The 58789-nt window shown below is 40.6% G+C and overlaps 2 long non-coding RNA genes across 2 annotated transcripts; one reads left to right on the top strand and one right to left on the bottom strand.

Moving 5' to 3' along the window:
- Window positions 1-11897: 11897 nt before the first annotated feature.
- Window positions 11898-26476, bottom strand: LOC111924765 (uncharacterized). Its single transcript, XR_015286557.1, has 5 exons — window positions 26317-26476; window positions 17397-17563; window positions 16578-16716; window positions 15497-15564; window positions 11898-14964 (listed from the first exon to the last, which is right to left on the bottom strand). It is a non-coding gene; the product is annotated as an uncharacterized LOC111924765 (long non-coding RNA).
- A 14058-nt stretch (window positions 26477-40534) lies between these two features.
- Window positions 40535-52708, top strand: LOC147655449 (uncharacterized). Its single transcript, XR_015286556.1, has 3 exons — window positions 40535-40745; window positions 41345-41564; window positions 52540-52708. It is a non-coding gene; the product is annotated as an uncharacterized LOC147655449 (long non-coding RNA).
- The last annotated feature ends 6081 nt before the right edge of the window (window positions 52709-58789 follow it).

The raw sequence follows: 58789 nt of genomic DNA, 5'->3' as shown, positions 1-58789 counted from the left end.
TGGGGAGGAGCCTGTGTCATTCCTGCCCTGGATCTCTGGGTTGAAATGCTTTGTGGCTGGATTGGGAGCTGAAGGGCTGGTTGACCTGCCTCCTGGCCTAACAGAGGCTTTTGGAAGAGTTCTCTTCTAACAGAATTCACCTGCAAAGCCCCACTCTCAGCTGCCACATGGCAATGGGGGATTAATTGATTTTCCTTTCTTTGTGCTGTGTCAAACCCCATCAGGACAGGCACTAGCCTAGTTCTGCATGCTTGTAAGACCAGCTGCCATCATACTAAAGCAGAGAATGATCTTTCAGACTCACATGCCTATGTCAGAACTCTGCATGCAGTCACGTAGGAACCACCAAGTAAGGCAGGTAGCTCTGTGGCTCTTCTTATTGTATTGTATCCAAAATTGCCAGAGCTTTAGTACTACTTCTGACTATCCAAGGAGTCAGGCCTCTTATATTTCCCTTTTATATAATAAGCTTTACCACCACTTCACTTGGATTTTGCCTGTATTTTATTGATAATGCTATTGAATTCATCATACACTTGCAAATACAAAGTACAGTGGCATTTTCTAATTTCATTCATGGCTGAAGTTGCAGTTAAATGAAATTTAAAGCTCAGTGTACCTATTTGATCTTAGTTTTTCTTCTTGTGACTCAGAATGTGTCCCCACTGCACGTTCTCTTGTATTTTACACAGATGTGTTCTAAGAATACCAATTCATGAAACCGAAGGTAGAAGAATTTACAGTGTTGAGATTATTTGTTGGGTTTTTGTTTTAAAAAAACCCCAAAACGCAAGGAAATACATAATTCTACACTGAAAAACTCTTTTGTATCCCTGTCCACTAATACTCTTTATCAGAAGTCAACTTTTGTGATAATTTCTGCCTACAGTGTTATTAACTCCTATTTGAAACAAGATTTAAAAAAAAATCCTAATTCCTCTTTCCTATAAAAGTTTAACAGCTAGTCCAAATAAAGACATCATGGTGAAGCACAGTCTTATACATTAAGCTATGCTACACAGTGTTGCTTAAATAGTGATGGAACTTTTGTGGTCATTGGAGAATGAATAAATTTCTTTTTGTATGTCTGAGCAGCTTATTCAAATTATTAACAGAAAATGCTCACTAAAATAAATAGGTCACAGGTTTATTGTGGAAGAAGAAGTTATTATGACATGGAGAGAAGTGAGAGAAATGACTGAGTCCCACAGGACATAAGTCATCCTGACTCATGGCACGTTTCTACTCTGATTAACCTATCTGTACTAATTTGTTCAGATCAATTAGATTACATATCTTTGAGGTTTTTTCGCTTCCAATCTGAAAACAAATGTGTCCCTTATTTACTATGAAAATACTGTAGTTTGTTGCCCTTTGACTGATAACCAAAATCCAATCAGCAAGCTACTCCCTGGCTACTACTTTGTTCTGGTAGAAATCATAGTGTACATAAACCACTGATTTCATCAAACTGCAGCCTGGCAGCTGAAAATCCATCATCTTTGTATATGATCTTAAAGACTTTTCAAGTAAAACTTTGACCTGGATGCCTGGCAGTCTAAAGAATTTCTGGGAGGTTGATAACTGACTCAAAGTCTGGAAGGCACAGACAGAGCAAGAGCTGCCCATTTTGGCTTTGCCACTACTTCACCAGGTAGCAGAGCCCTCAGCTGCAGGTTCGCCTGGGAAGGAGGGGAAATATGCTTTGGGAGTTAACAGTAATACCAGCTGGCATTCCTAGAATATGACAGCTTCTTATAATATTCATGTACAGTCAGAAGCTGATTCCCTTAATTGGGTTCAGAGAATGATACAGTCAAGTTTTCCTGTATTTTCATCTGATTTCCTAAGTAAAAATGTTGTGCAGCAGCACACACTTGCCTGTCTGTGCATGCATTTGTCTCCCTTGACCTTTCTTTTGAAACCTTTTGAGCTGTTTCAGCTCTGCTTTATGGAGGAGTAGAAGCATTAAAGAGGGAAAGGTCCCACAAGCCCCATGAAGACAAGTGGAAGACTGGAAGTGGAGGCTCACATGTCCCCCATAGACTGGGGCATAAAATTGAGTTCTTTTTGTCTCACCAGACAGCAAACACAGGCTCCCAGGCCTCAGCTGGAGAATCCGGGCTTTAGCAGGGGTGCTGCTCCTAAGCCACAGCTGAGGGCACGTCTGCTGCCCTTGGTGCTGTTGGAAAGTTACACACACAAAGGTACTGACTGGAGAGGGGAAGGACAAAATCAGATCCACAAAATATCCTGTCAAAAGTAAAATAGAAGCATTTTCCCCCCCGAGTATTTTACAGTCACAGAAGTCATAATACTGCTTGTAACAGTATTAAGAAATACTCTATCAGCTGTGCTGTGATTTATACAAACTTAACATCCTTTAATGTTAGAAAATTTAGAACTGTAACCTTCTGCCTTCATATCAACAGTCCTAAAATTTTTGAAAATTTTATGTGTGTATTTAACGCAAATTCAGCTCTGTAATTTGAATTTTTACATGCTGCCGTGTTCCAGTTTCACCTCCACTTGCATGCTACTATGTTGTTCTTTTTCACTTACCACTTCTAAACAAGGGAGACATTTTGTTGGTCAGTGTGAGAACAGATAAACATAAAGCACAAATCAATACACAGACTTAAAGTTCTCACTGGTAGCTGCTATCAGCCTAGAAGATTCGCCTTAGAAGATAATTTCCTAAATTTCTGTGAAAGGAACATTTATCCTTCTTCCTAACTAAAGCCATGCAAGACTTGGTGGTTACTTTTATTGATCACTCAGACAATCATAAAGAATAATGTTTTGGTTAAACTGATGCTGCAGATACAGACCAATTTCAAATTGCCTAAAAAATATATTTCTTTTTGGTGCTAACACTCTATGAGAGGAACCAGCTACTTTTCCTCTCTGGCTGGAGCTGGGAGAATGCACCTGCCTGGGTGACTCAGTGGGAAGCAAGAAGGGAGCCAACTGAGCTGTGCATGGGGCTACCAGGGCAAACATATCTCACTGCTCGAGAAAGAGACCAGCTGGTAATTCCTGGCATCTGCAAAGGGGATCCAGCCACCAAAATATGTTTATTGCTAAAACAGCAGCACCAGTGATGTGGAGCAGCCAGCTGCCCTGTGAGGGCTGGGGCTGAGCTGGATGTCTCCTGCAGTCCCAGGAGTGAGGAAGGCAGCAGCAGCAGCAGTCTCTAGTTTGCAGGCGTGCTGTTCTTGACTGTAGGGTGTGTGCCATCGGTGGATAAGGCGATCAAGCGCGTTTCTTTCTGACGCTTAATTAATTAACAAATTTTTTTGCTCTTGTTTGGAAATGGCAAGTGAAACAAATGTGCAGAGTGGAGACAGATATAAAGCAACTTGACAAGATGCAATTCACAGGATTGAATTTGAGTTTAATTCACTTGGAATAACTTTGCCAGTGATGGTGATCCGCAGGGCTTTGCGAGCACAGCAGTACGGGCGGCTGTCGGCAGGGAGATGCACGCAGATATACCGTGAGAGGTACACCCATCACCTCCACTGCCGTACAAGAAATTATAATTAAGCGTGTTTGCTTGGGGTTTTTTTTCCTGCCCAAAATGAACATGCAAGCCCTCGGGGGAAGGAGAGCGGCCGCTGGGTGGAGATGTTCCCCCGGGCACCCCGGGCTCCGCGTCCTGCTCGGGCGCTGGCATCAAAAGCTTCTGCTTTGAGACCACACATCTGGGGGGGCTCCCAAGCAGCAATACTTCGAAATGTGTTTTGCACCACAGCAGAGCGAGCTCTTTAAAACAGTGGGAAATGTCCCCCTACAAAGGTCAAAACAGACTTTTTTTTTTCTTTTTAATGAATTACCCGTGAAAGCTTTTAACGCTTTCAGTCACGCGTGGAGATTAATGAAGCAACAGCTTCGGAGGGAAGGAAAGGAGAGTTTTGAAAGATAGTGGTTAGTAAATGGGAAAGATGCCATCATACTACCTTTACATTTCCTGGTGTTAAAAGCTGTAATCCTTAAGGATATCTCTAAGTCAGCAAGATGAATACTCTTATTACACTGAAATAATGAAGTGGTGGTGAACCCTTTAAGATTGCCAGGAAAAGAAGTATTACAATAGAAAAAAGCAAAGGTCTCTTGTAAAGACAGCTTTTCTTTCTCTCAATAGATTTAAACGGCGATGGAAAGTATTCATTAAGCGTGATGTGTTTGTACCAGATTTCAAGAGGCTTGGAATTACATTAGGCTACATCACTCTGCAAAAGCCCCACTGATCTGCTTGTGAAGTTACTGTTTGGTGGGAGTAAATGTATTCCTCTTGCTTGCAAGCTGAAGAATTGAGGGTATGCTGAGACTTAATCTTCTGCATTTTAAACAGCACCAAGCAATCAAATATAAGAACAAGTGGCCTTGAAAAATCAGATACAATACAAATACACAACATTTTCATGTTCATTTCCATAACCAAAGTGTGGAAAACCTGTTTTGTGATGTGTGGTCCCTGTTTATAACAAGATATTCTAAATATCCTACAGAAAAGGATACTTTTCACACTAAAATCAGATAATGTGCTATTCTGTGGACCCAAGCACAAAATGGCCAATTTGAGGATGACAAAAAGTAGGAGCAGTGTATTTCTGCTTCTGATATATGTTTGATATATGGCACCTCTCCAGTCTAATAGACTGGGTAGCCATAGGAAATATGATGTACTCTGCATATGTATGATGAATGATGCCTGAGAGTTTTGCTGTAGAGTTCAGTAAATGCAGATTATTGTTTCAGAAGGCAGAAGTGATTCCTGAAATTCCTGACATCATCTCTTTGGCAAGATCAATCACAATAAAATGCTGAGCAGGCTAATAGAGGGCTTCTCAAGCTCTCCAACTATCTGATTAATTTCTTATGATTTTGAGGTAAAACTATGGATTAGCACATGAAACATGGCCCAGATTAGAAGAGCAGTTCCCAGATATCATGAACCTGGTTTATGAACTAAGCTTAGAGAGATCTTACTGTTCAATTACTTTGTGCAGGTGTAGACCAGAAAATAAAATCCTGCTTATTTCAGAACTGCCCTTGGTGTTTCCACAGGTTTTATGGTACTTTCACAATGGATGGAGACTTAGAACAAAAGCACAAGGGCAGATTCAACTCCTTATGAATATAAATCTTCCTCTATGCAGAGTCTCTTGTAATATAAAGAAATTCCCTACTAAGACAGTCTTCTACTTATTTATTTTAGGATCACATGAACTAGTAGAGAATGTCCTAAACTTTCTTCCTAATTCCCAGTTTGACAAACTGTCCAGAGTCAGAATAACCCTGGCCTCATACTTCTTCCTACAGTCTCCTGCTGAGTGTAAAATATGGCTGTCTTGTGGTTTGAATAAGGCTTTTAATGTGCCATGGGATGTCACGGTCCACAGAAATGGAATACAGTGTTCTACTTGCTGAGAAACAGAAAAAAAAGCTAACCAAACTGGTTTCTTCCTCCTGAGTACATAGTGACTGACTGGAAATCCAATCACTGAGACTAAAAATATCAGCCTTGATCACAAAAAAAAAAAAGCACCTGACAGATGGATTTAGTCTTCCTCCAGCACAAACATCTATTTGCCACTAAAACTTTAGTGACTTCACTGGTCTTGTCTCCCAGTGCATCATTGACAAACTGCAGGGTAAGGTGGATGTTATTTCTTCAAATTAATCCCCCCAAGAGGGAATAGTCAGAGCTCTCATTGAATCATGCTGGTTTATAGTTTGTACATAGCTGGGAGAAAAGGAAAAGTTAATCTGATCTGATTAACTGAAGAAACAACTTTAAACCAGGGCTTTGTCCCTCCCCACTGCAATGCTTTAAAGAGCTGGAGTGCTGACCCCATCGTCCTCATGCCTCTGCTTACAGGCACAGGCTGCTCTGACCAGGCTGGGCAGGGATTTCTGTGCAAACGCCAATGAATATTGAAGCACTTCAGGAGCAGCACACAAGGAGTGCAGCATCAAACATCTCCAGTGTTGCTGTGCATTCCTACAGATTTCTTACTGCCTTTTTCTCCTTCCTTCTTCCTGATGCAAAAGTTGCAGAGCCAAGTGAGATGTGAGATGGGTAAGTTCTATCCAGCCCCCTTGAAGACTCACCTGTGAAAATGGCCACCTGCTGATGATGAGATTTCAGAAGCAAAATAAATCAGCATTGCTTTGAGTCAAATTTTTTCCAATGGACTGGAAACCTCAGAAAGTGCATAATGAAGACCATGGCCACAGGTTTTGGTGCCATGCTCTAAGTGCTCAAGCATGTAGATAAAGCTGGTGATATAAGATACCTTCTGGAAATCTTTGCTCTATCTCACACCTCTACCAAGATGGACTTTTGTACAGACCTGATCCTGAGAATAATACTACTTTTCAGCAATTTCTTATTTCCAAGCCAACACTTAGATGTATTTTCTTCTAGGCTTTACAGCACACTTTTTTACCGTGTTGAACTCAACCGGGGCTGGTCTGCATTTAATAGATGTATTTTCCACAGGAAATTAATGTATTGTTTCCCCAAAGCTATTTCAGTCTCTAAACTTCACTGCAGTCTGCCCAGTTGCACGATATTTCAGCCAGCCAAACAAATCTAGTGCCCCTGACAGTCCTTTTAGTAGTGTTAGCCAAAGGAATTGTGTCAGGCTCAGATTTACTACTTGGATCCTTCAAATGACAGTGCCCTGCAAGAGATGTGGTGGATTAATACCCCTGTGATTTTTTTCCCCAGCAACCCTATATGGAGGGAGTATAGTGCTTTCCTAAGTGTTAGTTTTCTGACCATGTGTGTGCCATGGTACCAACAGGTAGCAGGATATATGGTAAATATGGTCAGTGTGTGTATCCTGGTACCTAGATATATGGTATTTATAGACATTTATATAGATAACAGCATATTCTGTCTTTGACTGTGGATTTTTATATTTGTAGAAGTATTTTAATTTAATATTCTGGGGATTTTTAAAATTAGCATGGGTAGTTTGATTTCTCCCATTTCTCAGGAGGCATTAATAAAATGGGTGCAGCTTCACTTTCACAGTGGCAAATGCTTGCAGCAGTGACGATCCCTTCCCTGAGCCATTCTCTGTCGGGATGACAAGTCACTGGCGGCTGTCAGGTCTGCGTAGGAAATCTCCACAGTGGTGCTGAGAATGTTTATTGTAGGGAGAGAACTTTTGCCCTGTGAAGTCACCTCCTACTAGTCACCAGTAGGTTTCTGATATTCTATCACAGGAAATTCCTGGTGGACCACAAAAGCAATCCCCAGAGTCCAGCTGCTGGCGGGGAGCAGTGGTGCACCACACTGCCCGGCTGAGCCTCAGCCTCCAGCGAGGGGCAGAGCACCTGTGCCCTGCAAAATGCAAACTCTGTGCTCCTCAAACAATGTTAAAATGAACTATACAAAGGGGCAAAGGTCAAGTGAACCATTATTGTGCTGCATTTTATGCAAACAAAAAAAATGTATTAGAGGATGTGCTTTGTATTGTAACAAGGTACTGTAAGATTATATTTAGGCTTCATGTCTTTGAAGCCCTTGGTAACACAACTGTATAATCACAGCTCTTGATGTTAATGAGGAAGTTATATTATAAGGTACCCCTTCTAACTGGGAACAGTGTAGGAAGAATTAATAACCTTCAGGAAAGCGTATAAAACCAGCTTTCAAGACCTATCAGGTGAATATATACACATTTCTACAAAAGGAGAAAAAAAGATAAGCAATTGGCAATTACTTTTGTCACCTTTGAATACAAAGGCATTGCTTGGCAGGTGCCAGTCCTATTTTTTTGCACAGCTTGCAGGGCACAACCCCGTTAGCACTCCATTTTCCTCTGCTCTTTTGCCAGGGTTTCAAGCACTCAGTCACAGTAGCAAGCAAGACTGGATGAACCTTTATCAGTGTGAGATAGTGCACGGCAGGGAAGCAGCCTTGGAAAAGATGAACACCATGTATGTGGCTGGGTACTGTGGGGTAGTTTGTCTTGTAATTAAAAGACATCAAACTCCTCCCTTCTTTATGAAGATAAGGATACTGTGAAAGCAAAATAGTGACCCCTGCTAAAAGTGGATGCCACACCTCCAGAGAGCTGCTATTAACCTCTAATCAATGCTTAATTTCATCTGTCTGCAACCTCAGGGTGTGTAAGCCCTCTGAAAAGGGCCATCTCTGGAGCCTTTAGGATTTTGATGCCACGCTCCTTGTTTGGCTCTTCTGAAGTTCTTCCCTGTTCATTGCCTTTTTCATCACCACACCATGGCTGACCAGCCTCATCAGGGCAATCTGTGCCAGTGTGTGCAGGTGCAAGCAGCAAGGGGCCAGAACTTCAGGCATTGGACCCTTTAACCAGAGCAGTGCAGCGGAACAAAATTATGCTTTAAGATGTTGAGTGTTTTGGGATTTAGGTGGTGGTGCATTTTTTGAGTTAATCAGTATGGCTGCCTCATCTGTTTTTTGCAAAGAACACTTCTGGGAGGGGAAAACTATGTGTGGCTGATAATAAGCACTGTGGTAACCTGCAGCAGCTGTACCAGCTCCTTGTAATCCCAGAGCATCATATTTCCAGACCTAGGAGAAAGGCATTATAAAGATGTTATCCAGAGTCCCATGTGATTTAGAAGCACATGCACCATTTTTAAAAACTGACTTACTGAGAAGTGATGGGCTGGATAGGGCCTGTAGAGAAGTCAGATGGGCACTTTTGAAAACTGTACCCCTTACTTTAAAAGAAAGGAAAACGTGAGGCAATCGCAGCTGATTCAGCATCCGGCAGGCCCAGCCAAGTCATATTTTACCTCTTCCCTTCCCTCCCCGCACAAAACTTCCAGGAAAACCTGCAAAGAAAAGGCATATGTGGGTAGGAGGAGACCTGCTTTTAATTTCTGTACCTCCTATTCAACACAATGCCACACAATACACAGGATGCGAATATCCCAAGGCACCTTATACAATACAAGTAACAAAAGCACACACACATGCACAAGAAAAGGGGGAGCAGCAAGCATGACATGGTTCCAAAACAAAATGCAGGTAAAGCTGTCTGTAAAATGCTTATGTAAAGGGGATATGTGAATAAAATCATCTTGCAAAAGGAGAAGGTGGATGCTGAAGAAATGCTCAGGTGATCACAGGAATTTGATTTTAATTTCGGAACAGGGTATATCTGTTTTTCCCTATCACGTTGAAAGTAGTGGTCAGATCTTCATTATCAACAGTGCAACCAGTGCCTCCCCAGTGAAACATCCCCTGGTGCTTCTGTGGTCCCATCTACAGAGCAACCTGGAATCAGCACTGAGTCCTATACTGTTTGTAATGATAGCAAGCAGCAAGTGCTGCGGTTGGAAACACATCATGACTGTTCCTCATTTCCTGGTCCTTTGACTGTGGAGAGAAAGGGTGTGTAGGAGCTTCTCGCTCCCATAGACCCAACACCATCTGTTTAAGAGAGACCATTCATGGGAGCACTATTCTGGTCAAGTGATGGAAGGTATTTGGAGAAACACCCAGCATTGAAGCTACTGTCAACACTAAGTAAGTGCATCAGAGCCTGAACAAAAAAAAAAATCTAAGTTTTCTTCAGCTCTCTTGTTGATGCATTGCTCCATATTTCCACTAGAAAGACAGTGTTGTGGATGAAGCACCAGGAACCTTGCCTGATCTGCTCCTGCTTGCAGGCTCATGAACAAGTTAGTGATGAAGGCGCTCACAAAATCTGCAAACCTACAATCTACAAAAAAAACCTCCATGTAGTCTTGAGATATTTGCAGCAAGAATGTATTCTGTGTTTTTGAACAGGAATGAAAGCAAAACATTTTAAATAAAAAGTGAGAGACAAGATCTTACAGTCTTTCTTTAATAAATGCACCATGTTTTAATGTAAATGGGCTCGTACCTAAATAGAAAACTCTAGATGATTTTTGGTCAAAACAGTGTTAACTAGGGCCTCAAAGTCAAAATCTGTGAGCATACAGAGAAATAAAGAAGAAACTGCAAGAAATTTAAGTGGTGTGTAGCTGTGAATCCCATCTCCCTATTGCACATGGTGCCTAGAGGAACTTAATATACATTACTTCTGCATTTAAGAAAAAATTGAGTTGGCACTGTTTTTTTCACATTTGCATGTTGATGGGCAGTTGCTACGAGTATAATGTCATTTTAGTGGCAAAATAAGATTGTTTGCAACACCTTAGCTGCCTAATTCTGACTCCTAATAAAATTAGCAATAAAAAATTGTTCTTTTATAGATGTTTGATTACCACATCAAATCCATCCTTGATGTAACATTATTAGGAAATTTACTAGGAAGGAGGGGAAAGAACAGCAAAAATACCAGGGAAGTATTTTTTCATTACACAATGAGACAAGGCAGAGATTTTATATATTGGTTCTTGAAATCACGACTGGAAAAACCAAATGGCCCAAACCCATCTGCAATCATGGTACAGCAACCATGCCTTCTGTGGAGTGTTCTGTTGCTGTGCTTTTAAAAGCCTCATCCAAGTTTTCTGTAAAATATGTGTGTTTGCTATATAGAATTGTACCACTACTCCTTACATTGCACTCTAGTCTTTGATTTAGTTTTCCTAAAAGAAGGGAGGGAAAAAAGGCAAAAAATGAACAAAATAGGTGAGTTTTTTGTTGGTTGTGATTTTTTTTATTTTGTGTTGGTTTTTTTTTTTTATATTAGGTAAGTAAATGTTACTTAAAAACTTAGTTTATCTTTGGTGTGTGTTTGTGCATTGTATCCAAAGTTTTCTATTTTGATGAGAGATTAGCTAAAGAGCCTGTCATTTGGCAGGATCCAGTCCCACTTCCCAGTGAGCTCCTCACCTATGGATTGTAGGCTGAGGGCTTCCCGCACAGCTCTGCAGAATCTGGCTTTGTCTGGCATCTCACAGTCCTGACTAGCTCAGGAAAAGGAGTCATTTGTTGCCTGGACATTGGACTGAGGGGTGAAAGTAACCAAAAATGAATCAGTAGGTTCGTTCCAGTAAGTGATTTCATTTTTTCTTGTGTTGAAAAAAATTTACTTGGCTGAAAGCCAGTGATTTGCCTAGAAAGACGCTGAACATAAGGGATGTTTGCTCTGTGAAAATTAGCTTGTACTATGCATCAATACCCTTTTACATGTTCTAGTGTCTGTAAGTGTGCACTTATAAACATGTGTTTTTATAGTAAAATAGCTCCCAAAACTTATCCTATGGATACTCTGCAAATAGTTCCTTGCAGAAGATAGAACTCTTATCTCTGTTATGTTGAATGTTATGAGAACTCAATCTCATAACATTTGTTGATGTATTTCAACTCATCCAGAATCCAAATTACTTTGTGGAGAAATGGTTGTAAGCAGAGTCAATTTTTGGAGGGTCTTGTCTCTTCTTGAGGAATTGAATGAAATGAATGAAAAATTTAGTGGTCTGATTACTACTAAACTTTTCTGCAGTTTCAGATTATTCCTATTTTGCACTGTGGAAAGCAAGACCTCATGGAGGGACTGAAGCTGCTGGATTTGAGTATGAAAAATCAGAAAGACTGAATCAACACAAAGTAGCTCTGAGACATCAGTCCATGAATTTAAGGAATATTTCAAAAGTGTGATGATCAACAGAGCTCTGTCTGCTCCATAAAGGAGTAGCTCTGTAGAGGAGCCAGAGCCTCTCACTCATGGGCTAAAGTATCCCTAAATTACTTTAGGAAAAAATCCACTTTTTTTTGCAATTAACCCTGTTGTTTTCCATAGGTCTACTTTTGAATGGCAAGATAACCTTTCTCTGTAGAGAGTACAAGCTACATTGTATCTGCTATGCTGTCATTCCAAATTTCCTCCATCAGATTCCAGGGCAAATCAAGGTTTAACAAACTGAATAAAATATATAAACCCCACATAATGAAAAGCTGATACTTTTAATTAATCTTGAGAGAAGAAAGAGTTTTCTTTTGGGGCACAGAAAGGAGCAAGCTTCATGTGAGCAAAGGTATGAGGAGAATGATTCTGAGATCTCCAGAGTGTAATAAAGCATAACCTAATCAGGGGTGACAACTTCACAGAACTTAACAGGTCTGACACCCCAGTGTTTCTTTGGTGCATGCATAGCTCTGATGTTGTCCCTGGTTAAAAACAGCCTCAGAACCCAGATGGACATTAATCACTGATATCGACAACCTCAGCCTGGCAAGGCAGTGGGAAATTTGTCCAACCCTCAAGCCCTTATTTTGCAGTTAAGACTTCTCTTTCATTTTGGTTTGCTCTGGAACCACAAACATAAACATCTCCATTTTTGTGGGTTGCTAACACACAGAACCTGAACTGAAGATCAGAGTCATCTCCTTCCTTTACTTGTCTGCACTGGGTTCCACCAGAACCTCACCTAAGAGTGATGACAGTGATAACAGTAAAATTTGCTTTTACCTAGCTATAGTAATGTCTTCAGATCAGAAAGAGCACTTTGGCAGTTTGTGACCCACATTCAGTTTTGACTCATGCTTGTATTTCCAACTAATAACCTAAAAAAGCCCCCAACCAACCACAAACTCTTCTGTTTCCACCCCATCCCTGCAGCACAAACATGTAGTACATTAAGTAAAATGACACTTTACTCTAAAGCTGCTGGTAAAGTGTTACAGCTTTATGATAAAGCACCTGGCTTATGCTTAGGTACAATACACACCACTGCAGACTTTAGTGCCTGTGCCAGTTGCTATTAGGGGAAATGAACAGTTGACCATATTACTGACTCCTGCATCTCCCAGGGGTAAAATTTATTTGAATAGCTATGTGTGAATTTGAATCCCCTTTCCAGTCTTGAATAATTAATCTTGGGAAGTCAGGATAAGAACACCCTAAGTATGTCACTTAACTGCAGGTGGTGAGCATGGGATATTCTGTTTTTAATACAGGTTTTGTCCAGGAAGCTTCATATCCAATGGACATTCTCATATTTATATAATTAGAAAAAAAATCACAGTGTCTATCTAGGATTGTTTGGACAAGAATTGTATGTTATTGTCTCAGTGCAGCAGGAATGTCAGCTATGAAGAGAGGAATTCTTCACATCCCACCCATGGGAACAAGAGGGAATCTCTGACACATCCCTGTGTCCAGTCCAGCAGTGAGACAGCTTTCAGTTATTGAACACAGCACAAACTAAAAGTGAACTGCAAAGTAGGGGGGAGCATGGGTGTGTTTTGCTTTGACTGTGCTGCAGTGCACAAAGGACACATTTTCCTCCTGATTTTTTTTCCCTCTTCGCTTCTGTTTCTTTTGTTTGTTTGTTTTTTAACATCAGGAATTTGGGTTTGTTTGTCCCTGGAAGACTCTGTGACTAAGCTGAACTAATAATAATACTGTAGTGAATGCTGAGAAATCAAATGGAAGGGGTCTAGTGGTAGATATGGTAGCATTAGGTAAATGGTTTCACTCAATCTTTAGGGCCTTCCAACCTAAATGATTGTATGACTTCTGCAACTGGGGTAGTGTCAGCAATCCTCACAAGGCACAGCACATTATGAGCCACCTCTACCTTTGCTAACATTGCACTGACAATTGGAATACTAAATTTCTTTCCCATATACCTGTGGGGTGCTGGCTTGGCCAGTTCTCAACTAACAGTGTTAGTATCCCTATGAAGGATCTATAAGCCATTTTTTTATTCAAGCATTCTGATGCTGGCCAAGAGAGTTGAGCTCTTTGTGTAGCTGTATAAGGATCTACTTCCATCTTTAAAATTCTCATAGTTAGGTGTACTTGATTTTTCCCTCTCTGCTGCTTGCCCTGTGCTAGAAGTGCTGGATCACATTTCAGGACACCACAGAGACAACTATAGCCAGAGTATTTCTTTTGGATGGAGGCTGCCACCACAGTGCTCAAACCTTTTGTGAGACACATCACTCACATGTGCGGTTAGATACCATCTCCCATTTTCTCTGTATTTATCCAGCTCCAGAAAAAACATGGCCCCAGGCACAAAGTCCAGCTACAGGTCCTTATTAGAGAAATAAAAGCTGGGACTGTTGGCACCTGCAGTGCCCCTGCTAACACCTGCAGTGATGAGCACAGGGCTGTGCGAATGGGTCCAGCACAAGGGAAAGGCCGAAAGGAGCTCACACTCCATAACAGCTACCCCCAGCCCAGACAGGTCACAGCTGTGCATCATGCATCCAGCCACACTCTCTCCTTGCTGGCTCTCTGTGGAGGTGCTGGTGAGTATGTCTGCTCCCTAGAACCCAGGCTGTTCCCATGAGAAGGAGATGTGGAAGATATGTGTGATCTGATGAGCAGCAGCCACCACCTCCAGTTTTCCAGCGGGAAGAAAGCCTAGATAGGTGACTTTGTAGAGGAAACTCTTCCAGCATTTCCTTCTTGCAGCTGTGGGCTGCTGAGTGTCATCAGATGAGTGACCATGGGCTTCTCCTGCAGGTCAGAGCATTGCTCCTGCTGGGAGAGTTTTTAAATATTAGCTGGGTAAAGGGTGTATGCCAGAGCAACAGAGGCAAGGAGTTCACACACAGAACAGATTCCTTGGGTAGACCCTGGGGCAGCCAATAGAGGCAAGTCTGGAGTAAGTACCAGAGTCTGTAGCACCAAGCAGGGCAACAGAGCATCAGCACTGAAGTAGGGACATGGATCTGTCTCATATGTGGGTTTTGGAACCAGGCTCAGTGCCTGTGTCATGGAGATATCTTCTGGCATCTTTCTGTTCCTCCTTTAGGGACTTTGTGATTGCTTCACCCCTTGAATTATACACCAAATATTCAGGGCAGTGGCCTTTGCAATATTTCCTGGCAAGGACATGGAAGATGAGTGCAGCAACATACAAACGTAGATTCAGAACTTCTTAGTTCTATGTTTCAGGCCCCTGGTTTCCCTGGTGTTGCTGTTGTAAAACCCCTTTCCAGCTGAAGTTTGTTTCTCCTTGAAGCCATACGAAAATAGAGTCATTTTTCCGTTTGATACACTGTACACCAAAAGAGAATAGACAAATAGATGATGCAAGCTCACTTCAAGTAAAAGAAACACAAGCAAACCAAGAGGGCTAATCAAGTTATGTAGCTTTAGAAGTGATTATTAGACATAATTTATTTTCTGGTTCTGTAGCTGTGTTTTTTGTAGGTCACAGCAGTACCTGTAAGGATAAATTTGTCCAGGGAATCCTGGAAAGCAGCTCACAGGCAGGATGGCAGGCATAGGAATCCATGGGTGAACAGTGGCTAAGCTGGCTCAGCAATTTAATGAGCTAAGGTTGATTAATACTTCTTTCTAATGCCACCTGAATGAAACATATAGGACTTTGCCATTTAATTTGATATCCATTCATTTGCCATTAGTTTAGCAGCAAATTTAAGCTTTTCCATGCCCAAGTACTGCCTTTATATTATGTTATTTGTCTGCCTATTACTTTTATCTACTTTTAAGTATAATGCCTCCTATATTTTATTTATTTATATATATAATTATATTTTCTTAAAGAGTGTTTTGAGGAAACTCACAGATTACTGGAATGGGAGGTCTATCGTGGAATCCTCCAGCTTGCAAGCTTCCAGTACCTAAAGGAAACCTACAAGAAAGATATAAATAGAAAGGCTTTTTTAAAAGAGCATGTAGTGACAGGACACCAGAAAATGTTTTCAGACTCAAGGAGCATTTGTTTTAATTATATTGGAAAGAAATTCTTTACTGTGAGTGTAGTGGGGCACTGGAACAGTTGCCCAGAGAAGTTGTGGGTGCCCTATTCCCAGAAGAGTTCAAGGCCAGGTTGGATGGAGCTCTGAGTGGTCTGGTCTAGTGGAAGCTGTTCCTGTCCGTGGCAGAGGGGCTGGAAAGAGGTGATCTTTAGGATCCCTTCCAGCCATTCTGTGGTTCTGTGATTTCATAATGCTTGTATTTAACCTATGTTTGAGCTTTCTATGAGCTTATTTCAGCTTTAACCATGATACTCTTCAGAATTCAGAATGCACAAATTCAGTAGTTCTTTCTGAATCTACTTGTTAGTCTCATCTACCTGGAATGAGCTGATTTGGGATCTTGATTGCTCTGTACATCTACTTTACCCTGGCTTTTCCTTTGTTAATTTAATGCCTTAAGTAATTTAAGACTCTGAATACCAATGGAATCTCATTAATAGATTTTGTTTTTCTTTCTTATACGTTCTTTTGACCTTAGATCTGGTAACTGTAGGTCACTACCTATAATGAATAAATTGAAAGTCCAGAGTGCTGGCTGGAAGATTCAACTAAAAATCTAGGGCTAGAGTGATGAAGTAAATGACACACTTCTCAGTGTCATCTTGTTTTTCAGTGCTTGAAGTTTCCAATAGGTGTACCAAATTATTTCTTTCAGGTACAGCATTATGCAGCTGAATAAATATCTTATGGGACTACTAATTTAATAAAAAAAAAAAATTATTAGCAGCACCCAAAAGGAAGTTATTCAATGGATGGGTGTCTGTTCTGCATGGTCCCTGAATTAAAATTATCTTTATCTATTGAAACCCAAAATATGTCACTCTGCCATACCACTTTAAATTCAACTTAATGGTTTCTGTCTTTATTTAGTTTGCAGCCATATTACCTCATCCCAAGCTGGCAAGGCTGGGCCACCTGGGATCTCGTGGGTGCTGTGGGAAGTGTTGGAGATTCAGCATAGCAGTTGGCATGCTTCCCTCTGAGTCTCCATGGATAAATCCTTCACCACTGCACCTGGGCACCATCTGTTGAAGGAGGTGGCATCTGTCAGATGGGGTATAAAACCAGCCCTTGGAAATTCCAGGGTGTTTTCTCACGTTTCTTAGGTTGTTACAAGGACAGTGTTCTACTTAAGTAATATTTTTATGAATATTTCACTTAAACAGCCAAAATATAGACCAGCATGCATATCAATAACTTCAGTACCTTCTGTGTTCAGGAGATTCATAAATTAGTAACAGTCCCCTGGGTGCATTATCTTGTAACACATTTGAGGGTTTAGCATTATTCCAGTAAGTATTGTTTAAATTGGGAGGATAAAGAAGCAAAAAAATCTTTCTTTTCCACATAACAAAAAGTGACTGAGCTAGGTCTAACTAATATGCTAGTAACCCCCAGCCAAAATTCCTTCTGTTTAACCAAGACAATATCCAGGGACTCAGATTTTAAAATGTGACTCCTAACTGGGCTGCTGTGAACAAATGACATTAACAGGCCAAGGGGCTTTTCTTGGCTGTATTTAGTAGTGAGTGTATGTTAAAAATGTGAACAGCCACATATCCCCAGTGACTGTCACATCTCGCTCTCCAGTTTAGCTTCTGCAAATGATGGGAGTTCTATGAAGCACTTTTTTGATTGTTTTGCTAGCAAAGATTTTGGTATGTTGATGTGTTCTGTCAAGGAGAGAAGGACATTACTGGTTTACCTTCAGGCCCATGGACCTGCTGCTGCACTCCTGTGTCTTCCTTTCTCCATGGGCTAGCTGGTGTGGGGCACAGAGGATGCAGGGAAGAGGGAGGCAGGGGGTCACTGGCAGTGCAGAGGAGAGCTACCCACATCTTTCCCCTCTCTGGGAAGTGCTGCTGTCAGGAGCTGAGGAAACAAGGAGGGCAGAAGTGAGCTAGGGGAATGGCTGAAGTTTGTTTGGCCTCCCTGGCTCTGCTCCTTCTCCACTGGTGACTCCAAACAAGAGCTTGGAAAAGCTTTGATGTGATAGGCACAGAACCACAGAGTGGGCAGCTACAGGGGCAGCCTGTCTGGAAGGGAGGAGTATTCTCTGCATAAGCCAACAGAGAAAAGAAGAAAGGTTCTGTCTCCTCCATAGTGTGCATGTTTTTCAGTAGGTTTCTGGAGTCCACACATCCAAGAAGTGGCATATTTTAGCTTAAGAGATACAATAGAGGCATGAAGATAGGCAAGTGATATAAAATCAAATTTAACACGTGGCAAAGGTGTTTCTGGTTTTAATTAAAATTTTTTAAAGGATTGTCAGTTCTGCTGCACAAATACAATGAGCTGAGAGATTTAAAATAACTAAATGGGCAAAATCTGTGTGATCATGTATTTGAGGCAGATTCATCTCACTTTCTCCTGCTTATCTGAGCCTGATGACTCTGGTGGAAATAATCTCTGGACATCAATCCAAAGTTTCTCCTAATGTCTCTGTGACATTGATAGGTTCTTGCACGGCTTCCAAATTGTAGTCTGATAGTAATATTGTGAATAATACACCTTTAACCCTACCTCTGCAGAAGGGGGTTGCATTATTCATTATTACTTGTCTCTATCCAGTCCGAGTTCACGGTGATAAATCTAGCTTATAAGGCACTTACAAAGATGGGTGTGGTGTGCTGATAGCATTCATGATTAAGTGCTTTCCTGTGTCAAATATAGCCTGTAATATACTACAAACAGGCAGTCGATTTTTTATACAAACTGATCTGGCTGCTATCAGACTCTGACATTTTATACTAATACTTAAAATAAATCTAGAAACAGGAAAGAAAGTACAGAATTATTGTTTTAAGCTAACTGTGAGGGCTTATCTTCAAAGTGACAGAGTTTCTATTGTATTTAAAGAAACTGGTCAGTATACTGGCATAAAGGTTAGAAGTACTCATGAAGCTGAAGTTAAGTTCCAGCCTTAGTTTTCACTTTTGATATAGACCCTCTAAGATGCTTTTTTTGTTCTAACATGAGGATTTAAAAATACTTTTGCTTTATTTTTTTCCAAGCTTGCCAACTTTGCGTTAAAATCTACTCCTATTGAAATCACTGGGAGCTTTGCCATGCATTGTAAAAGGTCTGGGATGTGGCAGCATGTACTAAAATCTTTGTGATTTGTTGGACTACTTGGACAAGAGCTAGGGATATGTGAGCTACCATCATCAGTCTTTTCTTTCCACATCTTATCTCAGGTAACTTTTGCATGCCTTTCGAGATCCATGGTTTAATATTTTAAAAAATGCCAAAAGTTGGGTCCCCTTGAAAATGAAGGAGACAATTTTCTATCTGAAAGTGTTTACCTTAATGTATTTTAAAGAGTTGGTACTTCACTCTGTGTATGGGCTAGTTAGACACATGACCCAAAATCAAGCTGAAAACAAAACTGATTGAGTATAAAATATTTTCATGAAAGTTGTAAAATGTTCATCTGCTAAACAGAGGGCACATTTCACAATCATGTGTGAAATTTGGACCATCTTGAGGCTACAGTCCCTGCCAGGCTCTTTCCAAGAGCCTGAGACTGAACTTGTCAGTGCAGCACACACCCATGGTCACACTAGGCTTGGCTCCAGATGTGGAGCTAAGGGAAAGGTGGATCACACACTGATGTGATCTGAGCTTCCTTTCCCACAGATCAGGGTGGACAGATCAGGTGTGATATTACAGACCCTGAGAGATTTCTTGAGTCCGGCTCATCATAAGCACAACATCGGGGTTTGGAGTTTGAGCTCCACCTGGGCAAGAAGGCAATGGCATGGAATTCTGAATGAGAACCAGGAGAATGGAGTTTCCCATCATAAGCCTGTTCTCAGGCCTGATGATAACTTCATAGCACAGATGTTCCTTTTGTCCTTTTGCCTAGAAGTGAAAATTACTAAGTGCAACATGTCAATGTCAAATTCTGAACATAAGGAAATGTGACACTAACACAAAACAAACCACAAAATTAGGAACCTCTTTGAAATGTGAAAATTTGGGGTCTTGAAGGAATGGAATGACACACTTCTCGTGAAACATGCAGGCTCCTAAAAAGTCTATTGAATTTGTGCATTATGACTTTTTCTTATTACTGTTACCATATGTTGCAACTCTTCTTATAGGCCCTAAACCCATGAAAAGTCAGCAGGGAGCAGGTCAAACACAAGAGAGGTCACATTATTAGAATTGCTTGCATTTGCATTTGCTGACTGGTTTACTTGTCCTTGCTTACAACAAGAAAATCCAATCTCCAACACTTTTTTTGGCAGCTTGATTAGTGTTTTGGGTGGGTGTTATCAAAAGAAAAGTATTTCTCTCTCCAATTGACTAGTCTGAAAATCAAAATCAATTTTCTTTTTAATTAGTATAAAAGTTTTTGAGTCAATAGACATACGTGGGATTGTATGTGTGGAGTGAGTGGCTGATGAAGGAATAAAGTTTTTCTAAGGCATAGGTGAGAACATTTTTTTGATTAGAAATTAAAACATACGTTCCATCTTTTTAATTACCCAACACATAAAATGCTGTTACTACAGCCTTTGACTTTCTAAAGTCATCTGAATAATTAAAATATTTTTTTAGCTAATAGAAAATAGGAAAATACTTTTAGTTCAAGTGTATTTGTTTCTTCTTGCTGACCCGTGTTCTAATTGAGGTTAGAACTGGGATTTGTGTGTCACTGGTCATTTTACTAGAGCAAAACTTCTTTCCTCAAAGGTAAAAAATTATCTCCCAAGAAATTATATTAAACAATATTAAAATGATGGCAAAAATCACATTCCTGTTCCTGGAGTGTGGAAGTTTGGTGAGTCGTTTTAACAGGCTCTCTTTAACACCCTGTGATGGCAAGGGGTGAGGCAAAATTGAAGGAAAAAATGCCTGACTGACAGCACCCCACCCAGATAAGGCCCCTGCTTAGAGAAACTCGGGAATGTCTCAATGCAAATGCTGTGCCAGGAACACACGCTCTGCTGCATCCAGGAGTGATTTTCAATCATCCAGCTCTTAAAGAGGTCAGCAGTAGCAACAGCTTGCAGGCTTGTTCTCTCCTCTTAACACAGGAAAGACTCTTGCCCCTCCTCAATCTGATTTAGCTCCTTTTTCTTGCAACCTCTACCTTATTTATAGAATCACAGAATAATTTAGATTGGAAAGGACCCCTGAAGGTCATCCAGTCCCACCCTTTGCTCCTGACAAGGCTGATTTAAAAGCCAGATGAGGTTATTCATGGCCTTGCCTCATCAGGTTTTGAAAGCATCTGAGGGTGGAGATTCCCCCCACCTCTCTAGCTGGATTTAACCACTCTTGCCACAATTTTTTTTTCTCCTTATCCATGCTGAAAATTTCCCTGGATGCAAGTTGTGGGCATTGCCTATTGCAATTGAGACAAGTCTGACTCCCTCTTGTCCTTTAAGCAGCTGAAGATCAGAGTCATATTCCTCCCCATCCCCAGCCTTTCCTTCTCCAGACTCCTCAGCCCTCCTCACACATCATGCCTCACAGCCTTGGTGCTCTTCCTCTGGACTTGGTCTGACACGTTAATGCCTTTTACTGGGAAGCCCAAGAGTGGACACAGCAGAACACTCCAAACGTGGCCTCACGGGAAGGGAAGAGCTGTTGGCAGCTCTCTGCTGAGGCAGCCTGGCATGTTTTAGCTTTCCTTGCTTCAAGAAGACTCCAAAGGTGGCCTCACAGGACTGGAAGAGCTGTTGGCAGCTGTCTGCTGAGCCTGGCATGTTTTAGCTTTCCTTGCCTCAAGGGCGCACTGCTGACTCAGCTTCAGCAAGTTCTCCACCTCAGGTCCTGCTCTGCAGAGCTGCTTGCACTCCCAGGCAAGCTCCAATTTGCATTGCTGCAGGGGCTTCTTCTGTCTCGTGTCAAGGACCTTGCCTCTGTTCTGATGAACTTTATGAAGTTTCTGCCAGCCAGAAAGGATATATGGTGTATATCGGCAAATCCATCATCCTTTCTTTCGCGAGAAGATCTTTCCTGTCTGTCCATCTTTGAGTTTAAACCTTCTGACTTTTGTCAGAAGCCCATGGACAAGTAACTTTCCTGCACCGCTTAAATTTGGCTCTGCACCACATAATCTCTGTGCTTTATAACACTTTTTACTGCCTATATATAGGCTCAGACAGGATTTATCCGGTCCCTCACAGATGAGGGTAGGTCTCCTCTCTCACATGAGCACACTACCCTGTGTTAAGCTAAAAAGCAGCAGAGAGGACTGCAAGTGACTGTATTACTGGCCAAAATGAAGAAAAAAACAATGAACTGAAACGACACAAACCTGATTTTCAAGCATCTGGAGAAAGTATTCAATAGCTAGGGAAAATTTACAAAGGAAATACGAAAAAAAAGAAAAAAAAAACCTAACCAAAACCTCAGGAATATCATATAAGAATTGGCATATAAGAAATTTAGCATATGAGACATTGCCACCAGAAGGTATCAGTTAGTTCACCCTGACCTTTCTTCTATGGAAATGTCAGCGTCCCATCCCTGGAAGTGTTCAAGGCCAGGCTGGATGGGGCTTTGAATAAGCTGGTCTAGGGAAGGCTATCCCTGCCCACAGCAGGGGGGGTTTGAACTAGGAAATATTGAAGGTGCCTTTCAATCCAAACCATTCTATGATTCTGTGTTGCTATGAAATGTATCATAAGCAGGACCCCATTTCAGCTCTTGAAAGTGAGAAAGAGTGTAATAACAGGGTTTTTTTCCTAATGGACAACAAGAGAAATTTCTGGACACACGTGCATGAGAAATTAAGAAACATTCATTATCTGAGAGTATGTTCTTTTTATCACAGGTGGCAGAAAAAGAACCTCAGAGGACTGAATTTTATATTGAATTCCATGTCTCCTATTCTGGTGATAGTATTCAGGAGAATTCTAAAGGAGTCTATTGAGAAGGCAGGACTTTGAGGAAAACCAGGACATTTGCACACCTGATGGAAATTCTGCCAGGCTTGTCCCTGGCCAATAGATAATAATTAGCCACAGAATGTGTATCAAACAGCTGAATATATAGTCCACAATCTTTTAAAGTCCTAAACGTTTAAGCAAATAATTTCCTTAAAATTTTAAAATTTGCTTTATTTATGAAAATAAATTTTATAATTTGTGTTAAACTCTTCGATTTTCTCTTGAAATTCCAAGGTGGTCTCTTGCTGCCTCTTCACATGTGATTATGTATATTTTCTATGTCGTATTCTCAAAAAATATTTGAGGTTTTTTTAAGATTTAAAAAAAGCAAGATTGTCATCTCTTGTGTCAGCAATACATGATCATTATCCTAATTAGAAAAGGACTGATAATCACACTAATATCTGTGAGAGCTCTTCTGTAGAATTCACCTGGGGCAGATTCAGTGTCTAAATTATAATTAAATTTTTGTATGGTCAAATAAGAGAGGAGAGCAAAGATGCAATAATTCCCTCCATCATAATTATTTGAATGACTATGTGTTTGTCCTGCAGAATAGAGATGCCTTGGAGCAGGAGATCAGCATGGGAAGGGCACGAAATCCAGATGTCCTCAAGGTATCCTTGTGAGGAGGAAACTGGAGAAAGCCTCAGTGCCTGACTCATGGCAGATCAACATGGAATTGACTTTGGAGTGAAATTGAAAATGTTGGTTCTGACAGCAGCAAAGATGGCCAAAGGCATTGACAAGGCTCAGGGGTCAGACTCAGAGGTGACAGACTGATCTAATTTCTGGGATTTGACAAAAACAACACATCTTGTTTAAAAAAGAAAACAAAACAAAAACTTATGTGAGGAAAAAAAGATGGCTTGGAGTGTCTGAAAGGCCTTTGCCAGACATTCTCACTCAGCAGTGCAGTTCTCACTGTTCTGGATCACTTCTTTAGAGTTTATCTTGAGTAAAGCTCTTTGTAATTAAGTCAATACTGATTTAATCATGACAATCATAGCTGGTAGATATCCAAGGAAATAATAACAAAAATTAAGCAGTGTGCAGATTGCATCTATGACAAGAGATTGAAGAATAAAAGAATATTGCAGGGGCCAGCCATACTGCAGTTTTCCTTTTGAAACTGTTGTTGAAAACAAAACCAAACAACCAGAAAGCTAGGGCTGCTTCTTCTTCAAGATTACACATGATTTGTGTAATATACTTGGACTAGTTTGTTAACACAATCCCATGAAGTGGTGAGGGTTTGACAGCCACGTTAATACATCGAAACTTGGCTGAGAGGTTGTGGGAGACGAACTCATTGTGTTTTAGGTCATTTGTGCTCATTAGCAAGTGCAAAGTCATCAAAGTCATGTTTGCCTTCTGCTAAGTGGAGCTACAGCTCTCTCACCTGGACTCAGCATCATTCAGATATGCAGCAAGGTTGTCCCATCTAACACCTCATCTTTTAAAGAAAATGAGTTGGGATCATGAGGCATTAGGCACAGCTCCCCTCTTTCCTCGGGTTTTCTAATTTCCCGGTGAGCTGTCTGCCCAACAGCAGCAGTGGATTGGAGGAGTCTTGGGCGCAGGTGGTGGAGCCACTGCCTGCAGTGCCAGTACAATACTTCATCAGGCTTAGGTCTCCATCCTTAGACTGGAGCTTGCTTAGATAAGGTAGCCAGTGCTAGCAGAGGAAAGCCCTTTAGCGTGATTCATGTGTTACCTGAAACAATGTCACAGCACAGTTTCAGATTAGAAAATGTAATTACCCTGATCAGTTGTTTACAAAGAAATTGTTTGAAGCTTTCCAAAGACATTGTTTGCCATCAGGGCAGTATCACTTCCATTGTGTGTTTTGTGTACTAGCCTGATAGATAATGATGGGAGCTCCCAGAAAATGACTCTCCCTCAGACCATCAAAGTTTTTGCAGTATTTGTAACCCAGCTACAGAATCTCATGCAAGATGCAGCAGTCTTTAAATCCATGTCTATTGAGCTCATTATGTTTTAATTTGAAAATTGGACACTCGGTTTTCAAAGACTTATGGCCTTATCCTGAACACAGTAAAATCAATGGAAGTTTTGTCTTTGTCTCCATTTGGAACAGGATAGAGTTCCTGTGATGTAATGTTTGATCTCCAAGTATGGGATTCAAGAAATAACTAGATCTGAGTAGTTATTGAGATCACTTGCAGCTAATCAGATAAAAACTCTACAATTTTGAGGGAAAGAATGAGACTGCCAGAAATTCAGGTCCACTGAATGCCACAGGAAGACATTGTGGAGAGCATTTCTGTGCTGACAAAATTTCAATCACAGTCAGAACCATTCTAAGCTGGCTCAAGCTGGAAAACCCATGGCTGACTTGCAGAGCTGAGCAGCTCTGATGCACTGCCATTTCATTTTAAATTGCAGTTCAAATCTGGTGTTGAGCTCTCACGAGTTATAATCTGGAAATAAAATTGGTTTGGAAACATTTGGATAGTGGAGATTGCTATGTTTGAACACAGACAGGTTCAAACTTTTTTCTTTTTTTCCTTCTTCATATTAATGTAAGGCTGCTGGGCATGGGGATAGAAGGAGATGATAGTAACTCTGCTACACTGATTTTCTAGAATGGGAAAGTCTTCTAAATGGGAAGAGCTTTGTAAACTAATTAACCAAGAGCAGTAGAAAACAAAGATGAAAAAACAATCTTAATTGTGCTTTAACATGGCTTATTTCACAGCTATGTGGCAACATTCTGCACTGACTTACAGTGCTTTACATATGTGCCTTTTGAACTTCAGCCTATCCTTGTTAGACCAGACTCTGGCTGCCCTTAGTCTCTGAAGATGCTTGAAGACAGCAAGATTTTGCTGTTAGCACATACAAGATTTTGTGATATTTAATTCACTAGTTTTCAGCTATTATAGAGGAGTGCCAGATGTGTGTAAAATGTACAGGTTTTGATTGAAAGGATAATTTTATTGTGAAAGGTATACTGAAGGCAGCATGCACTACTTAGAGACCCAGCTGAGCTGAGTAAGCTCAGACTGCCAGCAAGCTGGTTTGCTATCCAGTGACAGACCTGGACTGCACTGTTTGTTCTTTCTATGGTGCTGGTGGCTAATTTCATGCCCTGCATCAGTATGATGTGACACAAAGATGGAGCAGAGATTCATATTTGTAAAATCTGGGATTCAAACCTGAAAACAGCTAGTCTAAGGAGACAAGTCCATCAAAATCTGTCTGTATGACATTTGTTAACTATTACTTTTCAAGTGTAAGTGAGAGAGATTTATGGTAATCTTTCACCTTTGCCAGCAAAAGAAGTAGTTTCAGTTATCTTTGAAACTCAGCAGACTCCCTGTTCCAGTGCAGAGGTCTAAAGAGCTGCCAGAGCCACAAAGACATCCCCCTGACAACTGTAAGCAGTGGTTTCAAAGATCTCCTCCCCTTTCACACCCCCTTTACTCCCCCCCCCCTTCACTTTGCCTTCTTCCTCCTCCTCCTCCTCCTCCAGCCTGCTCCAATGGGTTTCTTGATGCAGCCTATGCCAGAAATAAAATGCAGATCCTTATTTTAATCACCCTTAATGGCTGGGAGAGCTACCCATACCCCACCACTACCACTTGTGTCAGAGATGTGCCCCATGAACACAGCTCCTGTTGGAATTAATGACAATCAAATGTTGGCTGCAATTCATGACACTGGTTTTACAAAGCCAGAGCAAGGTCTCACCTTCTCCGCAGCTGGGGTGTGCAGATCTCTCAGCTGGCACTCCTGCACCATGATGCCACTCTGATGTTGATTCTGTCATGAGCCTTCCACTCATTTTTGGTAATCAGATCACAGCATCTTCACATGCTTCAGTAGGGATGCATTTCTTGACTCCCTGTGCTCGTGACAGCATTGCATAAAGCCACTTCCTACACACAGCATAATGAACCGGAATTTCTCCTCCTACAGAAGGCCATATCCTCCCTCCAGCTGCACACATTGAGTCAGAACTTGTAAATGCATGCTAACCCATGACCATACACAGTGCTATTACTCCTGGTCTCTGTTGGAAATAGCCATCCAGATGGAACCATTTGTGAAATCCAGATTTCATTTTTCACGTGTGCAGTAGCTTTCCAGTATCCAAAAAGAAGATTTCTCTGGAAGGGGGCAGGATAAAATTCTTGAACCCATTTGATCTGAGCCATTTCTCCCATTCCCAGAACAGCATAGAGACAGCCAATAGACCACATACAGGTATGAGTGATGCAGGAATATCCAAGTGGTTGCAGCGCTGGAAGACACTGAAAATGTGAAGGGGTCTGAAAAACTGGTATTTAATGCACTGATCTTTGGAGCCTTCACAATGAGCATTGTTAGATATAGGATCTGCTAAACAATGAGTCCTTGATAGGACATAATACCTATTCAGAAGCTCAGCTTTGCACACTTGCTCTTAAAACATCCTTAGCTCAACTTAAATTTACCTTTGTTACACACAATGCACATGTGACAGACGGTTGCATTCATTCATCTACTTTATTTAGATCTTTGACAGGCTTACCTACTCTCTGCTGTAAAGCTGGGATTCTTATGGGTTCCTGAATCAATATTATTGCTAATTAGTACCTCTTGAAATTGTCACTGTCAGATGCTTCAGGTGACACTGAAATAACTTTGAGGTAAAGTTAGAAACCTGGAGATCTGTGGGCAAAACTTGATTCTGCCTAATTGCCTTTTGTGCTTACCTTATATTCCCTGCTTGGACAGTTTCTCCTTTTGAATAAGAAATGTAATTTCCAGCACATACCGTACTTCATCTACCAGCCAGTAAAGACCCAAAGGTACTACTTGTTGTTAGCAATCACTTGAGCACCTCCTATTACCTCAGGCTGGCAGCCAAGCTGGCAGGTCTGGGAAAGGTATGACTATCCAGGATGCAGTATCCTGACTGTACATAACGTACTCTGCCAGGCAAGCAGAGGCTTTTCATAGTGAGAGGCATTCCTCTAGTATGACAGTAAATGACAGGGACAAAAAATGACAAAGGTTTTCCCCAGAAATACTGTGTTCTGCTTTAGTCTCTTAACCGGGAACTGACTCGTAAGCAGATGCTTTTATAAGCTTGCCTGCTCTTTCAAATTTTGCCAGTGGCTCCTACAAACACCTGAACAAAAGTGACAATTTGAAAATATACAAAGGTTTAAAACATCATGAATGGGAAAAAGGAAATTTCAGAGCCTTCAAAACCTATAAAAATACGTTTATGCGTTTGTTCAGCTGATTTCAGAAGAGTTGTTAACTATTTCCAAGATGTAAAGAAAAATTGAAAATAGTGGTGATGTTTGTATAAAATGTGTGCTTAAATTATAGCTGTTTATGGCAATTTCTGAAGACTCTCAACTGGAAAAAATATTTTTCTGGAGGAAGTGCTGACATGCTGTGGTTACAAAGAGCAAATCCATAGTGTGGCCAGACAGTTTCTTGTAGTAGTTAAAGTTTTAATTAGAGGTAAACACTACTTAGCTCATCTGATACAAACCCTTCCCAGGAGCTAAGCAGTTCACGATTCAGATTTCTGTCTGCCACTGTAAAGTGCAGTGTTAATGGGGGAAAGAAGGAGGAGAAGAAAGGAAGGACTGCTAAACATACAAGGTCACCCTTGTCCTTTGGACAAGCCTGTTCTTGCTCCCCTAAGAAGACAGTTTGCATACTAGTTGAAGCAGGAGTGCCAAGCTAACCTTTCAAGGAGGGGAACTTATGATGTAGAAGTAATTGCTGCTGTGATTGGCCAAGCGACCATCAGAATGATCTGAAAAGCTCTTCAGGGTGATTGTGATTTTGATTAAGTACAAGGGTGAGGAGGAAGTAATGCATTTGCCTATGTTCCTTGTTTAACAGTTAAAAGAATAGATGGAAATTAAAAGCAGAAGCTGTGGAATCTCTTGGAAGCTAACTTACTACCTTTAAGACATATGGAAATGAGAATCTTAGCTCAAAATTTAAGCAGAAGAGATTTCATCGGTGGCTTTTGGCAGCCCATTCATTGTTCACATTCACTGCTAGTTTAGGTGCTGTGGTAGAAAGACCGACTAGCCCAAATTTTACAGCTATTGCTAGTCCTTTCATAACTCCCGCTTATCCCTCCCCTTCTGCAGCGCTTTAAAATGACATTGGATATTTACGGTATTGATAGCAAAAAATATAGGCCTGCCTTTTAAATGGCCATCACTTTCTGTTACCGGGCAGCCTTATTATCTGTGATTGAAGAGGGTGAAAAGCATTGGCATGTAAATAAGGTGCTTGGCGAGGTGGCAGACGAAGGGGCTGTGGATTGACATGCACAGCCACCAAGGGGGAGCCAGCGTCAGACACCCTGGCTTGTCGGCTTTGCTTGGAAGGCTCCAAATCAACGACTCATAGAATTATGGAATCATGTAGGTTCTCTTGTAAACTCACAGGCAAGTCCAGCGCTAAACCATGTCCCTAAGAGCCATATTTACACATCTCTTAAGCACATCTAGGGATGGTGCCTCAACTACTTCCCTGGTGATCCAATGTTTCCCAGCCTGATCCAATGTTTGGCAATCCCTTCAGTGGGAAATGTTTCCAAATACCCAACCTAAACCTCCCCTGGTGCAGCCTGAGGTATTTCCTCTTGTCCTGTCTCTTGCTACTTGGGAAAATGAACTTAGACACTCTTCTCTACAACCTCCTTTCAGGTAGCTGTAGACAGTAATAAGGTCATGATCTGTTTCCCCCCCACAACATCCCCCCAGCCTCCTTTTCTCCAGGCTAAACCACCCCAGCTCCTTCAGGCTCTCCCTATCAGACATTTTTCTCCAGACCTACGATGAGCTTCATTACAAAGGACTTGTTTCTCTTTGGACCCTGGCCACTTCTTTGTCCAAATCTAGGAGATTATCCTATAAAATTAGAACATCTTTTCTGCCAAATACTCATGTATCTTAAATGTCATTCTTACTTATTTGTAGGAAGAATACTATTTAATCTAATTAAGGATGAGGCTAAGTGCTAATATCTATTTATTTTTAGAGACTGTTAGCTGCATTAGAATTTGTCTTTTGTTTGCTTTGTTTACACAGTGTTTTCAGACCTGGCTTTCTAAAGGTTGAGGAGAGTTACTGAGCCTTTGAGCATAAATCTCAGCTGTTCTCTGTGCTGGGCTTTACCAGCTCTGTGGCACCTACTCACAAGGATGCCTTTATTATCACTTCACCCATATTTACCTTCCAGTTTCCTGGTGCAAACTGGAAAAGAGGGAGCCAGAACTCACTGTGCCTGGATTTCACAATGCTTTCACCCTGCTCTGGATATTAAAGGCAACTGGAAAAAAAGTCTGTTTGGGTTATCAGAGCACAAGTCCACATAAACAACAACTTATCAGATATCTGTATTGTAAAAGAAACACTTGGTGGTACTGAGGAATATCACTAGAGACACATATTTCATGTGCTTTATGACTCATTGTTTTTCAGCTGTCATATTTGAAACAAAACCTTAGGTATTTTGAATAATTTCTTCATCAAAACTGCAAAAGCTTTGGGGAATTCTTTGGTGGAAAATTCTGATGCATGGGTACATTATTTTTTAGGGATAGCTAAATAATATTCTCATACACTGAGGTAACTAGGACTGGCTGGATTATGGCTATGGAGTCCCCTGCAAATCAATCTGAGTACCTCTCAGTGTTCTGTTAATTATATCACCACTCATTAGAAAATCAAGGTTGTTCTCCTGTATCACTTGAGGTTGCTGCTGTGTGGCATAGGGAAACCTGAACAAGGTTGCTCAAGACATCTGGATCAGGAACTCCAGTGTCAGTCACTTATGTTTTTGATTATCCCCCTAATCAAGTCTTTCCCAACAGGGAAATACAGACTTTCCAGACTAAGTCCTCTCACTTCTGTTCTGTGGTTTGACACAGCCCCCACCTTATCCAACTGTCATCCCTACATATCCTTGTGTGACTCCTTGTGGATCCTGCTCCTGTACTTCCAGCCTCTCTTGTACCCAGCACTGCCTTCCACTGCCAAAAAATTCTTGTGCCTTCATCAGCTTTGCACCCTCTTCCTCAAAGATCCCTGGTGAAGCATGGTGGGGACATGCAGATTTAGATAACCAGTTCTATGATTTCCTGGGGGCCAGATTAGCTTAGAGTACCCAGTCACTGCAGCACCGGGGCTGCCAGAGTTGGCTCCAAGTTTTCCTGGTCACTGAGCCTCTTGCTTATGCCAAAAATTTTACAAGGAGTCATCATTCCCACAGAAATGTTAGCTCTGAGGGTGTGTTTTGATGTTCTGACTGTCCTGACCAGCCTGAGCATCCCCTGGGCAAATTGCTGCTCCCATGTGGCTGGGGCAGCCGCTGCTCTGGTTTACCAACACTTAGAAAGGAGAAGTGGGGAAAGGGAAGAAAGAAGTGAAGAGAGGAGAAAATCAGCTGCTGCCAAACCCATGTGGTGAAGCATCCTGTGGCCTGACTCGCTCCACCATGCGCACTGCAGCTGCAGAGCTGGAGAAGACGGGAGCACTGGTGGGCCAGAGGGGAGGGGAAGGGAAACAGGAAACTAAAAATGGAAATTAAGGGAGGGACAAAATCAAGGTGGAAATGTTTCACTGCTACAATCCATGACTTTATTCAATCTTCCTCATAAAAAACACTATCCCATTTTGAGAGCTATTTCTGCATCGGGGAATGAATAGCAAGACTGGCACCATGAGGATAAGGGCCAGGGCAGGCAGAGGCAGCTGGGTTCTTGTTAGTGAGTCACTGTTGTATGGGAAAGGCCAGCATTTTGTCTGGGGAAAAAGTTTTCCTTCAGAGTAGGGGGCAAAGAAGAGCTGGCTTTATTGCTGGATCCAGCAAAACATGCAGAGCCAAGAAGTGAGTTAGAGAGAGCAGCATTTATTATTCCACACTTGGTTCTATTACTGCTAGAAATCTCTATGGCACAATTAAAACTGAAGTATTAGAGTGAGGGGTAGGGCCCAGAATGTTGTGGCTAATAATAAGCCTTTTATTAATTGTTTGGTTCTGGCTTTGGTTCTGGTTTTGGGGGCTTATTTGCTGGATCCTATAAAAGCTGTACAGTTTCTAATTAAAACATAATTTAAATGGTAAATTGTGAAAATGTATGTGGGTCAATAGACAAACTGCTGTCTCTGTCCTAAGAGTAAATATATTCTGGGTAGTTTTATATTTGTATCTAAGGTGATCGTAGCCTGTCTCTGTAGGATCCTTTAACATCTTTATATTTTTAATTCCTACTCTCCCAGATTTAGGGTTTCCTCTTCAATGCTATGCTTAACTTAAGTTTGTGACATTATTGTCACCATCCACATTAGGAAATTCAGAGCCTTTTGCTACTGCTTTCAGCCTTTGCTGGGCTTTGCATACCACCTTCTGCTTCAGTCAGTTCTAGCCCCACTTTTATAGCTCATTAAGCCCAACCCTGTCAGTGCTGGTTGTTTCAACACCAGTCTGCATCTTATCCATTTCAGGCATCTCTCTGGGTGCCTGCCCTCATCATAGACCTCCAGGTATTGTAAAATTCAGTGATAAAGCAATCTTTTAATCTCTTGTGCCCAACTCTAACTGTATGGTAAGGTACAGAACAGCAAACTTGTTTCTGCCAGATCTCATTCACCTTTTTTTGGCTTAGTCCTCATCCTACTGGAACTCTGCACGTTTGGTACTAAAACCAGGTCTGTCCTGAGCACAAACTCTAACCTCAAGGTGCTACTGTAGCCTGATTAAGGATTATAAGGATGATGGCAGAGTTAGCAGAGCTATATGTTTTGAAGTATGTTGCAAACTACACAGAGTCACTCTGCTATGATTGTGCCTTAACCCCGTGACACAAAGGTGAAGACTGCTCACTGCTGGATCCCACAAGCCCTGCAGTGCTAGGATGAAAGTTCAGTCTGACAAGTGAGAATAATTTAATGCATACTTTAAAATATAAAATTTTAAAATCTTGGGTTCAAGATGGGGCTTGGTAAACTTTCTCAGGGTGTGGAAGATGTGTGTTTGTGCTAGGCCTTGTTAAAGTCACAGCTCCTTTAGGTACTGATAGGGGAAGTTTTCTTGTTGTGGATAGATGCTGTAGGGCCATCATTAAATTATGGTTACTTTATACTGTCTGTAAAAGAAGGCTGAAAAATTGAGATTGTTACTGGATGCTGTGTCACTGTTCTTGTGGGAAGAACTGGAGTGGATAATTAATTGAAGAATTTTGTGACAGCCATGAGTTACATGGGCTTTGGGTTGGGTCTGGGCTTAGGTTTAGGATGACTAACAGTGCAGCTTTATAGTTAGGTAGATAAAGCTCTTAGAGATAAATTGAAGACCAGAACCATTAACACATTTAAAGAACAAATCTGTGCTGTTTTTATTTCTGCTGTGGAATGGATTTCTGGGATGCAAGGAAGCTATACTGGGGATTAGGACAAGGATTTTGGATAGCCAGAACTAGATGTATTTCTGAATCTTTCAAATTAATGCAAGGATGTGGGCTTTTGCTACTCATGAGAAAGGTCTTCTGATTAGTGCTGGGGCAGGTATAAGTCACTGGGATAAGGTTCAAGGTTAGTGTATGCCTAAACACAGCTTTATTCTTCCTTCATTTGCCTGTGGACAACAGCACATGCACTTCCTGTTTGTGACTTTTCTAAAAATGAGTCTGAGCGGGAACAGTTCAGGTTTGAAGGGTCTTCAGGTTCTGAGGAAACTGGGGTGTCCCTTTGAACTATGTGGTTCTGCTTTTTTTCATCTGGAATTTGAAAATATTAATTATGGAATGGGAAAATATCTAGAATGCAGTGCCCTGTTTAATGCTTAGTGCCTTTTAATGCTTTAGAAGTTTTGACTTTTAAAGATTAAGTGTTACAGCAGAGCTGTATCTGTCTTTCCTGGCCCCTGTTTAAGCTGTGCTTATTTTGTTAGAAAACAGCTTAATTGCTCAGGGTGAAGAGTTAAAGTTTATTTTTATGCTGCTCTGTTTTTAGCTGCAGATTGACATAACTGGCTAGTAGTGGAAGCCCCTTTGTATGAAACATCCCTTATCGTATTTGTCCCTCGAGCATACTCTGTGCCAAGTTATCACTCCTAATAGGCTACTTGACTTTCTGGACAGAGGAAACATCTTGATAAGTTTGCTAAATATGTTATGTCAGAGAAAGTGCATCGCAGATATTTTATCATCTGCGTAAGAACACGCTTGGTTCAGCTCTGAAGAGCCTAATTCCCTAAGCTCACCTGTTGAGCTGCCTGTTATTCACAGCATCTGATTATCCAACTGTGTGCACTTGGCTGCCATTTTTTTCAGAGACACTTACGCAGTGGCGTTTTGCAATGACGTAAATTCTTTTCCTGTCTGACCTAGAAGACTTTGGTGACTCAATGTTGGCTAAGCAGCCTTAAAGATTAAATCGAGGACACTAGCTTAATTACTTTAACAGTTCCTTTAAAGGATTTCCCAAGAATGAGAATCATGACAAATTGTAGCTTAGGGGATTTTAGTAATTCCTGAAACTGAGCTAATGATGCAACCGAAGATATGCTCTGCGTTCCTGTTGATATGTTGAGGATTTTTAAAAGAATAAACAGCATTGGGAAGACTTTTGTGATACAAATCCTAAGTGCATGATTTTGAGAAATAAATCCTACTAGCCCAGACCTAACCTAAGTAAGATTGCAGGATTTGACCATAGTGGAGTGTTTGCAAAATATATATATACAGCTCTCTTATGTCTAGTTATAGCAATTAGTGAAAAATTAAAAATAATTGTCACTGTTAAGTGGTCACACTTGTAATTTTAAATTATCTTCAGGTCTTATTTTCATTTGCAGAACTTGTCCATGCAATTCAGAGAGGCTGTATTTGCAGTGGTTACTAAAATGAATGCCTCTGCTTCTCCCCTTGCTAATAAGCACAAGCCAGATAGTGATTTCTGCTACTCCTGCTTAAATGAGAACTAAAGCCTATGACTTTCACCGTAATTCTCAAGAATTTTACTGCTTTTTAAAAATACTTGGCATTTATTATACCTGAGCAGAACTACTGTGGGTTTTTAGATTCTCACACTAACACATTCTTTATTACATCTTCAAGAAATAGAGTCAAAACTTTGCCTCATTTACAGCGAGGTATTTCCAAAATAACTTTACTACAGTTTGTGAATTTACTCTATATTTATAATGCAGCAAATTTGAGAGATTGTTAGCACCTTATTTATCATTATGATTGGAAACTGTGATGTATCACAAGTTTGAGATTTGCTAATTCTGCATACTTTCTCACTATTTGCAACTTGCTCCAGCTTGCAGCATTGGAACTGAAGGAGGAAAAGGATCTACTTTTGGAGACCTAGAGAGAAGGGATGTGGATTAACTATGAAGGAATTTTAGGGACTTCTATACAATGCTTAAGACTTGCTCATCACCTCAGAAAAACCTTCTCCTTCCATAGTGAAGTTCTCCTAACTGCAACTGAATTGTTCTTTCCATAGAAGAGCTTGAGGGAAAAAGCTAAGGTAATTTCCTGAAAACACTTTTCCAAAGGTAAATTAGGATTGAGACTAATTAATGGTGATTAAAACATAGTATTCCTGAAGGTAGTAGGTCCTCAAATCCAGGGAACTCAGGGTAAGATAAACTGAAAAAGGATACCACATCCTTGAAGGTGAAGTAGCAACATCCTCATTCACAAGTTGCAGGTAGAGGAGATATCTTGAAAGATTTTTAGATTTCTGTGGTCACTTTTAAAGTAAAACTTTGAAAGTGTTTGGTCTTTTATTATTTATAGGTATTAGGTGTGCTATTGAAAGTATAGTTTTCTAAGATGTAGAGTGGCAAACTAAAGTAGGACACTGGGTGGGAATGCCTGACCACTAGCTGCATGGCAAGTCCATAAAAAGACAAAGGAAAACCAGTAGCTTTGGTCACTTCTGCTAAATTTAGTAATTTGAAAGTATTCAGTGTTGAATTTATGATAACAAATCAGATACCCAAATTATTTACAATGGTTATAAAACCTAGATAGGTAGGTTTTAGCTTGGTATCAACCTACCTCTCAAAGCTGTCTGAAGAAAAGATATCTTTCACAATATGTTAGTTTGAAAAGTAGCCCCCCAAACCTATAAAGGGAATGGCCTCTCCTCCCTTAGATGGGGTCCTCTGGCTTGACCAGGTATTTTAAGAATATCCTCAGAAAACCCTAGAGTACTACAAAATACCCAGCCTATTTGCCTTTGATAAGAGCAACATGAAATGCAAAGAGAATTGTTTGCTCTAGGGGAGAAGCAGAGCTGGATGATCTGAAGAATTTTATAGCCAGCTGTGTGTACAGAGCCTCCTGAATTCCACAGTAGCCCCATTTGACAAGGACAGAGATTTCTTCTTCCCCAGCACTGAACATTTCTGCTGCCTGTAACTTCTTTCATCCACAGCAACCACATTTTTAGGAAGCATATTTAAAGAGTGTGGTGATCCCATTAATTCCGTTCTCTCCAGGCATCTTGGATTTTTTATTGTTTGGGGTTTTTTTGTAGTTAAATTAGTTACTGTGAAAAAAATTAAGTATGTTAAGCTATAAAATAAGTGCTAAGCTTGGGTTTAACCTGCTCGTGTTCAAAGCAATGGCAGGGGCGGAATTTCAAAGATACTGTCCTGAGACTCAAAGGAGTTGCCTTGGACTTCTGTGGGAACAGATGCAGAGGAAAAGAGCACTTTTGAATGGTTTGGTATCCCGGGAGCACACTAAAGTATAAAAACGAGCTCTGAGGAAATTGCTGTGTCCTGAAACGCAGTCGTTATTTCAAAGCAAGTAACATGAAAGAGTCACAATGAGATGGCTGAGTGCTAAGTCATGAAGGTAACATGCACATGTCATCTTGGGGCAAAACAGATTCTGTTGGAAAAGGTCTTTGCTTTTCTTTCTGACTTGTCATACAGATGTGAGGTATAAACAAAGAGTAATCAAAGGGACTTAAAATCAGGAATAAACTGATATATGACTCTTCATGAAATATTCCTATCTTCACAGCTATTGTGCTCTTTATCTAATTCCCCTGGCTATCTGATCAGAGCTGTTTATTTCACTGTTGAATTATTGCTGAAGTCTGAGAGGGCGCTGCTTTAAACAATGGAGCTGGTCAACAGTGTTAGCAATTCATTTCCATAATATCTAGTCCTGTTTGGGGCTGAAAAGGCTGGGCTTGCCCTTGGAGTTTTCATCCCAGAAAACTTTTGTAGGTATGACCAGAAGAGCATCAGAGTTTAATGAAGGCAAGACATACATTAGGGGGCTTTTGTGTAATGAGTGCACTTGATATAGCTTTAGAATATGTATTTGCTGCTGGTGACTGTTAAATTTGAATTATAAGGCTACTTGGGTCCTGATCTAGTTGAAGGTGTCCCTGCCCATGGCAAGGGGATTTGACAAGTTTGCCTCTAAATGTCCCTTCTACCCCAAACTGTTCTGTGATTCTGTGAATGAAAAGGAAAAACTTCCAGCATCAAAGTGCCTTATGTGATATTATATACATTTTATTTAATGATTTTCTCCTGGTTTTAGCAGTAAGGAGTTGGCAATAGGGAGTTCTTGTCTGAAGCATCCTTTGTTACCAAGTTGGCTTCTCAAACTCCAAATCCAAAGCCTGTATTTACTTAAATTTCTAAAGCAGTATTGCCACAGTGACTGGGGAAGGGAGCTGCAGATGGGACTCCCCCTTCCTGACTTTGCAAAGATATGAATAAGCAATGTCACTCTTGTATCATTTAAATCCTGGACTGTCTGAGGGTTAGGAAATTATTTAAAACATAGCTGTGTTTTCACTTGCCACATGTCACCAGTGGATGTCTGATGTTGAGGCACCTGCCTGCAAAAGGATATGACAGGACTGAGGCTGCATCTCCTTGTTTTGCCTGATTGCAGTTATTACATGGCATGAGACTGAGGCTATTTTTTAAAAACCTGGCAGTTCTGGACAGTATTTCTAGTAATAACTCATCGGTTCCCCATCATTACCACTCTGAAACAATACAAGTACTACTAGTACGTGGTCTGAGAATTTAACCTGCTGCAGATGAGGCACACAGCAGACAGCACCAGGGATTGTAGAATAATAGAATGGTTTAGGGAAGGGACCTCCAGGTTCCAACTCACCTGCCATGGGCAGGAACACCTTGCACTAGGCCAGGACATAGTACAGGTTGTTCTCAGTGCTGATCAGCCAAGCTAGGAGATATTGACAGCAGTTTTCCAGTTTTCTGTAAGTTTGAAACAGACTATAACAGAGTAGCAGACCCTTGAAAGTGCCTCTGTGTGTGTAGTACTGTATGGTACTGCTATTTTTATGCTTTGTTTTATCAAAGGCAAACCCACTGTGGTTTTCATGAGAACTTTAAGTGCAGATGGGCCAAGGCAGTCGCTAAACACACAGTCATTGCATACAGTGGAGCAAGAGTCAGCTGCTCAAGCCTGTGGAAGCACATTATGGGAATGCTGTTTTGCTGTTTGCCTTAGCTTGCATTCCTGGACAGCAGAGCAGGCTCTTAATCTTCTGTCCCTGCTGAGGGGATGTATGCCACCAGCAGGGAGGTTTCCTCCAAAGGGAGCAGCAAACAAACTCCCAGAGAGAGGCCGAGCCCTGCCGGCAAGCTCAGCTCCCTGCCTGCCGTGCCTGGGGAGACCCACTGGGACCTCGTTTGTTGTTTTATCTCTGTTGATCTGACACCAGAGGCGGGCTGGGAGGTCCTGTTTCTCAGTTATTCTTAGGGATTTTGACACCTGCTATAATTATCCCAGTGGTCATTTGCAGGGGGTCTAAATTCAGCATCCTTGTGCATTGTTCTAGAAGGCAGTTTCGGCTGCTTCCCTGGACACATCCAGATCTAGTGAAAATAGAGAGAAAATTTCCATTAATGCTATGAGGCTGCATCCTGGTTAAGCTTGGGCTGGTTTTCACACCAATTCTTTCTGGAGGAAACTATCAGTGATAACCAGTGCTGATCTGTAATCAACCTCACACACTACCTACCTTGTGCTGTGCTCCACCTTTTCTAGTTTTGGACAAAAATAAGGCTTTAAATACTAACAGTAAAGGAGGTTTAACTGGGTTTCCTTTGCAGATGGAGAGCTCTAAATTGGCTTATAACGGTTTAATTTCTAAGTCTTATTCCTCAAAGAAGCCAAAATTCCTGAAGTTTGAATCAAGGCCATTTCAACGTGCTGAAATCAAAATAAAATAGGTAGCTCCTGGCTCTCGTTTGTGTGGAGGCAGAGTTATTTCTACACACTGTGAAATAAGAGAGATGGCACACTACCTATAAAATGACATCTTTGGGAATTGCCAAGTAATATCACTTGTTTTTCATCCTGAACATTATACAGTACAAATAGGAAATAAAGTATTATTATTGGCAGTGAGAGACGACAAGCCTTGGTTTTTTGCTTGTACACAAATTGTTTCCATGTTTCATTAGCCTCTGGAGGTATTCTGCTTCTTTCCTCTCCTTTGGGACAAAAAGAGGAACTTGAGCAAAAAGTGTAACCCCTTCCACACCATCCTCTCTCTGACTGCAGAAACCCTTGCAGAAATTTAAAGAACTATCATGATTTATCTGACTGTTGCTTTACTTTATTTTCATGCAGGATTTAGAAAAACATCAGGCAGGATGGAGATAATTGCAAGTGAATAATTACAAAGAATAGAAAGGGATAGATGGGTAATTACAAAGCTTCTCTTAGGGACAATATTGCTTGTCATTAAATTTGATGGACTGATTTTCTTTAGCATAAACAGGCAAACCTGCCTTCCTAAACACTTAAAGTTACTTCCTAAGAAACATACATTTTGTTTAGGCATAATTAACCCTTCCTAAAAAGAATAAACATCTGGCCAAATTGCTAAGAGTTACAAGTGGATTACAGAAAGTCAACCACATAAAATTTTTATTCTCTCTGATTGAGAAACAGGAAAAAAAATAACTTATTTGTTATTTTGATTTTAGTGGAGTATGTTAATTTTCTTTTTTTTTCAGTAATACTTCTTGTTTTGTTCTGTGATGATTCCTGAGATGAGCTGACCCCAGATTCTTTCATCTGAGCAGTCAAAAACATTTGTGGAATCCTAACCCAGGTGTAGATCTGTATTTTAAATCTGGCTCCTTTGGACTGAAACCAAATCAAATTTACTTTCAAGACATTTCAGCTGCAGTGAGCACAACGGAAAAGCAAAGAAATAGAACACTTTCAAGCTGCTGTGTTTATGCTTGTGCTTATACTTGTGATTCAATCAATTCTCTGTTCTCTGCCTCTGAAACTGATAAAAATTCTGCCCTAGACAATTCAGGGACTACCTGCCCTAGGCCAAGATTTGCTTGGATTGCTTGGCCTCAGTATTTAATTTGTGTTCCTCTCTGCATCCCTGCTCAGTTTCCCATCCACTCTCACCAGGGCACTGGGCTTGGGGTGCATCGGAGCCCAGCTCAGCAGGGTTGGCGGGCCATGCTGCTGCCCCCCATGGGACACCTTGCATCTGAGGCCATCACAAGACCCACATAAAACAGGCTCACTGTGGAGCAGGACCACAAGTAGGTCACTCCAACAGTAGTGTCCTAAAGCAAGAAGACTTTCACATTGTCTTGATGGCAAAATCCTTATGGTGGATGTCCTCATTCACACAAATGTCTAGTCCTTGTAAATCCTGGCAGTAGGAAAAGTAAGCATCCTAGAACTGTTGTTTACAATAACAACCAAAGACAGAAGTTAAAAAAGACCACAACAAGATAAAAATACACCACAGGGCAAATCTGTTGCCATGCTGCTGTTGCGTGATGGAGTTTCCATCGACGTTCCCTTGGCAGTGCTGACTTGTGAATAACGTACAAATCCCCAGTGCCTGGCAACACCACTGCAAGGGCATGTGTATGTGCGTGCACCGCCTCACACCATTGCAGTCTGTGCACAGAGATAATTTTTTCCCCCTTCAGGGTCGCAAAGAGCAACTGTACAAAAGACTTTTTTTAATAGAATATGTTCTTATCTTTCGTAAAACATGGACCCACCCGACACTTGGACTGGTCTGTGAGCCCCACCCTTGCCCTTTTGTTTGGAGCCTGGGATCATATGATGAACTGGGCTAGTACGTTGCTGTTTATGTTCTTCAAACCTCATCTATTTTGTTTTACAAGAATATATCACACTGCTCCTGACTTACTTGTACAGTAGTAGGAGGATTAGTGGGTAGCAGGGAATGGGGTCCAGAAAGGGGAAGCAGGATGTGACACATCTGTCATGAACTGCCTGGAAGTGTTTCCAGGCTTGGAGTTGGTGACAGCACAATGTTGGCATTTTAAAAATTAAAAGGCTTGAGCCTTACAGCTCTAAAAATCAGGATCAATTGCACTGAAATCAGTGTCTACTCAGAAATCCTAAATCATGTACATTAAATCAGATCCTCACCTTTGAACCCTCAGGTTTTCAAAGAGTCTTTATGTGTTACAGTCAGATGGCTTATGACATTTCAGCAGGCACCTGGAGCAGGCAAAAGGTGTGTCCCTGGCCTATTTCTGATGCTTCTTTCTTTGATCTGCTCAATTCACCAGGCAATGGCCAGTTCAGAGTGATGTTGTTTGTGGTGTTTCTGGAGCCCAAGGCCTGTCACTGAAACTCTAACACAGACTCTGGATGTTGTGCTACTGATCATGTTCTGGTATTTACCACTAAGCACTTTTCCCACAGGACAATGGACTACTAAATCAATACAGTCAGACTCAGTTCCAGACACCTGGGGGCTGATGGAGGGCCTCTGTGGAGCCAGCTGTCACAGAGGAAGACCTGGGAGGAGCCTTGCCTTCAGAGATATAACCCCGTCTGTCACAGAGGACAAATCAACCAACCCTACCATCCTGATGGAGAAGGGGTTTGTGCTTTGCCTCAGAAAACAGAGGAAGGCAATGAGGTAAGGGATGGCCTTTCTCACCCTCTGGCCTGTTTTGGGTGGAGTGAAAAGGAGTGAGGAAGGTAAGGCTTTTTCCCAGCTCTGGGAACAGGGTCCAGCATTACCCCTGACATTGCTGTGTCACAGCACAGAAGTTACTGCAGGTCCTCTGCTGGGCAAAGGGGTTCAGGTGAGGGACAGATTGCACTGGAAAGGAAGCTGTTCAATCAGCACTGACGCCCACCTTGGGCTGATTTTTTTCTTTGCTGTGGTTCCCATCCAAACCATGTTTCAAGCAGTGTCACAGCACAGTTTGTTGACTGGGATGACAGCTTGGCATGAAAACCCTCCTTAATTCCTTCCATCCCTCTCCTGCCACTCAGCTGTGACACTACCATCACAGAGTTTTCCCGAGGGCACGTGGGATCCTGTGGCAGAGCGTGGCTTTAAGGAAGGTGGAGCACCCAGAAACAACTGGCTTGAGTGCAGATCCATAAGGCCAATGGTGGTTGATGGAGAACCTGTAATCTCAGCCTCTTCGCTCCATGGTACAGGACCAGAAAGCCTTAAACAGTGGTTTTGGAGCCAGGGATTTCAAAGTTTCCTCTGGCATAAATGAGGAGTTGCACTGTTGGAAGTGCTGTACTCAAACCTTAGACCACAGAAACAGAGAGTCTTTTGCTGCAGCATATTGGAGCTTGAGCCAAGGACCCAAGAGACCACTAGCATCCCTGGTTCTAAATTAGTGTGTGGAAGGGGCTGGAGAGTTCCACTGGGTGCCTGCCTTGGGCTTGGTGAAAGCTTTTTGAAGTACATACAGCTTTTTATGTACACAAAAAGCTTTTTGATGTACACAAAACTCTTTATGCTATACAAAATCCCCAGCCCCTTCTGGCGCTGACACACGGTGAAAATGTTTTATATTTTTTAGCCAGATACTGGGCAACACAGCTGATACTAGATAGTCTTGCAAAATCCTATGTCCTAAATGTGATAAATTCCTATGTTTAGCCGAAATATCAGATTGGTTTAGAAAACAGGAAGATGAAGTACATTAACCAGACAATCTTAAGACTTGCTTGCAACATGTCTGCTCCTACCACAAAAGGATTTGTAGAGTAAAATGAAATTATTTATCAGGGAGGTATAAAACTGTAAACAAAGCGTTGCTGTATCAGTCCTGTGGTTACCTGCTTCAGAGGGCATCTTTTCAACATTTATTCTGCACTTGATTTTGGTCTGGCAGGATAGCCATGTTAATAGTGTGCTTCCAGGTATTCATCTGGGTGGGGTGTAGAGCTGGACACCTTCCAAAATTCTGCTCAGTGCTCTATTAACACCCTGAAATCCAACTTGTGAGTGCTATAAAGTGGGGGGAAATAAGGACTGGAAGTGTGGAGAGAGAGAGAGAGAGAAACCCTCCCCCTACAGTATTTGACTCTTTTAACCATAATAAAATTCCAAGTGAGGTTTCCATATCTTGTGTAAACCCAGACTTCATATAACCTAATGACTTAGAGTTTGTTGCAGGTCAGGTGAATCAGGCTCATACAAGAGGATGTGATGCTTACAGGTTAAAACTTTGGGAGTCTTCAGGCATGAGTAACATGAAATATGATGAAACAAACATAATTTTGAGAATATAGAGCCTGCCAGACACAGGTCTTAGTATGTTTGTTTATTTATTTATTTATTTATTTATTTATTCCCCTTTGATACTTTCATATTACCATACAGAAATCATCTGCTTCTGCCTATTGGAAATACAGCCCTTTCATCCCAGTACCTCTATCCTTGCTAAGGCTATGTAAAAACACACAGTGGCTGGAGCAGAAAGACTGGTATTTATTTTATTAAGGACAAATTCCTCTATATGTCTCCTTATTCACACTTTCTTTCTTGCAAGAAATGGCAGTGAGAAACAGGAAGCTTGCCAGAGAAGTCCATTTAGAAAAGAACCAGTTATTTGCAGAGCTGAAGAATCAAAAGCTGAACTCTGCCTATTGAGTACCATGTGAGCCAGTGGAACAGCTTCCAGACATTGTTAGGGGAGAAGTGTGAAGAGAAACCCCCACAGCTTAGATGCCATCCACTTGCCAGAACAGATGTACTTAATAGGGATGATAACTGCTTCTAGCCTGGTTGACATGTGAGGGATTGCACTGGATATTTGAAGTAGGAGCTCTACAGCCTGAACTAAAGGTAGAAGACTTGTACAGTGTAACAAGTGAGTGCCCTTGGCACTGTGCACATCAGCATGCCTGCAGGACCTGCTTTTTTGCAAAGTGCAGAAGTAGCTTCTTTTCCAGTGGAAAAAACTGGGCTTGTTGGAGTACCTGGCATGAAACACACACTTTGAGTCACAGAGCAGGAGAGGATAATATAATCAGGTAAAATTCAGGGATTTTCTGTAAGGAAGATTGTGACTCTTCTGCTGTTAATATGCTATAAATGCACTCTCTATTTAGGATCTATCCAAATATTCTGAAGAGTAATTTCATCTTTTAATAACTTTACCACAAGCATTTCTTTCTTGCATAGGCAGTGTGTCAAAGCACTCAGAAATGAGTGCCAGAGGAAGAAGGTCCAGAGTTGCTCATGAGCAGCCCAGATATGTCTTAGAAGCTTGCTTCTGCAATTTCTTTTCTTACAGTTCTGCCCATGTTTTCACAATGCTGTTTTGAAGTTACATGTGGAATATATTTTTAAAAAGACCACACAAATAAGGAAGGCTCAATATTGTCATGGGGGCAGCATCTGTTTACCTCTCATTTTGACACTGCAGTTCTTGTCTCACAGAGCTGTCCTTTCTAGCTACTTTAACCCTGTCCTGCTACAATACAATGTACATATTAAGTCTATCACTAATCACAGATTGAGTACTGGTTTGTATTTTGTCACTAAAAAATTTTTAGACAAACTGTAGTGGTTCAGAAACTATCTTGGAGGGAGCTCAGCAGTCTGGTCAGAGATAATTGTCCCATTAGATGGGGAGAAGTCTCATCCACCAGGAGCAAGCATGAGCCAAGGACCTGAACCAGGAGAAAGACTGGGGTAAGCTTTCAGGGGAGCAGAGCTAGGTAAATACAAGTTGCTTCTCAGGTAGCACCTTCTGGTGAGTTGCTCACAGACATGGGCATTGAAAATTGAAATTGAAATTGAAAATGAATGAGTTAACACATTCAGAGGAGTCACCATCCCTCAGCAGGAAGTTATTATCCTTCAGCTGAGGAACAGGAGCTATGTGTGTTCTGCTCTATTGTGGTGTTAAGGACAATGGTTGGTTTAAATCATCTTAAAGCATGCTATTTTGATAACTTGCTTCTGTAGGAACAAGCCCAGATTTTGCACCATTTTTTCAAGGAAATGTAGATAGTAGGTAAAAAGATAACATGCCTCTGTTGACATGATGTATTTCACTGATTATCAGAGGTACTTTGGCTGGCTGGTCTCTTTTGGGAGTTTGCACCCCAAATTTGAGGCTTTCAAATGCAGGGTATTTTGAACTAACCTCATAGGCCTAGACAGCTAGATAGAATTTTTTCTTTGAATGGGATTTTTTTATTCTTGCATGACTCTAACATGATTGATTTCATAATAAGCAAAAATGTCAATGAAGAAATTCACTTATGAATAGAATAGAAAAATTATCCTGAAAATGCTTTCTAGTGAGAAGCATACAAAACCATGGATTTTGAATGAAGTTTTGCAGAATTATTTAGAATTAAATAATTAATTTAATTATTATTAAATATAAATTTATAATTACAGTTAGTATTGCTACTATCTGTAGCAATAACTTCTAGTATTTGTGAATACCATTAATTATTTTTTTACATTCTGAGTTTTTGTAATTTTAAATATTTTTTGCTTCTTTATCTCATATTAACTAGCTAGTTAGTTAGTTAAGTTTGCCTGTGGCAAATCATATCCTAATTCCTTTGCTCCTTCATTGTCCTATGCAATAACGTAGGATTTTCTATCTTCTAATCATGACTCGTACATGGCATTCTAATGGCCTCATATTTTCCAGGAGGACTAACTATATAACCAAAACAGTCTTTTCCAGGGATGCTCCATGAATCCAGCAGCTGTCGGTATGAAGGGAAGAGACTCAGTGTCCTTAAAGTGTAAAAACAGACATGAGACCACCAAATGAACCACATCCATCCATCCATCCATCCATCCATCCATCCATCCATCCATCCTCCCTCCATCCATCCATCCATCCATCCATCCATCCATCCATCCATCCATCGTACTTCTATTTGTGCTGTCCACAAAAAGAGAGATTACAAACATCTCACAGGCTGCAGAAGATGGCGGTTAGAAATCTATTCTCTGTGGCTCCTGCTGAGAATCATAGAATAAAGTTTCCATGTGAAAATTAAAAATAAAAGAGGCACTCTTCTGGGTAGAAATGAGATCTTGCTTAAGTGCATAAATTTCTCTTCAGGTAATGGGATCTCTGGTCCTTTTTCAGGCTAGATCTGTACAAATCATTGTGGCCAGTTAATATAGAGTGTGATTTTATATTTGTTTTTCTCATCTTAAAATTAAGAGATTGATTGTTGAGAGGACTTCTAGAAATCATCATTTGGGAGGACCCATTTGCATGGCAGGTCAGGCTCATGTCTTTTAGACTTTACTAGTCTAAAAATGGCAGAATGAGTCATATAGTTCAGATTGAAAGGAGAGGAGGTGATAGAATGATATTGTTCTTTTATTTTCCAGGAAAGCAAATACAAGCAGTTCTAGATCTGTCACAGTTACTACCATACCCAGTGATTTCTACATTGCTGCCTTCTCCCTGTTCTTCTGGGGCACTAAAAGAGATGTGCTGACCTTTGGAAAGAACCTTTCTCCCATCCTGCCTTCAGTCTTTCCCTTCCTTGCTGAGACGATGAAGGGTGGTAGTAGTTCTCTCCAGTCTGCAGCCAGAGGAGCAGCCTGCTTCCAGTATCAGTGCCTTACAAGTATTGTTATTTTTCCTGTCATGTTTGTTGGGGTACAGCTTTTGGTTTATTTTTCTTGCAGAAAGGCAGGAAAGCCGATCTGGAAAAATACTGTTCACATGTCATCAGTAATTACTTGGCCGTTGTGCCAGGCACTGGCTTGCTGACAGCTTCAAGACGGAGAGTGGGTGAGACTCAGCTGCAGCCAAGAAGAAGAAAGAGGGAAAAGATCTTAATCTGCCATGGGCTTCGCTTGCCCTCCCTTCTTTTCCCCTCCATCTTTCGCTCTCCTTGGGGAGTCACAGCTATTACTTCACACAATAAGCTCTCCCCATTCTTCACAGGACTGCCAGTCCCTGGCGGGTGCAGCTTTCTGTCCAGTTTCTTCCACCCATTAAATGGAACATCTAAAGAAATCACTTAGCCTTGGGAGGGAAATGCCTTTTGGGAATAGATGTCTTGCTCCACCTCCAGGAAATAGATAAGTAGTTTAATCTGTATAGTTTGTGAGAGTAACAACAAGGCTCATGATTCTGCAGATGGTTTTCAACATCTATTTTTAAACTTGGGCAGTTTCTGAAATGACATTTTTAATTTACTTGATATCTTAAAAACCGTTCAGGTCATTGCCTGGAAGGCATGAACTGTGTTCAATACAACAGCTCAATATGCCAACCTCAAATAAGATATTGGATACAGAAACTAAGAATGCCTAATATTGTTTAGGTGGGAGATATAGGGGGACAGAATGAGATTCATAGAGAGCCACCAGACAGGACTCATTTCTCCCAGACACCTCTGGAGAAATCCTGAACCAAAGTTTGCAAAGCAATCACAAGATGTGTAAAAAGAGAGTCTGTGCTGTACAGGACAGGTCTGCAAACTGACATTGTGCTAGTGCCTCAGGTGACTGTTGTCCTTTAACACAGCCAGCCTGTGAGATTTTCAAGATTTTCAATATCTTTGTTTTTTTATGGTCAGGTTCACTTAAACCAGAACCCAAGTGTCTATAGCTGTAGTGTTGGTCAACTGCTGTATTCTTTGCTGTGATTATTAAGTTGTTACAATGTGGTGCTGAATTCTGCTTACAAAATGTGAAAATATAGGTGCTGGGGTAAACTTGCATGTGGCAGAAACTGTCATACCCATGGTCTCAAAAATGTGACAGGGGCAGTAAAGCCAACACAGTCTGCACATCTAAGTAGTGAGTGCAGTGTGTGACAGGCTGCAAACTCTTACCCTTTGCCTTCTCAAATGATTTTCCAGCAAACCTATTTCAGAAAGCTTTACAGTACACCAAGAGAAGAAACTTCACCCCAAATGCCCTTTATGAATGCAGCCTAAGATCTGTGGAAAATTTTTATGTTTTGTCTCCTCCTTGCCTTGGCTGGCACAGCTGAAAAGATACACTAATGTACTGCTGAATGGCTCTTCCCACCTTTTTCCTTCTCTTCACTCAAATCCTTCACTCCCACAGACTTCTGCACAGCAGAAATCTTCTCCCATACCTGAAACCAGTGCCAACATTCTAACTGGCTATTACAGAGCAGGTACTTAGAGAAGAACCTGGAAAGTTTGCTAAGAACCTGTTTTTAATGCACAGATTGCAGCTCTACTTCTTCAGTCAGCTGGGTAACATCTTGATGATTGGACTCCTCCTGCAAACACAGATGCTATTTTCAAACAATGCTCTCTGAAACCTGTTACAGCATTGGCATTTTTGTCTTTATCATACACTGAGATTTTCCTGAAATTTGTGGTTTATTGATGGAAGCTTTGTGGCTGTTGTTATTGTTTCCAATTTAAAAAAGAATCACTCCTGTTTTGAGGAAAAAAATCTAAATATTTCAGGGTTTTTTTACAAGGAGAACATCAGACAGCATCAGTTCATCAGTCCTTTATGTGACAGAAAGAAGAGCATGTTTTTTTGTGGTGTGTGCTGAAAACTGATCTCAAGCTGAGAAACCTTTCTCTTTCTGGCTCGACCAGCACCAAATTTTCTAACACTTGCCAACACAGATTTAGAATGTATTGATTGGCTTAAATATCAAGAATGTGATAGGGGGGAGCTCTTCATTCTGTGCAAGTTGTGTCAAAATTCAGCAAAGAAGAGATCTGGGGGGCCAGGATGGTTAACCTGTGAATTAAGCCTGTGCAGACATAATCAATGAAGCTAAGACTTAGGTACTTCACTGTTGATCAGCAGTACTTTGGTTTAAGAATCCTATATTAACCAGTGTTAAATGTGCTGCACTGCTTGGTTTTTTAACCACTGGGTTTTTAAAATGTACTTCAAAAAAAAAGGTACTTTTTGTGGGTTGACAGATCTTCATTTGCTCTGTTTCAGCCACATAGGAAAAATTACAAGGCTGATTGAATATTAACATGGCAAAGACTTTTAAGGCTTAAAGAAAAGGAGTTGCATATTTGCAGCTGGCATTTAGTAGCAAGGGGGACTCAGCAAATCTCTGTTAGCTTTTAGGCAAACGCTACAGCTGATAATGTAGATCTGTTGCTATCAAACTGCTATCAGTATCGTGTCAGTAGGTATCTGTCTCAGTATTTATAACCTGCTAACAACAGGGAAGTGATGTGGTCTAATGACCTGAGGACAGGACTGGAAGCCAAGAGGAAGTGGGGAAAGGAAGCTGCACAGAAGAACAACTTCTCTGAACAGGATGTCTGGTCCTGCTGCAGCCCAAATTTTGTTGTATTTTTCTTTGGATTTCAGTACATCTTGGAGGGTCATTCTCCTGATTCATTAGGCATTTTTGCAAACTGCAAAATTACATGACTGACCATGGTATTAGTTGGTCAGAACATGGTCCCTTCTTCATGTCACCTGGAGTAATGCTAAGTGCCTCAACTTGGCAGAGCACTGAGGTCACAAAGTCACTTCCATTGCAACTCTTCATATCCTTAGTGTTTGAGATGTTTGGTGAGTTTAAAGTTTTGAGAAATTTAATGAAGCAATATTCTAAAAAGGTCCCTTTGGCCAGGGTATGTGTCAGGTAAAGGTGAAACTGGACAAATAGATTATGAATTCCCTATCTGCAAGAAAGAGAAGCATGGAAGAAGGTGCGGATATGTTTGTGAGATAAGAATGAGAAAAAAGCATTATGTGAAGGAAAGATTGATGTCACAATGAAAACATTTGCAGTGATGTTGTTAACAGATGTAGGAAGATGTGAATAATTTTTTTTATTGTTCTTTAATTTAAATTCCTGTTGTTTTCCTTACAGTGCCAGTAATGTCTTAGCCTTCCTTGTGCTTGTCCTGCATGGGATTCTCACAGAAGAGATGCTTTGTGCTACATCTCACTTTTATACTATGTTTGTAATACCTATGTTTGTTACACTCTGGAATGTGTTTCTGGCACCTTGCCAGGCATGGATGGAAGAAGGCAAAGAAACCCATTTTGGGGGATGAGGGTTAGGACAAGTGCTGGGGCTGGTAAGCATGGGCGTGGAACATTCTTTGCTACCATTTTTTGTGAGTTTGTAAACAAAATGTGGTTCCTAATTAAAGCAACCACCAAACCGTTTCACTTGCATAACTAGAACTGACTCAATAGATTGGCCCAGGTCTCACTGACCCTGGCAGAGTGACAGGACTTGTATTTTGTGTGGATGAAGTGTTCAAAAATTTCTCCAGAGCATTATGTGCAAATAGGCTTTTCTTTAACAGCAGGCATGCATGTCTTTTCCTTTCACCTTTCTGCTTATCAGTCAGCAAATCTTAGCTAGACAGTGTGAGAAATCATTATTTTCTCTCATCTTTTTGTTCCTACATGTCAAAAAAGGGATCAGCCATTTGTACAAAAAATATGATTGTGTTTTTCTACAAGGAATACAAACCTTGCCATATGCTGCCTCTAATTTAGAGGCCTATGTGGAAACTGTTCCCTGTATATACATTATCAGGAGTTGGGACTTGTTTCATTATTATTTAAAGCATTTGGTGCTCACTCCCTTTCAGAGGCAGGATTCTGTGTGGATCCATGACATATGTGGTATGTTTGAGAGACAGCTCAGCCCCTAATAGTCTGAATTAAGTATGAGAATAACCTTAAAACCTAAAAAGAGCATGAAAAATGTGAAAATAAATTCACACCATATTGCTGCTGAGCTTGGAAATCCATCTTTATCCTCTGTGTGTTCTGGACTTTAGTAACAGTATGTGGAATTCACAAAGCATTTCCTTGCAAGCTCCTCAAAAGCACGTTGCAAACACTGCAATGAGTGCCTTTAAAAGAAATTCTGTGTGCTTTCTTCATTGATGGAAATCCAGAGATCCCATGGAAGATCTCCAAAACACCATGTGTTTTAGTTAAGGCCCCCATTTCTTCATCCTGTAGCTGTGCTAGAATGAGTAAGGAAAGAATGAGTAAAAAGTCAGAAAGAAGAGAGAGGACAGAAACACAAGGACAAGCTTTTACTTCACTAGTAAGAGAAAGTCAAGCATGGAAGAAGAGGAGAGAGACTTCAATTAAGGAAAGTGATGGACTACTTGTAATAGGAAGCAATTAATGATGTTTTGGTTTGTTCATTCATTGTGGTTTTATCTGTTATCTTTCAGAAGTGAATTCTTAGCTTCTCTTTGTTTCACAGAAGAATTGAATGCCAGGTACTTCAGGTACACATATGCTGAACTTCAAGACTAAAATCCACACAATTCCTTATGGTGCTTAAGCATAAATGCTTAATGCTCTTTTGAGGGTAGCATATGAAGCAAAGCTGGCTGATGGACATTGGCCTTTTCCCACAAGTCTCAGGTTTGTGGTTTAAATTGAGAGGAAGGAAGATTCATTGACTGAAGAAGCTCCTATTCAGTCTTCATATGAGAACATGAGAAGTACCCTGCAGGGTCTGAGTATGGACTGTGTCCACAGTCTAACTCCAACGTGACAAGAGGAGATGGTGTCTGGGGAAAGGCCTGCAAGCCCAACTACATCCTGAATGTTTTCCCATTACACCTCCCAAAAGCCACAGATGTTGCATGAAGGATGTCTGGGGCCATGTCTCTGCCTATTCCCTTTGGAACCTGTTTATGGAATGAATTTGACTAACCTCTTTTGAGCCTGCTGCCATTGTCTGCCTCGACTGCCCCAAATGGCAGCAAACTCACAAAGTTTACTGCTTGCTGAGCAGGCAATGAAATGTTTTACATCTTTTAAACCCATTTCTAGTACTTTCAACAAATGTCCTCTCATTCTGCTCCTGCAGAACTGGTGGTTGACCATTTCAGCTTTGTCACATGCACGTTATTCACTGTCTTTATGATGACCTTTGGCCACAGTCCCCTCAGCTTTTTCCTCTCCAGCCTGAGGAGAAACAATATTTTTCTTCAATCTCTCCTTGTAGGACAATCTATTTTTTTATCTGACCTACCTGCACTACAGCAGAAGCTATTAGGTCTAGTCTAAAGGTGAATTTCATAAGAATATAAATGTGGATATTAGTAATTAAATATTGTGGCAGTGAAAACATTGCTTAAGTGTTTGTCTGCATCCCAAGCCTTCAGACTCTTTTCTTACCCTCAGGAGGTTGGTAGACTGTCTGAGTAATTGATTTCTATAATGGCTCACAGCAGCTACCAGTTCCTAAAGAAGAATTATTCTTTTCATTGTTCTCTACTGATTTTTGCAGGTAGAGCAGAGTCCGTGCTTAAAACATGTAATTTTTGTGCTTCAAGCACAGCTTTACATTTGTTCTTTTTAAAGAATTGCCTTAAAATTCTAGTTAAGGAAGCTGATAGTTCAAAAAGAGAACATGATAAAGGTTTCATTCCAGACCCATGGTTTATGTCATTGAGCACAGCTTTTGTCCTAGTTTCCCCAATTTACAGTAATTGAAGGTTTTCAATATATTTGTCAGGTAGCACTGTGCTTGTATGGAGTTATAAGGCAATCATCAAACATCTTATGCTCTTAGCTGGCCTAAAGGGCAGATCAAACACAACATGCTTAAAAATTCTCTTAGCATTATCAAGTCACAGCTTAATAAACAGAAGCTACTCTCTCTCTCTCTCTTCATCTGCAGGCCCCTCAAATGGTCCTGTTTTCTGCAAACAAGACAAAACAAGGAAATGAGCTATCATCCCTGCCTTTCAGTGCAGCACGTCCGCTGTCCTCTTGACAGGTAAATCTTGTGAATGTGTTCACCAGGGCTGTGGTGTTATTGTTTCACATTCCTCTGGTAACAGCATGTGATCACAAGTGAGCACCAGATACTTCGGGAGCAGCACAATGAAGTCCCTGTTTGTTTGCTGCTGTACTCTCCCAGAGAATATTTTAGCACCTGATAGCACTGCATAGATTAGGTTTGAGAGGATGTCCATTGCCAGCAGAAACAATAGTAATCTACATCTTTTCTATTGATGTCTTCTCCTTGCACTCTGCACCTGATTCACTTCTAATCAAGAGGGCATTGTATTGGTGCTGCCTGTATAACCGGGATGCTGAGTGCATTGCGGATTAGCTTGGCTTTCATCTCCTAAACTTTTTAGAGAAACCCCAAGCTAAATTAGGGTGAGGATGCATTCTAAAGGCTTTGAAGTACTTTGTTAGTAAACAGAATGTGTCAGTGCCTCCCTGAAAAGATATAATACCTTTCTAAATTTATTGGTTTTTATTAACAGGATATTTATTGAGCAAAAAAAGTAACTTATTTCACAGAATGAAGAATTATCAATGTCATGTGCATGCAAAGACAAACTTGTTCTCTGAAATGTCACCTGGAAGGTGCTTTTGAACTATGATATGTGTGCCTTTTTTTGAAAAATAAAAAATAACGTAAAAAGAAACTCTAAGTCGTGTCTGTGTTTTATTTCTTAAAAAACATAAATATGTCCATAACAGCATCTGTTCTAGGTCAGACCAAGGTCTGCTTAACACAGTATCCAATTTCTGGCAGTGACCAAAAGCAAATGCCTGAGGGAAACTATAAGAACAGGGCAAATGTATATCTTGTTTTCCTGAATGCTCTCCCAGCCTTCAAACATTTGAAGCTCTGGGATTTCCTGAGCTAGATATGGTTTCTATGTAGGTAGTAACCCTTTATGAATTTCCTTTCCTCTGGCTTTCTCAGGTTCCCCTTGACCTGGTGTAAATGGCTTCCATGCCATTTCAATTTTAACACATTGAAAGAGTTTGTTAAAAATTAGTGTGCTTTTCCCCCAGTTATGGCTTAATAATATAAAGTTATTAAATTCCTGTGTAAAGCTTGGCTGTCTTATAGCCTTACAGCCATAATGCCACTACAAAGAAGACTATATACTGAAATGTCTTTATTATTTATATTTCAAGTTTTTCATACTATCTATTTAATAGCAGGAGGAACATTCACACTATCCAGTTTTAGGCATCCAGTTAAGGTTTCTTAATTACTACCTAACCTGCTTAGACTATCATTTTATTAATTATGTAAATTAGAATGGAATGCCATGATCTAAATTTGCCTCTGGAGCAGCCACTCTACTTCTGCAAAGGAAATTTATGGAGAGTAGCTGAAGGACTTCAGGATGCTTGGTCTGAACATTTCCACACATGACAAGACACAATGGCTTGACTAAAATGGACTATGTATTTTCCAGCTACAAAAGAAGAGGAAATTTTGGATAAGCAGAAAAATCCATAAAGGTGTAAATAAGAATAACCCAAGATTAATATTACATGCTTCTAAAACATAAAATGAAATTTCTGGAGACCTCAAGGGGTCAAAATCTTTCCTTGAAAACTGTTATATTTAAAGCCATTACATAAAAAAGCAGAGAGAAAAGTGAAAAATAAACCCAAAACCATTCTTAAACATTTATTTTCACTGTCTTCTCTACAGCATTCTCAGATTAAGGATGTCAGAGGAAAACATTAGAAAGGGAATATTTTATATTAGGACAACTAAAGAAGTTGAAAAAACAGTCAATCTTTGACTGATGAAACTTTCAAGAGAAATCCCATATAAGCCTTTTTTGCTTTCTGGCTGTATTGATTGATTGATCTATTTATTAGCCTAGTTTTAACACTATTTTTCCCTACAAAGTTGAATGATACTCTTTCACTTTCTCCAGCTTATTTCTGTCTCCCCTTTCTGTTTTCTAATTACCATGTTCTGGTTAATTAAGCTCATTCTTTCCAGTACAGTGAACCAAAACGTATCTCTAATGCCCAGCCTGTGTTGTGGGCTGGACACTAAGAAAGGCCCCTAGAATGTGTTGCAAGAAAAAAAGGATATTTGCTTCTTTAGAAACTTCTGAAGTTTAATAGTCCTTCTAGAGCCAGAGATTTGTGTCTCAGTTTGAGACTAAAGTAGGTAAATCAGGGGAATCTCTACCTGCATCCAGGACCCTTGGAGGAAGTAACTACCCTTAGATGACTGAATTTTGTTGAGATGGCTCCTGCCCTCTAAGAGTAGGCACCTAGCCTTAGTGAAACTGGGGCTCTCTAGTGGTCTTGTGTGTTTCTTTGTTCTTAATAGAATAGTCTGGGTTGAAAGGGATTTTAAAGATCATCTATTTCCAACTAATATCATCTATTTCCAGCCCCTATGCCATGAGCAGGGCCACCTTTCACTAGATCAGTTGCTCAGAGCTCCATCCAACCTGGCCTTAAACACTTTCAGGGTTGGGGCATCCACAACTTCTCTGTGCACCCTGTTCTGGTGCCTCCCCAACCTCCCAGTAAAATAATTCTCACTAACATCTGATCTAAACCTACCCTCTTTCAGTATGAAGCCATTCCCTCTTGTCCCATCACTACGTGCTCTTGTAAATAGTCCCTCTCCATCTTTCCTGTAAGATCCTTCAGACACTGAAAGGCCACAATCAGGTCACCAAGCCTTTCCCTCTTCAAGCTGAACAATCCCAATTCTCTCAGCCTTTCCTCATAGGACAGGTACTCCATCCCTCTGATCAAGGTGATATACCTCCTCTGGACCTGTTCCAGCAGGTCCATGTCCTTCCTGTGCTGGGACCCCAGAGCTGGATGCAGCCCTGCAGGTGGGGTCTCAGCAGAGTGGGAAGAGGGGCAGAATCCCCTCCCTGGCCCTGCTGCCCACGCTGCTTTGGATGCAGCCCAGGACGCAACTGGCATTTTTTGGCTCCGAGCATACATTGCCAGGTCACCTCCAGTCTCTCCTCAACCAGCACCCCCAAGTGCTCCTCAGCAGGACCGTTCTCCATCTCTTCATCCCCAGTCTGTGTTGCTTCTGGTGTTGCTCTGACCCAGGTGCAGCAACCTGCACTTAGTCTTGTTAAACCTCATGAGATGCCCATGGGCCGCTTCTCAAGCTTGTGAAACTAAATTCCTAGCTAGATCAAGCAGAACAAGGCAACCCAGCCTGAAGTTTAAAGTTTTATGGTGAGTGTTGAAAATTCCTCCAGTAAGAAAACAAATTACTTTTCTTTAGATAAAATTGCTTATTTGACAATAGATTATTTGCTTATAGAAGTTGGACTACTTGACAAAACTGTCTAGTGTTTAGAGCATATTTGAATATAGCTTAATGATCAGTGTTCATAGCAAAAGGACAAATAAACTCATTGCTGTTAAAAAGGTGTCCTTTAGGGGCAGTCATATACCAACATTCTGTTTTAACAGAAATAATACGAAGTATCTGCATGTACTAGCAATGCCTTTTGAGAAAACAGCTGCATGGAATAGATGACAATGAATCTTGCTCAAAACAGCATGGTGATTTCTAATTCTTGTTTAAATTCTCCTCCTAATTAATCTCTGATTAACTAATGAAATTATACATCCACACAGGAGGGACCAGCCTTTATGTTTAATTTATAAAGGCCATGATATTTAAATTAAAGCCATGAAAGTTTGGCAATTAGATCTTCTTTTAGAGTTAACAACTTCTCTTCAGAGGTAATATTTGTACATCTTTTTAAATAGAAGCAGTGTTTGTGTAGGTATTTTAAACAAAATCTCAAACTCCAGAGTTTGAAAAAACAACCAATTTCATAGATATACTACTAAAAATTATATTCCATTTTCAATTCATGGGAAAGAGTTTTTGATGACACTTCTTCCTTAGTTGTTCACCTTCTTTCCCTAAATACACTTATGATCTGAGTTCAGAGATGCTGAAGGATGACACTTTTGTAGGACAGACCTGCTGATCTGGGACGTGTATAATTAATGCCAAACTTCAACAGAGAGAAACTGCTGGTGATGATCTTGTTATTCACAACAGGTAAATCTAATACAAAATCTCCAGTCACTCTTGTATTCAAACAAATATGTTGCTCTCAGATTGAACAATGGAACATTTTCCCTCAGAAGTCTTTAATTTCATTAATATTTTCTGATATATTCTGATAATCACATTCATTTTTACTGAAAGGAGCCAGTACACTGCCCACTATTGTTATAATTGTTAACAAACAAAGAAAGCCTCAGGGGGTTAAAGATATAATTTTATATAGAGTGAACTTCATTGGGCACCTTTTGGTTTTAAAACTGAAGCACAGAACTTCACACTTCAGGTCAGGTTTCTTGCTGAAGCCTGATTGTCAGAAGTTTTATACCCTTCTGGAAACATAAGTTCATTTTCCTGTTATTCTGTGGCTGAATTGCCACCTGAGTCAGGAAAGAAATTATTTCTAGGATGGAAATACAGCTGAAGTTGTTGATAATCAAGATGTTCAGCTGTTTTGCCATGGCTGGCAGCCAAGGACTAAAAGACCTCTGCAGAAAAAAAAAAAAAAATTGTTAACAAACTTACATCGCTAGAGAGAAGAAAGAAGAAGCCTTCCAAAGACCTTCCAAAAGGCTAAGATTTTACTATTTCTACAGAATATGCTGTCCAGAATTTCCTTCCATTATATTGTAGGGCTTTCTTTGTGGTGAGAGCCAGAATCAGTTTCTTTAGGAGATATTAACAGTCTTCCTTCAAGCACATGCTCTGAGTGATTTTCAGAAGGAATCTATTAAATATGGAAGCTAGAGAGACTGTCATCAAAAACCTAATTCAAGACCTGAAGCAGATAACATACATATATATATATATTTACATACATATATGTAAATTTGGGCTGGCCTGTAAGTCTTACTATAAAACACATAATAGCAAAAAACATATCTAGCCTGGAGCAAATATTCTAATTTTGTGCAAGAGAGGAAATTTTGAAATTTCTTATTACATTTGGAAAAACAAAACAGGTGTTACTCAAGTCCTTATCTTTATTTGTATTGTATATTATTGTTAAAATAAAATATAAAACTACTTGATGAATCTGAAAAGAAGGTCCTAAAAGTCCTCATGAGATCAAAATGCTCCAATTTTAAAAATACAGTACTGATATTCATGTGAAATTCTTTAGTATCTACAAAACTATATATTCTGTCAGAAGTGACAGAAAATTTCTAAACAGCTGTTGATGTGAGTTGGTGGCACATATTTTTACTGAGCCACAAAAGACAGCATAACTCTTTAAATAGTGTCAGTCCCTCTTTATAGATAATTTAAATAAAGCAGACAGTGTGATAATTAAATACACACCTAATCACAGAGGCTTGAAATATTTCTGAACTCTGCTGCCTCCAAAGAAAGGGCAACTTTATGCTGGAAGTAGTTAAGAGGGGACATTCACTTGTGTATGTTAGTCTAGAATAAATCTTTCACAGTTTCTTCAGCTCTCAGACCATAACACCTGCCTTTGATGAGTGCTGCCACACTAGTGTGGGTCATCAACATTGCTGATTTGCTAGTTTGTCCTTATTGCAAATTTAAAAATGCATGGTGTGATGCACTATCCAACTTGGTTTTTTTCATACTTTGCATGTTAAGAAGATATGGAGGAGTCATAATTGTTTCATTTTCAGTAATGAAATCCCCTTATACCAGACTTTAGAGCCACTGAAGTGCAACCTACTCATCTTAGCAACTGTTCATGTAGTGTTTGGGAATGGTATCATCCATCTTACAATTTTTGTATTTTTAGTGAGGCCACTTCATTTACATAGCAAAACCCCACATATATGAGTTTTAAGAAACTGTGAAATAAAATTCTTCAGAATACAGACGTAAAATCCTGATAGAGAATAGTGTGGCAGAACTTTCATTCTGAAGGTTCACAACTCCTGTGTTGAAACAACTTCATGCAAAAAAACTAAGTAGAACCAAAGCTTGTCCAGCTAACACATTGCCATAGTAGTATCAGTGAATTATCTGCAGAATTCATGGTCCCTGAATCCTCTACTGAAATATCTGAGGTGTCCAAAATATTCTGCTTCCCTCATCCTAATGCACCACTCTGGCACAGCCAAACATTATTGATACCTTG

This window comes from Cyanistes caeruleus, chromosome 1 (genome assembly GCF_971803275.1).
Source record: "Cyanistes caeruleus chromosome 1, bCyaCae1.hap1.1, whole genome shotgun sequence".
In the NCBI taxonomy this organism is placed as follows: domain Eukaryota; kingdom Metazoa; phylum Chordata; class Aves; order Passeriformes; family Paridae; genus Cyanistes; species Cyanistes caeruleus.
Note: the sequence above shows the minus strand (reverse complement) of the source record. Positions and strands in the feature narration are given on the sequence as shown.